At 39.6% G+C, this 72,089-nt stretch overlaps 5 protein-coding genes and 1 long non-coding RNA gene across 6 annotated transcripts; 3 read left to right on the top strand and 3 right to left on the bottom strand.

Moving 5' to 3' along the window:
* The first annotated feature begins 14,313 nt into the window (after positions 1–14,313).
* Positions 14,314–15,681, top strand: LOC110702998. Its single transcript, XM_021880755.1, has 3 exons — positions 14,314–14,749; positions 14,803–15,250; positions 15,423–15,681. The coding sequence occupies exons 1-3, from the start codon at positions 14,314–14,316 to the stop codon at positions 15,679–15,681; spliced, it is 1,143 nt and encodes a 380-aa protein (XP_021736447.1).
* A 255-nt stretch (positions 15,682–15,936) lies between these two features.
* Positions 15,937–16,458, top strand: LOC110702997 (uncharacterized mitochondrial protein AtMg00860-like). The gene has a single exon (XM_021880754.1). The coding sequence runs from the start codon at positions 15,937–15,939 to the stop codon at positions 16,456–16,458; it is 522 nt and encodes a 173-aa protein (XP_021736446.1).
* A 21,511-nt stretch (positions 16,459–37,969) lies between these two features.
* On the top strand, positions 37,970–42,478 carry LOC110702925. Its single transcript, XR_002507618.1, has 5 exons — positions 37,970–38,449; positions 38,617–38,745; positions 40,190–40,339; positions 41,009–41,216; positions 41,733–42,478. It is a non-coding gene; the product is annotated as an uncharacterized LOC110702925 (long non-coding RNA).
* Positions 42,479–47,154: 4,676 nt separating this feature from the next.
* Positions 47,155–47,673, bottom strand: LOC110702994. The gene has a single exon (XM_021880753.1). It carries the CDS (start codon positions 47,671–47,673, stop codon positions 47,155–47,157), a length of 519 nt encoding a protein of 172 aa, XP_021736445.1.
* Positions 47,674–54,667: 6,994 nt separating this feature from the next.
* LOC110702924 lies at positions 54,668–59,498 on the bottom strand. Its single transcript, XM_021880689.1, has 2 exons — positions 58,752–59,498; positions 54,668–55,600 (listed from the first exon to the last, which is right to left on the bottom strand). The coding sequence occupies exons 1-2, from the start codon at positions 59,277–59,279 to the stop codon at positions 54,959–54,961; spliced, it is 1,170 nt and encodes a 389-aa protein (XP_021736381.1). The 5' UTR covers positions 59,280–59,498; the 3' UTR covers positions 54,668–54,958.
* Positions 59,499–60,989: 1,491 nt separating this feature from the next.
* LOC110702993 lies at positions 60,990–63,029 on the bottom strand. Its single transcript, XM_021880752.1, has 6 exons — positions 62,188–63,029; positions 62,058–62,130; positions 61,806–61,987; positions 61,638–61,735; positions 61,353–61,513; positions 60,990–61,235 (listed from the first exon to the last, which is right to left on the bottom strand). The coding sequence occupies exons 1-6, from the start codon at positions 63,027–63,029 to the stop codon at positions 60,990–60,992; spliced, it is 1,602 nt and encodes a 533-aa protein (XP_021736444.1).
* Between the last annotated feature and the right edge of the window lie 9,060 nt (positions 63,030–72,089).

The following is a 72,089-nucleotide window of genomic DNA, read 5'->3' as shown; positions in this document are numbered from 1 at the left end:
AGGCGAAGATCGTTCGGGTCGAGTCGTGGGTACGAGCTGTTGGAGGCCGTCACGCTTGTGAGGCTTTAAGCTTCGAAGTAAGAGCTCGGTTTACGAGCGAAGAACACTTCAAGGGTATTACTTCTTTATCCCTTTTCTTAATTATTATTTAATTATGTTTGTGCATGCTTTATTGCTTTAATTTTTGGGGCGGGTCTTGGGCGGGTTTCTCTTCCGCGTAGCGTTGGACGCTACAAAACCCAACAACATGCAGCTTGCCCTCTGCGTTCTCCAAGGAGATAACCGAGGCGGCACAACCGACCAAGGTTAAGAATATCATGGTGGGTACTTACGATGGTACCACCAACCCAGAAGACCACCTGTTGGCATACACCCACCTCATGTACTTGCAGGGGCTGGATGACGCCACATGGTGCAGGTGCTTCCCAACTACATTAAAGGGCATTGCCCAGCAGTGGTTCGACAATCTGTCGACTGGGTGCATCAACAACTTTACGACGCTTGCGTTCTTGTTCACCTCAAACTTCTCCATGAACATACCTGCCAAAAAGACAAGCCTTGAATTGGGCGCGGTACAATAGGGAGACAGGGAGGGGCTCCGCTCATATGTCAGGCGGTTCAATCTGGTGAGAATCCAGATCCAAAAACTGTCTGACGACATTGCTTACACAGACTTCTTTAAGGGTCTGAAAGACGAGTCCGTCTTCAAGTTTGACCTCGTCCGGAAGAGGATCTCCACTCTTCAAGAAGCGCTGATGGAGGCGGAAGCCTTTATACAGGAAACCGAGCTCTGCTCCACCAGCAAGCAGTCAGACTCAAAGAAGTCCGAAAAATAAAATGGGAGTCGGCAAGAACAACCGGCTCACAAAGTTGAAAAAAGCAAGAAGAGTAAAGAAATCTGGGCAGTTGAGGATTCTGATCAGCCGTCTTAGAAGAAAAAGAAAGAGTTTAAACTCTACCTCCCAAATTACGAGTTTAACAAAGGCTACTACTCCATCCTCATTGAGATAAAATATCGGGTGATCATTGAGAACCCCACAGCAATGAAAGATCCTGCCAAAAATCGGAATAACGACATGTACTGCCACTTCCATGAGGATATTGGCCATGACACCAATGACTGCTATAGCCTCAAGTGGAGATTGGATAGATTGGCTGATAAGGGGGTGTTGAAATCTTACATCCTCAAGTCTAAGGTGACCCTGAAGACAGACCCCAGACAGCCGTAAAAAAAGCGAGCAAAGCCTACTAGTAGTTCGGACACTTACAAAGAGCCGATCTACACCATAGCAGGCGGCTTTGCTGGAGGGGGGTCGACAATCAGGGGCACCAAGGGGGGCTAGGCGTCTACCGACACATTCCCTGAGGTCATCATCACTGAAAAGGACCAGGGCAAAGTTCGTCGGCCGCATGATGACCCCATTGTCATTGAATGCAAGGTGGCCAACCAAAAGGTTGGGTGGATCCTCATTGATACTGGTAACTCATCTGACATCATCAGCTACAAGTGTCTATCCAAGTTGAAGTATAGGCCCGGCAGCATGCACAAGGTCACTCACCCCTTGGTTGGTTTTGGGGGTGGAGTTGTGCACCCAGTCGGACGGATTAATCTACCCATCCGGCTGGGAAAGAAGGGAGAGGGGCGCCACATGGTCGTCCGGTTCTTGGTCGTGGAAGAGTTGACCGCCAATAATATGATTTTGGGTCGTCTAACTTTGAACGAATCTAAGGTCGTTATCATCCCAGAGAAGGAGCCTGCCCTAACAGCAGCCGGCAAGAAAAGAAAGGCTGACTAGCTAGTGGCTGTAAAAAAAAGAGAAGCAATAGCAATAACTGACTGGGGAATGGTCAGATGACCTCCGTCCCAACCGGCTGGAAAACATATGGGCATCATTCTAGATGAAACACGTCTAGAGCGTACTGTAAAGGTTGGGACAATATCTTTTGCAAAACTGGGTGCAGACTTGCATCATCTGTTGTAAGAATTCAAGGATAATTTTGCCTTTGAAGTGGAAGAGATGCCTGGCATCAGCCCGGACCTTACTGTCCACAAGCTCGCCGTGGATCCAAAAAAGAATTCGGTTAGGCAAAAGAAAAGAAACCATGTCGAGGAGAGAAGTCAGGCAGCAACCGCCAAAGTGAAAGAGTTGTTAGCCGCCGGGTTCATTCAACAATGTCACTTCCCAAACTGGGTTGCAAATGTTGTCCTTATTAAAAAGCCGAATGGTACCTGGCGCATGTGTGTTGATTACACTGATCTAACAAGGCATGTCCGAAGGATAGTTACCCGTTTCCAAAGATCGACAGTCTGGTCGATTCAACAGCCAAACATGCTTTGATGAGTTTTATGGATGCCTATTCTAACTTCCATCAGATAACCCTATGGAAAAAAGATCAAGAGAAGATGACATTCGTCACTGACCAGTGGTTATTCTGCTACACTGTGATGTCGTTTGGCTTGAAGAATGCGCCTGCTACTTTCCAACGTATGATTAACTCGGTCTTCATTAATCAGATTGGAAGGAATGTAGAAACGTACACTAATGACATGATAGTCAAATCCAAGCTACAGACAAATCACCTTGCTGATATCCGAGAAACCTTTACCACACTTAGGCGGCACAAGGTCATGCTCAATCCCAAGAAGTGTGTCTTTGGTTTTGAGTCTGGGAAGTTTCTCGAATTTTTTATTGATCAAAGGAGGTTATTGACATGAAGTTACCTTACATTGTAAAGGATGTACATTAATTAAACGGTTGTCTGGCGGCATTGAGGAGGTTCCTCAGCCAGTCAGGCGTCAAGTGCCTCTATTTTTTCCAAACAATCAGAAAGAAGACCATGATTCGATGGGGGGATGATGCTGAGGCAGCCTTCTAAAAAGTGAAAGAGAATTTTCACTCCTTGCCAAGACTTGTCAGCCCTCTGCCCAAGGAGACGCTTTATATGTACTTAACCGTCTCAGATCATTCTCTCAGTGTTGTTCTCCTTTCTGAGAGAGACGACAATCAACTGCTGGTCTATTTCATTAGCTATATGATTCGAAATGCAGATCTTTGGTACTCTATGATTGAAAAATTTGGTCCCGCCTTGTTTATGGCAGTCAAGAAGTTGAAACCTTACTTTTTGGCACATCTGGTGGTAGTCTATACAGACCAACCCCTCAAGCGACCAATGACAACTTTAGAGTCATCCAGCCGATTGCTCAAATGGGCTATTAAAATGTAAGTCTTGAAATCTCTTTCGAACCAAGAAAGGCAGTGAAGGGTTAGGCGTTCGACGACTAAATTGTTGAGATGACAAAGCCTGTTGAACCGGAGAATCTTGATCATGTTTGGAAGGTGTATGTAGACGGGAGCTCTACTATAAACGGTTGTGGTGCAGGGATAATATGTCAGTCTCTTGAGGGGGACAAATATGAGTATGCACTACGGTTCAAGTTTCAAGCCTTGAATAATGAGGCAGAATATGAAGCCCTTTTAGCTGACATCCGCATGTGCAGGCGCCAGGGGCAAGAAATATTGACGCTTGCTCTGATTCTCATTTGGTTGTTAGCTAATACCATGGTGACTATGAGGCCACCCACCCGGTTATGATCAAGTACTTGCAGGCGGTCGGGACAAAAGCTGGGACACTTGACGAATTTCATCTAAGTTAAGTGCCCCGGTGGGAGAACAATCAGGCGGATTCTCTTTCTAAACTGGCATCATCTGCCTCCTATGATACGCCTCGGTCAGTCTTCTGGGAGGTAATGGAAAAAGGAAGTATTGAGGAAGATCCCATTGAAGTTCTTGACCGGAGTTCAACATGGATGGACGGCATCTGGGCATATCTGCTAGACGGCACCCTGTCGGATACATATCCAGAAATGGCCACAGTGAAAAAATGCGCGGCCAACTTAGAGATCCGAAATGGAGAACTCTTCAAGAAGGGCTTTCTCAAGCCTCTATTGAAGTGTGTCACCCCTGAAAAGGGGCATAAAATTCTGGAGGAATTACATTCGGGCTACTACGCCTCTCACATAAGTGGCAGGGCACTAGTGGTTAGGGGCAGGCGACAAGGCTACTTTTGGGCCACTCTTGAGCTAGACGCCATGGAAATGGTGAGGAAGTGTGATAAATGTCAAAGGTTTGACAAGCTAATCCACCATCCGGCCACTAATCTGACTGCCATTCATAGCCCAGTACCATTCGCCAAATGAGGCATAGATATCTTGGGCCCGTATACTCCTGCACCAGGCGGACAGCGGTATATTCTAGTTGTCGTTGACTACTTCACCAAATTGGTAGAAGTAGAGGCGGTCAAGAACATTAAGACAGAGGATGTCATCTCCTTCATCTGAAAAAACATCGTCACCCGGTTTGGGGTACCTATGTCTATGGTCTTTGACAATGGCCCTCAATTTGAGACGCCTACCCTCAAGAATTGGCTGGGAGATCAAGGGATCTCACATTGTTTTGCATCAGTCGGCCGACCCGAAGCAAACAGCCAAGTTGAAGCTTTCAACAAGCTAATCTCATACGGCCTAAAAAAGAAAATTTAAAAAGTTGGCGGCCTATGGGTAAAAGAGTTAGCTCATGTCTTATGGGCCATCAGAACAACAGACAAAGGGGCAACCGGTAAGACCCCGTTCCTCATGGCGTACGGTGCTGAAGTTGTCTTGCCCATCAAACACTATGAGTCGACTCTTCGAGTCATGCTATATGATGAAGAGACAAACTGGGAGGCCATATGGCTAGCATTGGACTCACTCCCAGAACGCAGGGGCAATGCCACTTTGCGACATGAGATATATTGTCTGAGAATGACAAGAGCCTACAACAAGAGAGTGCACAAACGACCCTTGAGAGTAGGGGACTTTGTGTTACAGAAAATGGAGGCAACCAGTAGGGCCAATGAATAAGGCAAATGGACGCCCAATTGGGAAGGTCCCTACCGGATCTATGAGGAAGTAAGAGGCGGCACCTACCGCCTGGAAACGCCAAACGGTAGGAACCAAGCCAGAACTTGGAATGTAGACAATCTAAAGATGTAAAACATCTAAGACATGTAAATTTTTTGTAAATAAAAAGCCTATCAATGAAAAATCGCTTTTTGTTTTCAATTTTGATTATATGCTTTATTAGATATGTCTCCTAATGGGAACACTGCCTGTGCAATGTGCAGACGGTTACATCTAAATAAACCGTCTGCTCCAACATGAGTACGACATCCGGCGACGTCCATTCGGGTGATTATGTCGTAGAGAGCATCTCCCATTTGGGTGGCACATTGCTTTATAAACTCAAACACAAACGGTTGTGTACTCTTGGGGCAATCAGGATAATGATTGATTGACCAAGGAACCTCACATACTCTTTAAAATATTAAAAGTTCCTCCATCAATCAATCTATTTTAAAACCAACTACACAGCCGCCCAAAGGACAAAGGCCAGCCGGTTTATTAGTTGTCGTATGCAATTAATAAATTGGGCAAGGTTAAAGCATATATATAACAAAATCAAAAATTGCAAGAATTGATTTTTTTAACAAAACTGACTCAGTCGTTCATTTCATAAATAAAAAACCCGACCAAAAAGCAAGAAGAGTGATTGTTAAACCAGATCTACGTCCGGGAAATTGAAAAATTGTAAAACAAAAATACAACAGAGTTACTCGGAAAGCAGGCCGGAAATGCAGACATCCAAAGGCCAAAAAGAAATAAGGAAAGCTAATTTTGATAAGGCGGAACCACCGACGCATCCTTCTTAGGAAGAGGTAGAGCAGAGTTAACCTATGCATCCTCTTCATGTTGCTCTTACTCCTCTCCCTCCCCTGCAGCCTGAGCTAGCTCCTCACCATCTGAGGCCTCCTTGTTTTCCCATTCCTCAAACGGTTCAGGCTCCGAATTCCCATCAGCCTTTGCAGAAAGAACAAGATCTGAGTACTAGTAGGCCAAGGCCCAGACGCCATAATCAGCACCCTGGTGCACAAGGTCCCATGCCATCCTCATCCGGTCTGTAGGGTTTCGTAGTGACCCGACACTACGCGGAAGGAAACCCACCAAGACCCGCCCCTTAATTAAAGCAATTAAACAAGCATAATAAACTTAATCAACAAGGTTAAGGACAAGAATTATACATTTGACGCGTGCTTCGCTCCCAAGGAGCTCTTACTTCAAAATCCCGAAAAGACGAGATCTCCGACGGATCGTACCCTCGACCCGACCCGAGCGTCCTAAGTCTTGAAGGTTAGTCAAGACCCGGACAAAATAACTATGAGTTTTACGAATCAAAGGTTTACTCTTTTCTTAGAGTTGCCTTTTTAATTCCACTCAAGGTTGTATCCTCAAAATCCCAACCAAGTTGGTATTTATAGAGAATGGGGACTTGAAACCCCTTTTCATGATCAATGTGGGATCATGTGCAATTGCAATAATTTATTTAATTCTAAAATAAATAATTATGCAAAACAATCACAAGCCAACAAGTGGTAAAAGGAGAGAATGGGTTAGGTGAGGACCATATCCCATGGGGGGGACCATTGCCTTGCTCCCCAAGGGAAGCTTGGTGGCTTTGGTCCCCACTTCTCCTCAAACCACCATTTTCAAGGCAGCTAGGCTGGCTGCCACCTAGCGCTGCCAGCACGCACAACTAGCTAGCATGCTTGGCTGGCGCACCATACATCACCCAGCCCAGCACTTGCGTGCTGCTAGCGAGCCACGCCTTGTGCTGGGCGCTGTTGCCTTGCTATCGCAGGCACTCGCACACACATATGCGTGGTGCTGCTGCCTTGCTATCACAGGCACACGCACACACATAGTGCTGCTGCCTTGCACTCCCTCGCACACACTCTCGCAAAGGGCCTCTCGCACACCCAGCCAGCTAGGCCAACATGCGTACACCCCAGCCAGCGCACTATGCACGCAAGGCCTAGCATGCGTGCTGCTAGCGAGCCACGCATGCAGGTCTTGGTGCTGCCATGCAAAGGCACACACGCAAGCACACAGCTAGGGGCCTCATTGCGAGGCTGCTGGGCGATGGTGCACTCATGCACACGCACACACACGCATGTGCCTAGCACTGTGATGGTGCTGTGCGTGATGCTAGGGTGTTGCAAGAGCGCCTATGCACACGCACGCACACGAGGGTGCGGTGCTTGGTGCGATAGGGCTGCGATGGCGCCCATGAGCACCCAGGCTAGCACGCTGCTAGCTGCGATGGGCTGCCTGGTGCTTGTGTGGCTTGCGATAACCGCCATGCGCACCCAGGCACCCATGCTAGCATGCTGCTAGCTTGCGATGGGCTGCCAAGGCGCGCCTAGGCTGCGATGGTGCCTAGCACACCATGGTGCGCCTAGCACACACATGGTGCGCCTAGGTTTGTTATGAGCTAGCCTAGCCTAGCTACGGCTACGCTCATACTTGTTGCTTGTGATTTTGCGACGCTCGGTATCGACGCCCTAGGCTCGATTTCTGACGTCTGTATTCATAAAACTCTGTCGACTCATTAAATCCTTTCGGATTAATTCGTCGTCTCGGATCGGTGATTCGATTGGGTTCGACCCAAAGGGTTCAGTTAAGATCAAGCTGTAATATCAATTGTACCTCGATATTACCGATTGGAAGCGGCCTCCACCTAGGCATTCCGATCACTTGACCTTACTGAAGAATTAACTCTGTAATAATTCTGAACCCTCTATCGGGATAATACACTTGTTGGAAGGACACCATTCCTTTCACGGTCCTCGTAGTCTTGTTCATTCTCCTCAATGAGGAAACTTTGCTCAGCCTCCAAAGTTACCTTAAAGTTGGCTTGGGAAGTAGTTATCTCATCATTCAGACGGTTGACGTCTACTCGGAGAGTGGTGTTCTCCTTGTCGGCACCTTCCAGAATTTTGAGGTCCGCCTCAAAATTGATGGCTTTCAGGTTAGCCTCAGTCAGAGCAGCCGTCAGACGCCTGATGGATTTCGCCTGCGTCATTAGCTTAACTTAAGTCTCAAGATCATTTATGGTATTCTGATACTGAGCAACGCCAGCAAACTTATTTGCCCGTTTATTGGCCCTCTTAACTTCTTTCCACTTGCGAGCATACGGCTTCTTCAACCCATCAACTCTCAGCATCGCCTGTATAAATGCAAACGGTATGTTAGAAACACAACTGCCATTATACTAAAAGAATCTAAATTAAGTCATTATACCTCAGACTAGTGTAGGCGGTTCCTACCTGACCCTTGATCGCCAGCTGGCCTTCTTTTTCTCTACATTCTTTGCTTATATTTGAGCTGCACAGCGGGCAGGCGTCGTATCTTGAGGTAGCATGCTTCTGCTGGTTTCTGCAAAAAGAACCATCTGTCAGATCATCAAACAAACAAGAATTCACAAGTTAAAAACAATAAAGACGGCATAAAGATTGTCGGATGCATGCTCTACGTACGTCTATCGAACATGGTGCTCAGACCGCAGGCGAACAAGAACGTCTCGTCTCTCAACTATTCACGTTTGGGTACCCAGTTCTTGGGTACACTTATTAACTCACCATTTGAGAGGGGTGTGGTCGTAAGCTCAAAGAACCCTGGCTCTATTATTTTCTCATAATCCCTATCCGGAACCTTTGGGAAAGCACACTTCTGACTTAGTAGATCCGACTTCTTATTGTTACAGCGATACTCAAAGTTATCTTGCTGTTTGGGGGTAGAAACCAGGTAAAACCTGTTCTTCCAGTCAGACCACTTAGACGGTTTGTCTAAGGTCATCAGATAATTAGGGTAAGTGGTCAATGTGTACCACGCCCGCCACTCGCCTTGGCTACGGCTAAGGTAGTGAATATGGGCAAAAGCCTCCCAGCTGGGATGGAGGCCTTGCATCTCACAGGCGGCAATGTAGCCTAAAATGTTAACCCAAGAATTTGGGGTCAACTGCCACACACCCAGGTCATATCCTCAAAGGATGGCCTTTATTGCATCATGGAGGGGGAAGCGGAGACTAGCTAGGAAGGCCACCTAGTAGCAACCTAAGTAATTGTTGGCATTCAGCTGGTCATCCTTCCAGGAAATGGTTCCCAGTTCAGGCGGCACCCGAATGTCTTAACCCTCACCAAGAGGACGTTTTAATTTGAAGTCCTTTAGGCCTTTTTCCATGTTCGCCTTGTCTTTGGCAGACACATGGATCCGGAACGGATCCCCCTCATTATTCCACTTTTTTCTCTCTTCTGCCTCACTATCCTCAAGCGGCGATAGTAAGCCACTACTGCTTTCCCTAGAGCTAGACCCAGAGGTGGTCTCTCCCTCGTCTCTCTTAGAGACAGATTCATCATCTCCCTTAGAACTAGATATAGAGACGGTTTCTTCACCGTCTCCCTCTTCTGATTCAAGGATCCCATCACTAGAAGTGATAGGTGCACCTAGAGAAGATCCTCCCTCCTCTTCAGCCAGTGCCACCACCTCAGCCGTCTCTTCCTCGGGCGGCACAACTTATGTGCCTTCTTCCCTATATTCTGGATCAGGTACTGTTCACATCGTCCGAGACATAGTGTCCTTCACAGACACGGAGACGGTCGGATTTGGAGATGAACAAGGGTGATCCAAACACCCAGAGACGGCACCCCTAGTTCTAGACTCAGCCGTACCGGGAGACCGATTGACTATTGAACAAGGTTGTGTCGTGTGTGCTGATGGTGAATCCATTTATTGAATGATATGTACACAAACGGTAAAAGAGAAAGGGGAATAGAGACGGTACCTTAAGTGCTTTTCTAGAAATAATCAAGCGTAGGCCGGCTGTGATAGGTGGGCAAGAAAGGAGGCAATTGTCTGGAAAGTACACGGGCGGTTGTCTGAGAAGTACACAGTCGGTTGTCAGATATTCTCTCTCTAGAAAATTTAACTTTTTTGAAAATGTCAAAAATGAGGGAGGGGTAAAACCTTATTTATAGAGGGGTATATTCAGAGGCATCCCTGTAATTTCCCCTTGTAATACCCCGTATTTTTTAAAGGTATTTTCTAAATTAAAGAGTATTTTAGTCTCGTATTTTGACGTATTTTCTAAATTAATTATTTTCCTAAAGAGTATTTTAGTTTTGGAGCCAAAATAATATTTGAATTTTGGCGCCTAAATCATTTGTCTTATTTTTTTACAAAACTAATTAAATAAAACCATTTTATAGCAATGTTATAAATAGTATTTTTGATTTCTCAAAAATTAAATAATTAAACCAAAATTATATTAATTCGATTAAAATAATTAATTAAATTAATTTCCTAAACTAATTAATTGATATTTTCGAATTTTATGTAATGAAAACCTAATTTGTTTTAATATTTTTCTAAATTAATTATTTTCATGAAATATATATATTTAATTATAAAATATTTTACCTAATCTATGAAATTAGCATAAGTAATCCGAAAATATTAAGTTAATTATTTGCTTAATATTTTCGGCCACCCCTAAATTATTTAATAAATTAAATTAATTTCCTAAACTAATAAAACTAAAATTCTTCATAATATTTTCGGATATTAATAAAGAAAAATCTGATTTTATCTTTCCAATTATTAATTTTCACAAAATAAATTTAATTAAATTATTAATTTTAGGCATAAAAATATTTTACAAAAATCTATGAATTAACATAGAGGGACCGAAATTATTGAGCTATATTGAGCTCAATATTTTCGTTCACTCATAGTTTTTTTTAAAATGATTTTAATTTATTTTATTAAAATAAAAATCCTATAATATCCCTTATTTCTACTCCTAAATCAAAAATTTATTTAATCTTATTCTATACTTGCACTCCAAGCTCAAAACTTACTAAACAAAAATTTCATGACCAAACTAAAATCTTATATTCTTCCATACATTTAATTATTTCCTAAACCCTTAAAACCCTAATTCCCATTATTCTTTGAAATTGCCATAATTTATACCCACCCAAAATTTCTATAAACTCATCACCTAAACACCTATAAATACCCCTCTTCCAAACACCCCAAGACACACATTAAAACCTCAAGAAATCTCTCTCTCCCTCACGGTTTTCCTCTTCTTTTTCCTCCTCGAATTTCCGGCCACCACCATCACCAGCGACCACCTTCTACCGCCGGCGACCACTAGTCACCACCACCAGCAGCCGCCACCTCTCACTGCCGGCCACCCCTTGCTCCTCCTTTGCCTTTGGTTTCCATCTCCATCCTTCAATTTCTCCTTTCTCCTAACCTTGTTTTACATTACTAAGCATTTATAATTGAATATATATTATTTCTTGCATAAATTATAGTATGAAAACATAAAATTATTTATATTATAAAAAAACAGAAAATTATTTTATTAAAATATAATGATACATTACAATAAATTCATGCACATATAGGATAGATTGGTTAAGTTATTGTGCTTATTTGATAGCCTTATATTAATTAAGGTTATAATATTGTGTAGGGTGTTCGTGATTAAGTGAAGTAATTGTGTGAATCGCTCGTATTACGATCAAGGTATGTTATGTGGTTTGATATCTTCGAAAGTTGTCTATGAAATTATATTTTATTATGTTTCTTATGAAATTATGTTTTATGATTATTTAAATTAATGATTTTGGTTAACCAAAAGAGATTTTGAATTGTGATTAAAATTATTAAAAAGGACTGGATTAAAAATGATTTACAGGTTTCTTGATATTCAAGAATAAGGGATTTTTTTTAAAGGTGCTTTTAAGCGAATCAATCGATATGGTTATGAATCCCACTTAGGGAATGGATTAGAGAAGACTATGGACTTTGCATGACCTAGTCTTTCCTCAAGATTGGCCTTTGTTCATAAAGTAAACCACTTGGGGGGTGTGCACACTTAGTGAGGAATTGGTTTTGGAACGTAATCGATTGAGTTTTAAACTTGTCTTGAAAGAATTGCATTGGAAAAGCTCTTACATGAGTATGATGTTGGGAAGATTGTTTTGGAATTATTGGAATTAAACTTAAATGATTTAATTGATGTTTTACTTATCTCACACATAATCCACTTAGCATAATTTGCTAATGCGTGCTTTTGTTTTGGCTTTGCCCTGTTTACCATTCATGGTAAGCAGGTGAACTTTTCAGGTGGAAGTTGATTGATGCATATGGGAGTCCATGGGAATTTCACCTAGCTAAGGTAAAAGTTTGACTTGGTTTTTTTTTAATGTCATAAATAATGAACAGTTTTATTTGAAGTATTATTAATAAAGAATAAAGAATTTCTGCTGCAAAAAGTATTTTGAAGTATAAGCCTTGCGTTATCACGCGGCGGTAATATGCCCAAGTCTATCTCTACGGTATTTATACGTATTTTTCTACATCTTCCATAGAGGGAGATTTGGGGGTGTTACAAAGCAGTATCAGTTTGTCGGGTCTTAAAACAAGATTAAAAGTTGAAACAAATAAATTGGATGGGTAGACTTAAGTTGGGCATATAGGATAGAGTTTCGCATTTTAAAAAAAAAAAAAAAAAAAAAAAAAAAAAAAAAAAACCATTTTCATAAAAACTATTTTCTTCTTTGGAAAGATGATTGAGAAAAGGATGCTCGGGTTCTCGTAATGAGGCCTATAATGGGTACACCTCTCTATCTAGGCAAGGCTCTCCCTGACGTTGTGGGTAACTTACCTGGGAGACGGGGGCTCGACCATTATATATCATGAGTCGATTACATTATTAATTTCGAAATAAAATGAATTGAAATTTCCTAAGTTTCAAAACTATGTGTGCATGTAAGTTAGTATAATATGAAATTAAAGAGGGGTTCAATTAGAAGAAGTCCATGGATAGGACATCTTGGGTATATATGTGGTTCATGCATGTTAAACTTATATGCTTGTGAACATTGACTTGTTTATATGAATACTACTTATTGAATTATTGTTGTCTAAACAGATGTTGGATGATATTAGGAAGAAGTACTTTAACATTCACTATTTAAAAAGTGAGGCAGTCAGTGTCAGCGATTTTGTGACTGGAATAACGGTGCTAGCTCTACACTATTATGAGAAGTACAACCTTGAAGTTTTCAGCCAACCTCCTTGGCTAGTTCTTTTGGCATTAGCCCACTTACCCAAGATTAAAAAGTACTATCCTCTTCTTAAGAAGTATGGGGATGTGATTAAGGATGATGGGCTTTAGAACGAGAGACACCACCATGAGGGGAGATGGTTAGCCACCTTGACCCATTTTAAGAATGACTTACACTACTTGGAGCGTAACTATGAACCTAAGAGGAAGTTTATGAAGCCACCTAAACTTACACCTCACCACAAATTAACCGAGGTTGACCAACTTTGCTACCTAAATGCCCAACTCCCTTTCTCTTACCCAAAGTATGAAAAAGACTTTGACTCTTCTGATGATGAATCCATTCCACCACTTGGAAGGCGTAAGAACTATCCTTCTCCTTCCCATTTTTCAAAGTATAAGGTTCCTATCTCACGTGGCCACCCAAAACCTCGAACCAAAGCCCGAATTCCAAGAAGGCCTAGAGCTCATGACTTTTCATCATCTTCTAGTGTCAACTCTCTACTTTCTCCACAACCCAACAACCCTAAACCTCAAGGAAACTCAAACCCAAAATCAGGCCAAACCCCAAATTACAGTGATTATGTACCAACCTATTTGAAGGAACCCAATGGTAATAAGAAGGCTAACAGTGAAGACCCAGAGTTCGATCTAGTGGAAGAGAAGGGTTCAAATAAATGATCTATGTTATGATTTGTTTCAATAAATTTTATGCATAATAAAATGTACTTCGAATATTAATTAGTAATAATAAAGTATTTTCTTGATTTCTTCTATGTTTATGTGTACGAATAAATTTTAATCTTTTTGTTTTCTTTCTCTTAAATGTGAATCTCAGGAAAAATATGTCTTTTAAGTTAAAGAATAAGAAAACTAGTTCCAATGTGGGCAAGGTCCTTAAGAAACTAACCCATCTTGCTAAAAACATAACCCAAGTAGCAAATTAGGGGAAGGGTTCCGAAAATGGGGACACCTTTGATGAAGTCTTTAAGGGAGTAAATGCAGCCAAACTACCCTTTTTATTAGGAAAAGAGGACCCAGCTAGCCTTGAAAACTGGATCCGAGAGCTCGATAAGTTGTTTGATGCAATCAAATGTCCAGACAATATGAAAGTTAGTAATGGTGTCTACTACCTAAAAGAAGAAGCTGACTTATGGTGGACACAAAATAAAGAGGAATTAATGAAAGACCCTGATTTGGCTGGGAGGATTTTAAGATAGCTTTGAGGAAAAAGTTCTATCCTGGCCATTTGAGAAAACAGAAATGTATGGAGTTCACTAACTTAAGGATAGGGACTATGACTATGAGTGAGTATTATTCTAAGTTCATAGAACTGATGAGGTTTGCACCGGAAGTAGTACCAACGGAGGCTATCAAGGCCCAAAGATTCGAACAAGGGTTAACCTGGAATCTACAAGGAAAATTGGGTGGGGCAACCTTTGAGAGTCTAGATGAGGTGTATGGCCGAGCTGCCCATTTGTATGGGATCAAAGGAAGGGAACTAGGGAGCATATCTGGGGAGAAAAGGAAGTCCAACGATCAACCCCAAGGGAGTGATAAGAGGCCCAAGAACAATGTAAGTTTTGGGAACCATGGAGATAAGAGGGACTTTAAAGGGAATTTTAAGAGAAACCCAAACCAGGGTGATGAGAATAGAGAGAACAGGGATAAAACTAGGAGAAGTTACTTCTGTAAAAGATGTGGGAAGGATCACCCGGGGAAGGATTGTGCAGGTAATAAAGTGACATGTTGATACTGCCAAAAATTGGGACACCGGGAATACGAGTGTTCAGGAAGGAAGCAGACTTGAAGAATGGGAAGGTTCAGGATGGGAGAAATCCCCCAAAACCCTCACAAACTAGTGGACCTGCCCAGAACACTGGAATCAGTAATGGTGGAAATACCCCTAAGGGCCGGATTTTCGTAATGAATAGCCGTGAAGTTGAGACTTCCAATAATGTGGTAATTGGCACTTTTCTTATACGTTCTTTATCTGTGAAAGTTTTATTTGATTCGGGTGCGTCACACTCTTTTATTTCTAGGACAGTAATAGAAAGTCTCCAGTTAGAAAGTCCAGAGTTAGTTTCCTTGGATGTAGCTATTCCAACAGGGGAAGTTAGAGAGTGTTCTAGACTTTTTAGGAATGTACCCCTAACTATTTCAGAAGGTGAGTTTCCATCGGACCTAATTGAATTTGATCTCAAAGATCTTGATGTGATCGTGGGAATGGTCTGGTTGGGAAAGTACAAAGCCCAGATAGATTGTGCAGCGCAGAAAGTCACGCTTTATGGCCCAGCGAAGACCAGAATGCTTTATAGGAAGGAAGGGAAAAGTCAAGGGATAAGAATTATTTCTGCTTCACAACTTCAGAAGTGTCTTAAGAAAGGGTATCCGTTATTTATGTAGCCTCCAAGAGATAAGGGATGAAGGGGAAAAGAGTGATAGAAAATTACCTGTTGTGGAAGAATTTCCCGATGTATTTCCAGATGAAATACCAGACATGCCACCAGAGAGAGACGTGGAATTCACGATTGACTTGGTCCCTGGAATTGGACCTATTTCCAAGGCCCCATACAGGATGGCCCCAGTTGAGATGAAAGAGCTAAAGGCCCAGTTGGAGGATTTGCTTGAAAAAGGATACATTAGACCCAGTTCCTCACCCTAGTGAGCTCCAGTACTGTTTGTGAAGAAAAAGGATGGGAGTTTAAGGTTATGTATTGATTACTGTGAGTTGAATAATGTAACCGTGAAGAACAAATACCCACTGCCCCGGATTGATGATTTGTTTGACTAGTTAAAGGGAACAGGAACATTCTCAAAAATAGATTTGAGGTCGGGTTATCACCAGTTAAGGATTGCAGAGCGAGATATTCCTAAGACTGCTTTCAGGACCCGTTATGGCCATTATGAGTTTACAGTAATGCCGTTTGGGTTGACGAACGCACCAACAGTGTTCATGGGCCTGATGTACCGAATCTTCCGACCCTATCTGGATAAGTTTGTAGTAGTATTTATTGATGACATTCTGGTTTACTCAAACAGTAAGGAGGACCACGAAGACCATTTGAGGAAAGTGTTACAGTTGTTAAGGGAGCATCAGTTATATGCCAAACTTTCTAAGTGTGAATTCTGGTTAGAGAAAGTTGCCCTTTTGGGGCATGTGATTTCTATGGAAGGAGTCTCGGTTGACCCGGCTATGGTGCAAGCTGTACAGGAGTGGCCAATCCCAAGGAATGTGTCAGAGGTAAGGAGTTTCCTAGGATTGACCGGATATTATCGGAGGTTTATAAAGGATTTTTGGATAATAGCAAGACCGATGACCAACTTAATGAAAAAGGAATGTAAGTTCATTTGGTCTCCTGAGTGTGAGGAAGCATTTAAAACCCTGAAAGAAAAATTGACGACAGACCCCGTGTTAGCATTACCTGACGAGAGTAAGTAGTATGAGGTGTATAATGTGTAGGGTTTCGTAGTGACCCGACACTACGCGGAAGGAAACCCACCAAGACCCGCCCCTTAATTAAAGCAATTAACAAGCATGATAAACTTAATCAAACAAGATTAAGAACAAGAATTATACCTTTGACGCGTGCTTCGCTCCCAAAGAGCTCTTACTTCAAAATTCCGAGAAGACGAGATCTCCGACGGATCGTACCCTCGACCCGACCCGAGCGTCCTAAGTCTTGAAGGTTAGTCAAGACCTGGACAAAATAAATATGAGTTTTACGAATCAAAGGTTTACTCTTTCTTAGAGTTGCCTTTTTAATTCCACTCAAGGTTGTTTTCTCAAAATCCCAACCAAGTGGGTATTTATAAAGAATGCGGACTTGTAACCCCTTTTCATGATCAATGTGGGATCATGTGCAATTGCAATAATTTATTTAATTCCAAAATAAATAATTAGGCAAAAGCAATCACAAGCCAACAAGTGGCAAAAGGAGAGAATGGGTTAGGTGAGGACCACATCCCATGAGGGGGACCATTGCCTTGCTCCCCAAGGGAAGCTTGGTGGCTTTGGTCCCCACCTCTCCTTAAACCGCCACTCACAAGGGGGTGCTGGGCTGCTGCCAGCTAGCACGCCAGCTAGCATGTGCCAGCCAGCCCAGACCATATCCCAGCTAGGCAGTGCTGGTTGATGCTTGGCGCTGGTGCGTGCTAGTGCTAGGCGCTGGTGCGTGCTGGCGCTGGCCCCAGCATCCCACGCACACACGCACACACCTCGCGCACCATGCACACCCTCACATATCCAGCATGCGTGCTGCTAGCGAGCCATGCATGCTGGCCCCCTTTGTCTCGCACCATACGCACACACCTCGCAGCATCCCTCGCACATGCACTAGCTACGCACCATGTGCACTAGTCATGCACAGCACGCATCGCACCACGCACCACGCACCAGCCTTGCGCCATTGCTAGCCCAACCATCGAGCTTATGCACGCAAGGCCTAGCATGCGTGCTGGGCGACGCTGCCAGGCATCCTCGCACTAGCACGCATCAGCCAGTGCCAAACACTACCATGCTTGGTGCGAGGCATGCACATACGCACATGCACATGCGCCAGTGCCAAGCACTGCGATGGCTGTTCTTGGTGCGTGTGTGTCCCTGCAGTGTTGCGATGGTGTGCGGTGGTGCCTAAGCATCATGCTAGGGCTGCGATAGCGCGCCTAGGCATGATACTTAGGCTGCGATACTGCCCATGCGCACCCAGGCACCCAGGCTAGCACACTGCTAGCTGCGATGGGCTGCCTGGTGCTTGTGGGGCTTGCGATAGTGCCTAGCACACCATGGTGCGCCTAGCACACACATGGTGCGCCTAGGCTTGCGATAAGCTAGCCTAGCCTAGCTACGGCTACGCTCATACTTGTTGCTTGTGATTTTGCGACGTTCGGTCTCGACGCCCAAGGCTCGATTTTCGACGTTTGTATTCGTAAAACTCTGTCGACTCATTAAATCCTTTCGGATTAATTCGTCGTCTCGGATCGGTGATTCGATTGGGTTCGACCCGAAGGGTTCAGTTAAGATTAAGCTATAATATCAATTGTACCTTGATATTACTGATCGGAAGCGGCCTCCACCTAGGCATTCTGATCACTTGACCTTACTGAAGAATTAGCTCTGTAATAATTTTGAACCCTCTATAGGAAGAATACACTTGTTGGAAGGACACCATTCCTTTCCATCTCCCACTTGTCCTTCCGGACAAGTGTGCATACAGTGTATAGCTCATTTCCTATGTCACTTAATGTTTCTTCGTGAACTATAAGGTAAGATTCTTTGTCATCCTTATTACGTTCAAAAGTTTTTCTCGATCTCCGAGTTCGACTGTCAATAAGCAGATGATTTCTAAAATCCATCAGAGCACGGCCATGCATTTTCACAGTCTCGCTCTTCGAGCGGCCTTGTAAACAACAAAACATTTTCCCTATTGTCAATAGGGGGACAATCCCAGTCTTGTATTGTAAGTTCCTCTTACTAAGAGGACATAGTCTCCTGAGTGTTCCCGTTATAATCCCTAGTTACGGCAGACATTTGGAAACATCAAAGTGCCTAGTACTCAAACAAGAAAACTTCACAGTACTCATGGTCGGAGGAAACAAGTTCCGATAGTCATAATGAGAAATGTACTTATGAAAAAATTTAAATTTTTTTAAAGTACTCTCATAGGTCTTATCCAATATAGTTCCAAACTGTACCTGTGCAAATGATTTATGACCGTCATGTCCTCGCAACACAAGAAACGGTGCTGTAAATAATACTACACACTAATCTATGGCGGTCATCAATCGTCCATCTGTTAGATGACCTCGATTAGGGACAATTTTTGATTTAATATTCAATGTTCACTTAACAGGTGTTTCTTTATCCAAGACATGGTCTTGATACCCTGTTTTGAATGTTTCCGTAAATCGAATGGACTCATTATTTAATTCTAAACCACAATTAAATAGTAATGGAGTGAATGATAATTTTGCACAAAAATTAATTACTCCATTAATGAATGGTTTTAAGACAGTGTCTTACATTAAATATCCTATTTAATTAAAACACATGTACTGGGAATTTCAAAGCCAGTCTCCAAAATGCTTGATTCCCATTGCCTCAATGTGCTTGTTGTGTTTCACTTGAGGCAGCGGTTTAGTCAAAGGATCGACTACATTATCATCCGTGCCAATCTTACAAATTCTTATTTCACCTTCGGATTTCCATTCCCTTATCATGTGAAATCGCCTTTGCACGTGTTTGACCTTCTGGTGTTCTCTCGGCTCCCTAGCCTGAGCGATAGCTCCATTGTTATCACAATAGAGGTCTATCAGCCCCTTGATTGAGGGTAAAACACCAAGTTCTCTAATGAACTTGCGAATCCAAACAGCTTCCTTGGCAGCTTCTGAAGCAGCCAAGTACTCGGCTTCAGTTGTAGAGTCTGCAGTGGTGCTCTGCTTGGCACTTTTCCAGCTAAACGCTCCTCCATTCAGACAGAATATGTACCCCGACTGTGACTTGAAGTCGTCTCTGTCAGTCTGGAAGCTAGCGTCGGTGTAACCTTCAACAACCAGTTCTTTGTGGCCTCCATACACCAGGAATTTATCCTTGTTCCTTTTCAGGTACTTAAGGATGTTCTTGGCCGCAGTCCAATGCGCCTCTCCTAGGTTCGATTGGTATCGACTCGTTGTACTCAGGGCATACGATACATCTGTCCTTGTACATATCATGGCATACATGATTGATCCGATTAGCTAAGCATATGGGGTCTAATTCATTCTTTCTCGCTCAACAGGTGTCTTTTGGCATGGGACATGGGTAAATGCCCTCTTTTGGCATTTTCCATGTTGAATCGAGCCAGTACCTTATCAATGTAAGTACTCTGGCTTAATCCAATCATCCTCTTAGATCTATCCCTGTAGATCTTGATGCCCAATATGTACTGTGCCTTTCCTAAGTCCTTCATTGAAAAGCACTTTCCCAACCAGCCCTTTACGAACTCCAACAATTTTGTGCTGTTTCCAATGAGCAGTATGTCATCGACATACAGGACTAGGAATGCAATATCACTCCCACTGACCTTCTTGTATACACAAGACTCATCTGGATTCTTGATAAAACCAAACTTGCTAATGGCTTCATCAAATCGCAGATTCCAACTTCTGCTGGCTTGCTTTAGTCCATAAATGGACTTCTTCAGCTTGCAAACCTTTCCAGCATTGCCTGGATCGCCAAAACCTTCTGGCTGTGTCATATACACAGTTTCTTCCAAAATTCCATTAAGGAAGGTGGTTTTGACATCCATTTTCCATATTTCGTAATCGTAATATGCAGCAATCGCTAGGATGATCCGGATGGATTTTAGCATTGCAACTGGTGAAAAAGTTTCGTCATAGTCAATCCCGTGGACTTGTCTATAACCTTTTGCCACTAGTCTAGCTTTGTATATTGATGCATTTCCATCCTTGTCTGTCTTCACTTTGAAGATCCATTTGCAACCAATGGGTGTATAACCCTCGGGCAAATTCACCAAGTCCCAGACTTGATTTTCAGACATGGAGTCCATCTCGGATTTCATGGCCTCTTGCCATTTTGCAGAGTCGGGGCTCGTCATAGCTTGCTTGTATGTCGCCGGCTCATCACCATTCATGATTAGGATGTCCTGATCGTCGGTTAAGACGATACCGAGGTATCTGTCTGGTTGAGATCTTTGCCGTTGCGACCTAAGTAGGGTAATCGGTTGAGCATTTACATTGTCTGTTTGATTCTGACCAATCTTCTTAGATGCTTCCAAAGTATCTAGATTATCAGTTTTGTCAGGTTGACATTGTTGCTCGTCCTCTCGAACTTCGTCGAGTTCGATTTTCCTCACACTTGTCATTTTGGAAAGGTGATCCTTCTCCAAAAAGACACCATCACGAGCAACAAAAACTTTGTTCTCGGATTTATTGTAGAAGTAATACCCTTTGGTTTCTTTTGGATATCCCACAAAGAAACACTTATCCGATTTGGGGTGAAGTTTGTCCGAAATTAATCGCTTGACATATGCTTCGCATCCCCAAATCTTGAGAAAAGACAACCTAGGAGGTTTCTTAGTCCATAATTCATATGGAGTCTTTTCAACAGCTTTTGACGGAGCTCTATTCAGTGTTAGTGCTGCAGTTTGTAGCGCATGTCCCCAGAAAGAGATAGGGAGTTCACTAAGACCCATCATTGATCGAACCATGTCTAACAAGGTTTGATTCCTCCGTTCGGACACTCCGTTCCATTGAGGAGTTCCGGGAGGTGTCAACTCTGAAAGAATGCCATTTTCTTTCAAGTGATCGTCGAATTCATGGCTCAAATATTCGCCACCTTGATCCGATCGAAGTGCTTTAATTTTCTTGCCAAGTTGATTTTCAACTTGTTTCTGAAATTCTTTGAACTTCTCAAAGGATTCAGATTTATTCGACATTAAGTAGACATAGCCATATCTACTATAATCGTCGGTGAAAGTGATGAAATATCGGTAACCTTGTCTTGCGGGTGTGCTCATTGGTCCACATACATCCGTGTGTATTAGACCTAATAAGTCACTTGCCCTTTCTCCCAACTTGGAGAATGGCTGTTTTATCATCTTGCCTAATAAGCATCCTTCGCAATTTTCAAACGACTCTAAGTCGAATGAGTCAAGAACACCTTCTTGAGGAAGTTTCTTGATGTGTTTGATGTTAATATGGCCAAGACGACAATGCCACAAGTAGGTTTGATTCGACTCGATGGTCTTAGCTAGTGGTATCAACTTTTGTCTAATCTTATGTATAACATGCAATTTAATTGAACATAAATTTGTAAGACTAATTTGAAACAACTATTGTCAAAGTCTTACACTCAAAATTCCTAAGTGTCCAACACCATGGATCATAATATGTTCAAAAGGCATGATGGAAAACTAGAATTAGTTTAATTACATGTCATAGACAAAATAGTGCATGCAAGCACGACCGAAAAACCATCTTCGTCGTCTTCTTGTCCATGCACCAACACTTGATAAGCTTCTCACTTGGTCCCTAAAAATGCAACATTAAGTGAGTCATACTTGGTATCTAATACCTATGATAAGCTTAATCCACAAGTGTTAAGGAAGATACCTGAGGTAGTCGGAGTGATCCCCTCTTCCCCCTCTTCCTTGACGAGCATGAATTCCCTCTTGTAGTGGCCTTGCATGCCACAATGGAAGCATCTCATCTTTGCCTTGACCTTCTTGAACTCCTTATTCTTAGCTCTCAAGGGCCTTTTGTTCATTCCATAGGAAGTGGCTTGGCTAAGAATTTGCACCACCTCCTTGAGGGAGTGTGTCTCCTTTCTCGCAGCGATATGCACTCTAAGTGCATCATAGCCCGAGTGGAGTGAAGCAAGTAAGATATGCCCCGCCATCTCATCTTCCAATGGGATTCCGAGAAGCTGCATGTGTTTGAAGAGTCTAGTCATTCCAAGCACATGAGGTCGTAGGGGTATACCAGGTCTCAATTTGGCATTATAGACCTTTGTCCAAAGCCGTCGCCTTTCCTTAGCAAGACATCCCACGTTTGGTGGCTTTATCCTCATGTTTGAGAGTGACCTAGTCAAGTCAAACACAAGTCCATCAAAGTTTCCATTGTCACTCTTGGTGACTTACATTGACGACGTCCTCAAGTGCCTTGAGGAACATGTCCGGAAGGTAGGAGGAAAGAGTTTCCTTCCAATCTTCCGGGATGGAATTTTCCATGAGTCGTGAGACCCTTTTGCAATTGGAAGACCATTCTTCATGAGCCTTGTTGGTCATGATCCCTTTGGCAAACAAGCTTGGAATGGGAGTATCAAGAGTATACTCCAAGGAACAATTCGGGAGAGTTCTCCTGAGTTCCTCTTCCTATTCCTTAAAGTTGACCAAGTTTAAGGGAAAGGCCAACTTTTCGGGGAGTTCCGGGCACATTTGGTTGTTGTTTGAGTTACTTGCAGACATTGTTCTACAATTGAAAGAATTTGAAGTGAAAAATCATTCATACATCAATAAGTTGAAATTTAAAACGTTCATTCATATATATTCAATCTTATTGAACATTTTATCCACGCATTTAAAATTGTCCCTTATGGGCAAGAATAAAATGATTTCGAGATCCCATAGATCAAGAAATGGTTAAGCATGCTTTGGCTTGTCTTAATCATTAAATATCTTAAGGTAAGCAATCCAATTGCTAATAGCTCCAAGCTACTCTCGGTTTGATAAAATGTCGCATCTAATGCACTCTTGAAATTTTATCTCTTTTGCCACGACATCTAAGGACTCCTTACTGATATCGTTGAGCTTTGGCGTAATCCATCACGTACGCGCATTAGTTCGGTAAGTGTTGTTCTTGGAACGGCAAATTTTAGCTCAATATTATTAAGGGACCTAGGGTTTTTATGTTGGTTGATTTAAGTGAACTTAACTAATCGTCGCAACATAATAGAAAACCTAGACATGCATCTAGGAATCATATATAATAACAATATATATAAGGCATAAAATTAGATGCATTTGGCAACTAGCATGACCCCTTGAAATCTTCAATTTCCATGGGTCTTCATCTTGGCTCGTCTTCGTTGAAACGCCGTCTTGAGACATCTTGGCCAAAATGAAATAAAAGAAGCTAGCTAGAACGACTAAGATTAATCTAATAGTACAAAAATACTTAACGGTTCGCAGACCGTATTTAGATTTACAAAAATACATAACGGAACACAGTCCGTATTTTCTATCATAGTCGGGCCCCACTAGTTGCCATTTTCAAAGAACCTGTTTTGAAAACAATCTTCCATTCACTATTTGTGAATGGCCCATGCAATTTTACGAAATACATAATTAAACACGTAAAACTAGTAACTAACTTAGGTGGTTAATCCAATTAACGCGCCTAATTAAAACTAGTCAAAGTGGTTTAATCCATTATTTCTAAACGCAAAATGCTAACGCACTTAATTAAGCTCCCACTAAATTCCGCACCCGTACTTAATTAATCCAATTAATTAAGTCGGCATAGCCCATAATTTGTCAAAATTTTGCAAAATCGAAAATCGAGGTTTTTAGCCTCGTTAAAATAATTATTTAAAATTATTAAAACAGCATAAATTGTCGCAAAATCATAGCTCAAGCTTAAGCAACAAGGCATCATCCTATGATGCATGGCGCACCATGGCTGCTGGGCAGTGTGTGCTGGCTGGCTGGGGCTTGCTGCCTCGCTGCCCAGCAGCAGCACAAGCCCGTCAGCAGCTCATGTTTCACACGCACAGCAGCATTGAATGGCTGGCCTGGCGCTTGGTGCTAGCATGCTGCGCCCAGCACAACACACTACGCTGGCCAGCACCACGCATGCCTACATGCATGCTTGCGCCTGCAGCAAGTGGGGGCTGGTTGGTGCTTGCTTCCACGCTGCCCAGTAGCGCCTCCAAGCATCCAGCAGCCAAGGCCACTGCCCAAGCCCAGCCATAGCATCCCTCCCCACACAGCCACACACCAAATGATGCATAGCCATATGCGCACCACAGGCAGCCTACATGTGGGCTGCTAGGCAGCCCGGCTAGCCTTGGTGACGCTTGCGGTTTTGCATCGATTTGCGTGCATTTTACTTGGAATTTTAATTCCGATTTGTGTGTGACAATAATCAATTCTAAATTACATTTTAGAATTAATTTGAGGGAAAATAAAATAAAATAAAATTAAGTCTAACTTAAATAAAATTTATTTTATTGGTGCACAAGCCTAAATTTATCCAAAATTTCAATTTTGAACAAAAATTAGGTCAAACTTTATGCTTAAAATAAAATGAGCTATGTGAAAAACAAGTTTATGTGAAAAATTGGTATATCAACTTAAGCACTAATAAACACTCCATTATTATGCTAAAGGATATTTTATGACCAGTAGATTAGTGATGCAAATGTGCATTTAATCTAACCTTGTAATGCTTGCATTAATCAAGGCTTAAAAAGAATTAAAATTTTCGTTGAAAAACGAAAAACCCTAGAAAAATTGGGTTTCTAGTTCGAATTTGGCTTCTGGACAACCCTAAAAGGATTGAAACAGTTCCAGAATATCGATTCCACCCAAAAATCACTATTTTTGAGCCAAAATCTGGGTTCGACAGCCAAATCGATAATAAAATCGAGTTTTTAAAAATTAATTAAAACGAGCATCTAATCTAATTAGAAGAACATGAACCAGAAAATTAAATTCTTTTAAAACACCTTAATTAAAGAATAATTGCAAAAATTAAAAGGAGCGTGGCTCCGATACCGCTGTAGGGTTTCGTAGTGACCCGACACTACGCGGAAGGAAACCTACCAAGACCCGCCCCTTAATTAAAGCAATTAACAAGAATGATAAACTTAATCAAACAAGATTAAGAACAAGAATTATACCTTTGACGCGTGCTTCGCTCCCAAAGAGCTCTTACTTCAAAATCCCGAAAAGACGAGATCTCCGACGGATCGTACCCTCGACCCGACCCGAGCGTCCTAAGTCTTGAGGGTTAGTCAAGACCCGGACAAAATAACTATGAGTTTTACGAATCAAAGGTTTACTCTTTCTTAGAGTTTCCTTTTTAATTCCACTCAAGGTTGTTTTCTCAAAATCCCAACCAAGTGGGTATTTACAGAGAATGGGGACTTGAAACCCCTTTTCATGATCAATGTGGGATCATGTGCAATTGCAATAATTTATTTAATTCCAAAATAAATAATTAGGCAAAAGCAATCACAAGCCAACAAGTGGCAAAAGGAGAGAATGGGTTAGGTGAGGACCATATCCCATGGGGGGGACCATTGCCTTGCTCCCCAAGGGAAGCTTGGTGGCTTTGGTCCCCACCTCTCCTTAAACCGCCACTCACAAGGGGGTGCTGGGCTGTTGCTAGCTAGCACGCTAGCTAGCATGTGCCAGCCAGCCAGCACCAGCCCAGCCTCGCATCCCAGCTAGGCATACTGGTTGATGCTTGGCGCTGGTGCGTGCCAGTGCTAGGCGCTGGTGCGTGCTGGCGCTGGCCCCAGCATCCCACGCACACGCCTCGCGCACCACACACACCCTCGCATATCCAGCATGCGTGCTGCTAGCGAGCCACGCATGCTGGCCCCCTTTGTCTCGCACCATACGCACACACCTCGCAGCATCCCTCGCACATGCACTAGCTACGCACCAAGCACACTAGTCATGCACAGCACGCATCACGCACCAGCCTCGCGCCATTGCTAGCCCAGCCAGCGAGCTTATGCATGCAAGGCATCCTCGCACTAGCACACATCATCCAGTGCCTAACACTGCCATGCTTGGTGCGAGGCATGCACACACGCACATGCACATGCGCCAGTGCCTAGCACTGCGATGGCTGTGCCTGGTGCGTGTATAGCCCTGAAGTGTTGCGATGGTGTGCGATGGTGCCTAGGCATCATGCTAAGGCTGCGATAGCGCGCCTAGGCATGATGCTTAGGCTGCGATACTGCCCATGCGCACCCAGGCACCCAGGCTAGCACGCTGCTAGCTGCGATGGGCTGCCTGGTGCTTGTGGGGCTTGCGATAGTGCCTAGCACACCGTGGTGCGCCTAGCACACACATGATGCGCCTAGGCTTGCGATGAGCTAGCCTAGCCTAGCTACGGCTACGCTCATACTTGTTGCTTGTGATTTTGCGACGTTCGGTCTCGACGCCCTAGGCTCGATTTCCGACGTCTGTATTCGTAAAACTCCGTCGACTCATTAAATTCTTTCGGATTAATTCGTCGTCTCGGATCGGTGATTCAATTGGGTTCGACCCGAAGGGTTCAGTTAAGATTAAGCTGTAATATCAATTGTACCTCGATATTACTGATCGGAAGCGGCCTCCACCTAGGCATTCCGATAACTTGACCTTACTGAAGAATTAGCTCTGTAATAATTCTGAAACCTCTATCGGAAGAATACACTTGTTTGAAGGACACCATTCCTTTCATAATGATGCGTCAAAGTTTAGGTTGGGGTGTGTTTTGATGCAAGCTAGGAGAGTAATCGCTTATTCCTCAAGACAACTGAAGACATATGAGCAGAATTACCCAACGCATGACTTGGAACTTGCTTCCATAGTGTTTGCCTTGAAGATTTGGAGGCATTACTTGTATGGAGTGACTTGTAGAATTTTCACTGATCACAAGAGCCTAGGGTATATCTTCACCCAAAAGGAATTAAACATGAGGCAGAGAAGGTGGTTAGAATTTATCAAGGATTATGAGCTGGAAATCCAGTACCACGAGGGTAAGGCTAATGTTGTGGCAGATGCCTTAAGTAGGAAGTCAAGACACTCGATATATGCGATGATATTACCGGACCAACTGTGTATAGAGTTCCAAAAGATGAATTTGGAAGTAGTAGAGCAAGGAGAAGTCACTTGAATGTTGAACGCTTTGATTATATGACCATCGATTTTCGAAGAAATTAGGAACAGTCAGTCTGAGGATGGAAAAGTGAAGAGTATAAAAGAGAAAATGGGGGAAGGGCAGGTATCGGATTTCACCATTGATGAAGACGGTGGACTTCGTTTAAGGGAAGATGGTGTGTTCCACAGCACCGTGGAGACATCAAACAAAGGTTGATGGAAGAAGCTCATAGTTCTCCTTATTCAATGCATCCTGGAGGGGACAAATTGTATAAGGACATGAAGAAAATGTTTTGGTGGCCCAATATGAAAAGAGAAGTTGCAGAATTTGTGGTCAGATGTCTAACATTTCAGAAAGTGATGATTGAACATCGCAGACCACAAGGAAAAGTCCAATCATTAGAAGTGCCTAGTTGAAAGTGGGATTCCATCTCTATGGATTTTGTTGGGGCATTACCCAAAACTCGGGCGGGAAATGACACCATTTGGGTAATTGTGGATCGATTGACGAAAACAGCTGTCTTTATACCCATGAAAAACACTTGGTCCATGGAGCAGTTAGGAAAAGCCTATGTTAAGTATGTAGTAAAGTACCATGGGGTGCCAAGAGATATTGTGTTAGACAGGGATTCAAGATTCTTATCCAACTTTTGGCAAAGTGTGCAAAAAGCAATGGGGACGAAACTATTAATGAGCACGGCATTTCACCCTGCCACGGATGGACAAACCGAGAGGACCATCCAAACGTTGGAGGATATGTTGAGGGCATGTGTAATGGAATATCAGGGGTCGTGGGAAGACCACCTAGATTTGATTGAGTTCTCCTACAACAATAGCCACCATGGAAGTATTGGGATGGCACCATTTGAAGCCCTATACGGGAGGAAATGTAGGAGCCTGGTCTGTTGGAGTGATATCAGTGAAACAATATTACTTGGACCAGATATGGTTGAAGACATGGTTAAACAAGTCAAATTGATACAAGAAAAGATGAAAGCAGCCCAAGACAGACAAAGAAGTTATGCTGATCCAAAGAGAAGAGAAGAAGAGTATCAAGTAGGAGATAAAGTGTTGTTGAAGGTATCACCCATGAAAGGGGTTATGAGATTTGGGAAAAGAGGGAAATTAAGTCGAAAGTATATTGGACCATACGAAATTACTCAGCGGATCGGAAAAGTGGCATATAGGTTGAACTTACCTAGTGAGCTAGAAAAGGTCCATAATGTGTTTCATGTGAGCCAAATCCGAAAGTATGTACCTGATGCGACTCATGTATTACAACCTGAGAACATAGAATTGGAGGAAAACCTGACTTATGAGGAAAGACCTGTCAAAATTTTGGATACTAATGTCAGGAGCACAAGAAATAAGGATGTGAGAATCATAAAAGTGTTATGGACAAATCATAGAATTGAGGAGGCAACATGGGAAGCTGAAGCCGATATGCGGAAGTGCTGCCCAAACCTTTTTCTTGAGCTTAGTGGTCGAGGTACGGGAACATAGCTCTTTTAAGGGGGGTAGAGTGCGATAGAGTTTCGCGCGCGTTTATCTCAACCCTCTAGGTTAGCAGTAGGTTGTGTCTAGTTAGAATGTGCATGAAATTAACAAACTAAAACCTACCTTCAAAGAAAGAAATTTTTTAATTTTTCCTCATTATTCTGCCTAGTTTCGGGGCGAAACTTCTTTTAAGGGGGGTAGACTGTAATACCCCGTATTTTTGAAAGGTATTTACTAAATTAAAGAGTATTTTAGTCTCGTATTTTGACGTATTTTCTAAATTTATTATTTTCCTAAAGAGTATTTTAGTTTTGGAGCCAAAATGATATTTGAATTTTGGCGCCTAAATCATTTGTCTTATTATTTAACAAAACTAATTAAATAAAACCATTTTATAGCAATGTTATAAATAGTATTTTTGATTTCTCGAAAATTAAATAATTAAACCAAAATTATATTAATTGGGTTAAAATAAATTAATTAAATTAATTTCCTAAACTAATTAAATGATATTTTAGGATTTTATGTAATGAAAACTTGATTTGTTTTAATATTTTTCTAACTTAATTATTTTCATGAAATATATATATTTAATTATAAAATATTTTACCTAATCTAATGAAATTAGCATAAGTAATCCAAAAATATTAAGTTAATTATTTGCTTAATATTTTCGGCCACCCCTAAATTATTTAATAAATTAGACTAATTTCCTAAACTAATAAAACTAAAATTCTTTATAATATTTTCGGATATTAATAAAGAAAAATCTGATTTTATCTTTCTAATTATTAATTTTCACAAAATAAATTTAATTAAATTATTAATTTTAGGCATAAAAATATTTTACAAAAATCTATGAATTAACATAGAGGGACCGAAATTATTGAGCTATATTGAGCTCAATATTTTCGGCCACTCATAGTTTTTTTAAATGATTTTAATTTATTTTATTAAAAATAAAAATCCTATAATATTCCTTATTTCTACTCCTAAATCAAAAATTTATTTGATCTTATTCTATACTTGCACTCCAAGCTCAAAACTTACTAAACAAAAATTTCATGACCAAACTAAAATCTAATATTCTTCCATACATTTAATTATTTCCTAAACCCTTAAAACCCTAATTCCCATTATTCTTTGAAATTGCCATAATTTATACCCACCCAAAATTTCTATAAACTCATCACCTAAACACCTATAAATACCCCTCTTCCAAACACCCCAAGACACATATTAAAACCTCAAGAAATCTCTCTCTCCCTCACGGTTTTCCTCTTCTTTTTCCTCCCCCAATTTCCGGCCACAACCATCACCAGCGACCACCCTCACCGGCGACCACCTGCTGCCGCCGGCGACCACCAGTCACCACCACCAGCAGCCTCCACCTCTCACTGTCGGCCACCCCTTGCTCCTCCTTTGCCTTTGGTTTCCATCTCCATCCTTCAATTTCTCCTTTCTCCTAACCTTGTTTTACATTACTAAGCATTTATAAATGAATATATATTATTTCTTGCATAAATTATAGTACGAAAACAGAAAATTATTTATATTATAAAAAAAACAGAAAATTATTTTATTAAAATATAATGATACATTACAATAAATTCATGCACATATAGGATATATTGGTTAAGTTGTTGTGCTTATTTGATAGCCTTATATTAATTAAGGTTATAATATTGTGTAGGGTGTTCGTGATTAAGTGAAGTAATTGTGTGAATCGCTCGTATTACGATCAAGGTACGTTATGTGGTTTGATATCTTCGAAAGTTGTCTATGAAATTATATTTTATTATGTTTCTTATGAGATTATGTTTTATGATGATTTAAATTAATGATTTTGGTTAGCCAAAAGAGATTTTGAATTGTGATTAAAATTATTAAAAATGATTGGATTAAAAATGATTTACAGGTTTCTTGATATTCAAGAATACGGGATTTTTTTTTAAAAGGTGCTTTTAAGCGAATCAATCGATATGGTTATGAATCCCACTTAGGGAATGGATTAGAGAAGACTATGGAATTTGCATGACCTAGTCTTTCATTAAGATTGGCCTTTGTTCATAAAGTAAACCACTTGGGGGGTGTGCACACTTAGTGAGGAATTGGTTTTAGAACGTAATCGATTGAGTTTGAACTTGTCTTGAAAGAATTGCATTGGAAAAGCTCTTACATGAGTATGATGTTGGGAAGATTGTTTTGGAATTATTGGAATTAAACTTAAATGATTTAATTGATGTTTTACTTATCTCACACATAATCCACTTAGCATAATTTGCTAATGCATGCTTTTGTTTTGCCTTTGCCCTGTTTACCATTCATGGTAAGCAGGTGAACTTTTCAGGTGGAAGTTAATTGATGCATATGGGAGTCCACGGGAATTTCACCTAGCTTAGAGAAAAGTTTGACTTTGTTTTTTTTTTATGTCATAAATAATGAACAGTTTTATTTGAAGTATTATTAATAAAGAATAAAGAATTTCCGCTGCAAAAGTATTTTGAAGTATAAGTCTTGCGTTATCACGCGGTGGTAATACGCCTAAGTCTATCTCTACGGTATTTATACGTATTTTTCTACATCTTCCGTAGAGGGAGATTTGGGGGTGTTACACCCCTAGAAGGTGAAGAGTTAAAACTGTTCACCAATTCCTAAGTGACAAGTGTCACAGGAACCACGTGGCACTCCACGTCACCCCTGTGAGGGGAAAATGTTTTGGGTAAAAATACCTCGGCCACGTGGCCTAATTAGAGGGTGACACGTGTCACCTTATGAGAGGTTCAAAATGAACCAATCCTCAGCTGACACGTGCCACTCCCAATCAGTAGGGAAAAAAGACGTCCTTCAGGGCCCAATTCCCGAGAAAAGCCGCAAAACGGCACAGCCCCCCAAATCTAGGTCAGAATGACCTAGGTAGGGGCACATTTACCAACGACCCTATAAATAGGGAGATTTCCCCCATTTTAGGGACACGTTCATTTATTACACAATCATTTCTCCCGAAAACAGAGAAATTACTTGATCTCGGAATCCGAGAAGATCTCATTTTACTTTCCGCACTTTTACATCACTCCGAACACTTTCTAACTTGATCGTCGGAGTCGGAACTCCAAACACTCGGAGCTTCCGTTGTTTTGCAGGTACAGCCGGCGGGAAATCAATCTTGGTGACGTAACTCTCCCGAGGGACAAAAAACCCTAAAACACTACTCAATGATACGATTTTAACAAGTATACACAAGACTATATTTGTTTTTATGTATAATTCACAAACATTGGCCAAAATAGATCTAATAAATAGTGTTGAACTTCCAATGGGGAAATTTAAAAAAAAAAACAGAGGAAGTAATTTTTATACACGTAATCTCTAAATCTCCAGTGGAGTCGCTATTAATAGAAAACCACCACCCCACCACCAGTCAGCCAACCCCTTCCCTTTCCCCTTCCCTTGGCAGCAGCCACCACCCGCGGAGACCTACCTCCGCCATCAGTCGTCCCCTTCCTAAACCCTGGCATCAACCCCCTTTCTTCTTCTTCTTCTTCTTCTTCTTCTTCTTCTTCTTCTTCTTCTTCTTCTTCTTCTTCTTCTTCTTCTTCTTCTTCTTCTTCTTCTTCTTCTTCTTCTTCTTCTTCTTCTTCTTCTTCTTCTTAAATATCTCACTTTTTCTCTCTCCTCAACCTTCAATGCCTTCAACAATGGCGGCTACTTCTAGGCCACAAACCCTTCATTCTCTCCTTTCCCAACCATTTCTTCCAAAACCCCTAAACCCCAATTCTCCATTTACGCACCACCTCAGCCACGAAAACCACCATCTCTGTAATCAAGAGCCTCAAAATTTTTAGAATAGTCAAGGGTAAGAACAGACCTCAAGGATAGAGAAGAAAAGTGCATAAGAACACCCTGGTGGTTTTCTGCTTCTTTTGCGGCGGCGATTGCAGTGGAGAAGACATGGAATTAGGTTATATGGCAACGATTATGGAGATTGGGGGCTGCTTCCATGGTTTAAGGAGGGGGGATCCGCCGGCGGCGGAGTTAAGTCTCCGGGGGTGGGGCTGCTGCAAGGGGAGGGGGAAAGGGTGGTTGACTGGTGGTGGGGTGGTGGTTTTCTCTCTTATTTTTTTAATTTATAAATTAATTTAATTATTAAATAGTTAAGTAAGAGTTAAAGAGTAATTAAAAGGGATTAGCAGTTAATTAATGAAATTAGTGCTACTAGGTTGTTTTAAAAAAAAAAAAAAATTAACTTCGGGTTTTTTTTTTACGATAAAGCTTTTAAAATTTTTTTTTGGCAAAATGATGCATTTAAAAGTCTTTTTTTAACAAATTTTCCTTATAACTATCACATATTTAATTATTTTATTTCACATATATTTCATATTTTTAATACTGAGTCTATTTATAATATTTTATATAATTTTTTGGTCAAATTTATTGTCATTATAATTATTTTATTTGATACCCTTATTTTCTTTGTCAATATAATACAATAATAATATATACTAAAAGACACATCAACAATGACACGTGTCATTTCCTAATATATCCCTTAATTTTTTATTTTTAAAAAAAAATCAATTTAGGAAACAAATAATCTTATACATAAATAAACTATAGCATACTTTTACATAAATAAAATATTTGATATATCATTCCATAATATATATGGACTATTACATAAATTTAAATAATAAAAAAAATTAGACTTTTAATATAATTTGGGACATATAGAGTGTTATGTACTACAATTATTACAACAAGTTTATTTTCTTAAATTTTTTTTTTTATTATTAAACTATAGTATATCCAAGAAACTAACTAGATTATCAAATATTAAAAATTACTTGGAATAATAGATTTGATGTATCCTTCCACAAAAATATTAACAACTATAAATTGAAGGGGAAAAAATACAGATTCTTAACATAATTTGTGACATGCGGAGTGTAATGTACTACGTTTATTACAACACCAATTTACTTTCTAGATCCTTTTTGATTAAATTATGAATTAGGAGCTACAATCAAAATGATGCGAACATCAACCAAATACTAATACTATTGTTATATATTTCCTTTAATTCAATAGTTTATGATTGGAATTATAACAAATCAACAATATATAATTGTGGATATTAAAATAAATTTGCCAATAATGACACAAACTGATTCTTAGTGAGCTTTTTTCTGCTTTTTTTTTTTTTAGTTTTTTAGTGGTAATTTAACACCCCGACCCCAAACAAATTAGGAATGGGCCTATTGTCACGAAATGCGCATCAAGGGCCAACAATTGTCCCCACAGACCAACACAAGTCCTTCCGGCGCATTTTGTCATCACTCATACGCACCCCGAGAAAACTTCCCAAGAGGTCACCCATCCCAAGACTACTCTCAGTCAAGCACGCTTAACTATAGAGTATCTTAGCATATGAGCTCCCTAAAAGGAAGATGCATCTTATCGATATGAATATTATATCAAATCCTTTTAAAGCAATCATGAGTGGTATTGACAACTGACATAGGATTAATTATCCACGATCAGCACACGGTCGTAGGGTTGCTCTGATACCATTTTTAATACCCCGACCCCAAACAAATTAGGGAGGTGCCTATTGTCACGAAATGCGCATCAAAGGCCAACAACTGTCCCCACAGACCAACACAACTCCTTTCGGCGCATTTTGTCCTCACTCATGTGCACCCCGAGAAAACTCCCCATGAGGTCACCCATCCCAAGACTACTCCCAGCCAAGCACGCTTAAATGTGGAGTATCTTAGCATGTGAGCTCCCTAAAAAGAAGATGCAACTTGTTAATATGAGTAGTATATCAAATCCTTTTAAAGCAATCATGAGGGGTATTACAGGTAATTTTACGAAATTAAATAAAGATACTGAATGATTGTTTAATAAAAAAATTGACAAATATAGTTTAAAATTTAAACGTAATTTTAATTAACACTAAATTCCTATCTGGCTAATAGGCTCTTTCATAATAAATTTTTCATTAAAATATTTTAGACAAATTATTAATGTAATTTTAATTTAAGAATAATTACTAAAAATTATCGTGCATGGTACGAAACCTACCTAGTATTATTATATATATGAGCCATAGTGATGTGATATGATTGAAATTTATGCCAAAAGATGCTATGAGAACCAACAATTTAAGACTCATAAACCAAGAAAGATAATACAAAAATAAACGATTACTATACATATTTACTATCAAATCAATGTCTATTAATTAATTTAAGGCATGTATATTATTACTCATTCGTTAGACAAAGATGGTGTAACCACTAGAATGGTTTTTGCCATCGCTAATGAATTATACCTTCCGTCGTCTTAAGGTTATACAAGTATAGCCCATCATCAGCTGCTTTCCTATTACAATGACGCCTCCCCACATATATTATCTACAAAACTTTTGTCATCTACAAATGCGATGTATTTAGTTATATGACCCAAGCTAGGAGTTGTGACATTACATAGATAGACAATTTGTTTAATAATCTTGGTTTTTAATGAAAAGCTAAATTCACCATTCTTTGGAATATGCTGAAGCCTAAAATCTCTACCATCTCCAATGTATTGTACATTAAAATCTTACACATTGCATTTTCTGTTTTCACTAAAATTTTGATGGGAAAAAGGGTAAGATAATGGCTGATTTTTGTGACTCCTAAAGTTAATATTATGGCTATCAATAGTTTCAACATTATTGTTGTTGGTAGCTTTTGGTCGTGGATTTCTTTGATAAATAACTAGGTTATCTCCGTGCGATGCACAATTAAAATTAATCTTTCTTGTAGCTTATGTTCTATTACATTACATTGTATATTTTTTTAATTTTTTTTTTTTTTTTTTTTTTTTTTTTACAATAGCCATTACATTGTATATAAAGATTAGAATTTGTTATAAAAATAATTTACAACTAATAATATATATGAACCACATTATTTACAATTAATAATTGAATAGTCGAATGAAAATGATTTAAGGATGCATATGAATGAAATCTAAGGAAAACATTATACAGTATGTATACAATTAGCACCAAAGTTTTCAAAATTATTATTTTAGCTTTCAACAATTAACAGGTTATATAGTAGTCTATAGAAGCATCTATTTGATTTCATTTGTAGTCATAATTCCTAAAACAATTTTCAAAGCAATAAAAATAGAGTAGCTTAGGGTGGGAATTTTTTTATAAGAAAGCGACATGTGTACAGCTTTGGAGAAAATTATGTCAGCATGTTTTGTTTTATTATTAGTTAATAGATGTAAAGAATGAAGTTGAGAATATAAGGGATGAGTAAATTTATTTTATAGTGGTCTAAGACTTAAACATGAGAAACGATGACGGAAACATATTGTATTAATTACGCTTTTCACAAGTGGCATGCATCCATTAAAACCCGACCTCATTCTCTTCATTTTAAAAACCGTGTAAATTTGAAATTAATTTTAATTTTTGGGAGTCATGTATAAGTGAAAAAAAGTTTTAATCCGTAAATAAGATTTAATTAAGTCTAATTAAATTATTACTAAAATTAATACCATTTGATTAGTATAATTAACTAGAATAAGCCAAAAAAAGAGTGAACCAATATAGAGTATTTAAGTTTTGTAAAAATAATTTTAAAACGGCACAAAGAAGGTGATTTAAAATTAGTTTTGTTTCAATTTATTACAAATAAATAGCATTAAAACTTTGTAAGAAATCAAGATAGGCATTAGGTGTTAAAATCAGTATCTAAATGGTATGAAAATATCTTTATTTTAATATATACTACAAGTAAATGGTATGAAATCAGCTTTGATTTAAAATAGTTTACGAATTCAAGTTCTAAATAGTATGATCATATAATTTTCAGTAATATGTAGATTGAAATATTTTAATTACAATATTGCATTGAAATCAAGTCATGGGAGACTAACACTTGACATTCTAGTTTTTAGCTAATTTCCACATAATGGCAACTAACAGAGACCACTACGTATAAAACCTATTAAACTTTGCCTGATGTAATTTCAACAATCCCTATTTTTGTTTATTTTATAATAATCTAAACTTTGACATGGGTTTCCTCCACCATACCAAATATCAGTGACCTGATGAAAGGACAAGTATTTCTGATTTTTTGTTATTAATGCCACATGTCACAACTTAATTAGTCAAAAAGTAAAAAATAGCAACTGGTTGCCTAGCGGTTGGGGCTAAGGTGTACGGTGAGGGAAGGGGAAGGGGTAGGGGCTAGTTGTCTTTTTTAAAAAATTTATATTATTTTAGACCAACTGCTTGTTGGCACGTGTCTAAGTGATCTGTTATAATAAATCATTAACTTGTTGCTGATCGGTTGAGATTAATGGAGGAAAGCTCATGTCAATGTTCGGATATTACAAAATAAACAAAAGTAGGGCTTATTAAAAGCAAATCAAGAAAAGTTTGGATGATTAAAATGAATCTTTAAAATTATTAATATTCAATTTTTATCATTTATATAGTTATTGATAATTAAAAAAATTATTGGTCAAAGTTTTTCATCAGCATGTGTGCCATGTCCCTATGACGCACTTAGTATTCTGTAGGGTCTAATAGTTTATATATGAGTATAGATATAGTGGTTTGTTAGAGAATTAAAAATGAGAATAGAGAAATAATAATAATAAAATAAAAAGTCTTACTGGACTTATTAAACTTGATTTAAATTATTGGACCTAATAGAAAATTATCTGAACTACTATGTGTTATTCACCTTATTTTCATTTATATGAAATTATGTTATATTATCTGAACTTATTAACCCTTTTTTTAGTTGTATAAAATTAGGTAACCCTTACTAGAACTTACTTTTTTAAACAAAACTTATATAGTTATTAGATCTAAAATAAGTGAAAATAAGATAAACAAAACATGCCCTTATGTTTGTAAGGTGAGATAACACGGCCTTACCATAAAAAGTGGAGAAAGTAATTCTCTGTTTTATAAGTCTTAGGCATTAGGTTGTGGTGTCCCCTATGAATAATCACTAGTAGAAAAAATGAAAAAGGCACCGCACAATCCGCACCGATTTTTGGAAACCGGTGCGAAAAAAAATAGGCGGGATTGGGAAATAGAGTTTTTGCACCAGTTCTAACCAAACCGGTGCGAAAAGTTAGTTTTTTGCACAAGTTCTAACCAAACCGGTGCGAAAAGTTTGTTTTTCGCACCGGTTCAAACCGAACGGTGCCAAAACTCTTTCTAAATAAAAAAACCCAGTCTCTTTCTTTCACTTTCATTTCCTCATCTACCTCTCTCCTCTCATCTAGCCTCTCTGTCCTCAAAAACTCACCATCACCGAAAACTTAACCACCCACGAAATCATTCATCCAAGCCAGCACCGTCGCTGAACCCACCAGTCCACCACCATCGCCTCTCTCTCCTCAGAAACCCACCATCGCCGAAACCTAAACCACCCACAAAATCCCCCACCCCCACGAAACCCAACCCAGCACCTACGAAACACAAACCCACCCACAAAACTCAACGGCTCTACAGAAGCAGTCTCAAAGGTAGATCTTCTTTTTCTTTAATCATTGACCTAATTTAATTAATTAATTGTCACTATATACTCAATTTAGGATTTTAGGGTTCTTCGAAAGTTCGAAGTTGGATAATTGTGGCCTTATGGGTCGATAATTGAGTCAATTTTGGTTGCTAAAATGCTAATCTGTTGTAGGTTTGGTTTGTGGAGGCGTGGAGCGTACTCGAAATTCTCCATTGAAGCGGCTTCTGAGTTCTGACTTTCTGAGCTTTCTCTCCTCGTTTCCTCCATTGAAGGCTTAGAAGGCTTGAAGTAGTCTCTAAGGTTAGATTTTGAGTGTTATTGTGTATTTGTGTTAATAACTTAATCGAAAATCGTCTACCACCGTCTTCATGGTGATGAGCAATAATATCTTCTCCTTTACCCTATTTTTTTCATAATATTGTTGGTTGATTTGGTTTTATAATCTGAATATTATTATTGTTGATGATTTCATAATTTTGTTATTAAAGATTTTAATTTGTTGATTTTTGAGGGTTTTAGGGTTAGGGCTAAATTCTTTGGCTTGCTAATAAATGCTGCTATACACCTTTATCCTGTTAACTATGCTCGGAAATCTTTGTTTTCGATTAATTCCCGGTTAATAAACCCCAGATTTCTTAGTCAGTTTTTTTTTCCTCCCCTTCTTAGTGATTCATTATTTGACAGTTGGGTAGTATTATCAAGTTTGAGATATTTATTGTAATAGTAAATTGGGTGCTTTATTAAGCTTGATTCTTAAAGATGTACTCCTTGTTTCGTATATTGATATTCATGATTTTGTTCATAAAGGTGATAATGGTTAGATGGTAAACTTTACTGATCATTTTTTACATTAATTATTTTGTTGATGCATTTTGCAACTAGTTATCTAAACTTTAGTTGACCCTTCTCTATAATTACAGATTTTTTTGTTTCCCCCATTTTTTATGGATACTTAGGCCTTGTTTGGTTCACCTTATTTTTACTGATCTAACCTGGTCTGGTCTGGTCTGGTCTGATCTGATCTGATTTTCTAATTTGACCAAACTTTAACCTTAAGTGTACGATAATCTATAAGGAAAAAATACATCGAGTGGGATCTTGTTAGATTCGTAATAATGTGTAGTTTACTAATATGTAATTTTCACAATGTTTTTCATTACGAAATTAAGAATATTTAATGATAAAAAACCGCACATAAAACGATGTTGTGATCTGAACTTATTTTTTCTGATCTGAACTTATTTTTTCTGAAATAAGTAAAAATAAGTTGAACTAAACAAGGCCTTAGTCTTTGTTTAGTTCCCAAATTTTGTTAACCACACTTTGTATGCTTCACTTTGCTTGTCTTTGTTATGTGTGGGTTTGGTTGTTGACCTTGTTGTTAGGTATTGATACCTATTGTATCTTCCCACCTTTAACTTATTCATCAATATTTTTACCCATCTCTCAGCTGGTTATTGTGGTATGTTCTTGGGTGCCTGTGACTCCCTGTGAGGCTGTGAGCCTGTGAGCAGTGAGCTTGAGTGAATGAGTGGAGTGGAGCTGTGGAGGGGACGAAGTGGATGGTGCCACGAGTGAAGGAGTTTATAAATTAAACTTTGATGTGTAAGCTGGACAGCAATGGGATTGGAATGGGCTTTATTGAATGAAATTGTTTAGTGTCAAGACACACACACCTCCTCTTTTGGAAATTGTTCAGTGTCAAGACTGCAGATTTAATATTGTATAACTTTGAATTTTGTAGGATTCAGCTGATGAAGAAGAACAGAAAGAAGTTGCTCTTAAAGAATTGTCATCAAATTTGTTGTCTGTTGCAAGGCGGCATGAAGCCTATCAGACTTTTTGGAACATTTGTTGTGACCTCAATGATTCCAATCTTCTTAAAGAGCTTATGGTATGGTCTTTATTCTGGTAAAGTGGAAAATTTTGTGTTAAATTGTTGAATCTTTGCATCTTTTGCAGTACTTCCTTTTGCTTCTTAATATTTCCATTGCTAAAAAATTTCCTAATCTAAAAGGTATCTATGGCAAAATTTCACCATGATTATGCTTTGTTAGAAGTAGCCGAGTGGGATGCTCTTTTTCTATCGTTAATTTATTTATATCTAATTCAAAGGAAATTCTTGCTACTTTATTTATTCATTTTTAATTTTTTTTACTTTTATTGTTTAAAAAATGTAATTATGTCATTCAAAGTGTAACTTTAAATCTAGAGAATTATTGTGGCTCAATTACCCTTGCACGCTACTCTATGTATTGACTATCTCAGTATGTTTTTCTAACTACATAATTTTCATTCTATTCCTCAACATTTTGTTACTTGTTTACTAGCCTAGTGGACAATCAATCTTTCTGAAGTACATCTAGCATTTCAAACTTTCTATATGCTCCTTTTTCATTTTAATAAGATACACTGTTACTAATCGAGGAAATCCAAAGGCAGAAGAGAGAGGTCTAATAATAGAAACAGTGGGTGAGTGCAAAAGAATAGCAAAAGAGAATTTTTTAAGGGGACTTTTTTTTATATATATATATATTTATTTCTTCATCTTATATCTTTGAAGGATCACCCAGATCTTCTGTGGCTTCATGAAATTTTTCTTCATCAATATTCTGGTGCTTCGAAAACTCTTCATGGTTTGGCACTCTCTGGAGATAAAAGATTGTTTTCAGCTTCCGAAAAGGAGACAGAACTAGATTCTAGAAAAACGGACTTAACATTGTCTGAAAGAAAGCGTCTCTTGCATTTATCAAAGATAGCTTCAATTGCAGGTACCAGTTTATGAGATTGCTCATTTCTGTAATTTGAGCTTTTGAAATTGTGAATATACATAATGAATTATATGTTTACGGAGCATTTGAATTGTGAGTATTTTTGAGTATTTGATACTTGAATCTTGAAATTTCAGTATTTTGTTTAGTGGATGTATTGTGAATATTGTATTGGTTGTCATTTAATTTGATTTTGTGGGTATATATTTGTTTGGGTATATTTTGACTGATTTCTTGATTATGGACTTTATGGTATAGGTATATTTTGATCCCATTGAACTTAAAATTTTAACTAAGATTATGGTTTGGTAAATCTGTTCTAAGTTGTAAATTTGGCATATATAATGGTTCATGGAAATAGGTCTATTGTTTGTGTTGCATGAGTGTACATTGGTCTGTTTGTGTTGCATGCGTGTACATTGGTCACCTGCTAATTGCAATGTTTTCCTTGTGTGTGTGTGTGTGTGTCTGATGATCAGAAGCTGATTTCTGCTTGTTGGGCTATTTGGTTTACAGAGGACAGAACCCAGCAAACATAGCAGCCTGACCCAAAGCAGCCAAACCAGCAAGCAACACAACACTACACAGAGCAGCAAACACCCACCACAGCCTGACCAGAGCAGAACAGAAACACAGCAGCTCAAGAACTCAAACCAGTCACCCAGCCAGCCTGAACATAACAGAGACACAGCCACAGAAGCAAACAGATGCCCAGCCAGCCTAAACAAGACAGAGGCACAGCAGCGCAGCAGAACAGAAACAGCAGCACAACAAACAGTAGAGCAGCAGGTCAGCCTGAACACACAACAACACAGCAGCCAGCAGAGCAACCACCAGCACAAGACAGCCTAAACAGAAGCAAAACCAATCACCCAGCCAGCCTGAACAGAGCAGAAACATAGCCACAGAAGCTAAACAGACGCCCAGCCAGCCTGAACAGGACTGAGGCACAACAACGTAGCTAAACAGAAACAACAGCACATCAAACAACAGAGCAACCTGTCAACCTAAACACACAACAACACAGCAGCCAGCAGAGTAACTACCAGCACAAGACCAGGACAGCTCCTACTGGAACTCAGACTAGGAACAGGACAGCAACACAGAATAGTAGCCAAACAGAAGAAAAATAATAGTCACTAAAACAGTATGCTGTTCTTGAGCCCTTACATCCACTTACAATGCTGTCTTGTCCAGTTTTAATGAAAATATGTAACTTTGTATATATGTTAGTGTTTATATATCAATTTAAGTGAAAAAAATGCAAAAATAAAAAAAAAATAAAACTTTTATTTTTATTTTTTTTGGGACATTTTTGGCACCGGTTTTGGAAAAGAACCGGTGCTAATAGTTTTTTTTTTAATTTTTTTGGCCACTTTTCGCACCGGTTCAAAGAAGGAGCCAGTGCTAAAAGTTTTTTTTAAAAAAAAATATTTTTGGGGACTTTTCGCACCGGTTTACATCAAGAACCGGTGCGAAAAATAAGTTTTCGCAAGTCTTAGGATTTGGCATCCCTCAAATCAGAACCAGTTCAAAACTGGTGCGAAATGGGGGTTTTGAACCGGTGCTGATTAGCAATTTTTGCCTAGTGAATAAAGTACATATACCTTACTTCCTTAAATATAAATTATTGATAATTAAAAAAAATTCAATCAATAAAAGTAAATTAATTAATTAAAGATTAAAAAAACAACGAATAATAATAATAATTTAATTTAATTTTTTTTTATCAATCATTATATTTTATCATAACACTACAAAATTATTTCATAACTCACAGTGATAAACTACAAATCCAAAATTTATTCAAATATAACATATATATGATATAATTTATATTATTATTGTGCATATATTGCACATATATTGTACAAGTATCATTCTAATTCCCAAAAATATTACATAATTGATATTATTTTTTGCGTTATATTACTATCTATCTCAATTACAAATACTTCATCTATGCAATTTTAATATTATACATATATGTAATAATTTATTATTAAAATAGACATGAAACCATATATAAGGTTAAGTTGAATGTATAATATCCTTGTCTACATATTAATTTAATCGTACAAATTATTCGAAATAGGAAAAGGAAAAAATTACACAATGAATGTTTATTTGTAGTTTTGCACAAACACAGTAGAGTTTCTGCGTAAAAGACTTAAATAGTACAAGATACTGAAGATAGTTCTAAGTAAGCATAACACAGCTTCCCCTACAAACAATCTAGGGCTTATGACATAGCAGTGGTAATAGATTTGAGTTTGAGCATCGTGCTGGTCATTGAGAGTAGTACACCAAAATAATATGATTAACGCTCCCAAAAATACTCACCCAAAAAGCTTTCTTTGATTGTTTTAAATTCTGCCTCAAAGGCAAGGGTGACTGCTTTGTGTTTGTGATTCCAATTACTCCACTTTATAGTTATATAATGCATGAAGTGTATATCTTTAAACAACAAGTATTACACATTTACACCAATAGAGTTTCAAACTAATCCCCTTAGACCCTAGTTAGAAATCCAGCACTATAACCAAAAATCTCTTTGCATCTCTTTATTTCGTTCTATGTTTTAATTTTCCCAAAATTTAGGAACACTAGTTCCTACACAATTCATCCCCCCCACTTGTATGTTCTAACTTAGTTAACTCGTGGTATCAAAGCCGGTTACTCTAAGAAATCAGGCAACCCTATTGAGTTGAGATCCAGAAAATGAACACACACGAGAAACTTGAAGAATGTTACTCTACACCAAGACCTTCGATGTTGAACTTCAAATTCTGTTCCTACTAGAAGAACCGCATGGAAATCTTCATCAAAGTAGAAAACTATTAAGTGTGGCGAGTTATATCAAAAATGGTGATTAATGAGGTAACAACGACCAATGCCGAAAATAAGGTAATTCCTAAACCAATCTTTGGGTATATTAAAGACGATTATAAGAAAAAATGGAGGTTAATTCTAGAGCAACAAAACTACTCTACTGCGGTCTTGGACCCCATGAACATAATCGAGTCATGGGTTGCAAGAACGCAATGCAGATATGGGTTGCAAGTCACTTTGAAAGAACAAATGAAGTTCTTAAGCATTCCAAAATAAATCTTTTGATGTCTAAGTATGAAGGTTTTGAAATGAATCCAAAAGAATCTATTCAAAAAATGTTTACTCATTTTACTCACATAACTAATGAGTTAGTATCTCTTTGAAAAACTATACTAATAGATTAGTTCAAAATATACTAAGGAGTCTTCAACAAGATGAGAAATGGAGAGCCAGGGTTACTGCATTGCAAGAAACAAAGGATTTCACCAAATTTAATATTGAGCAAGTGGCTGGATCTCTCATGACTTATGAGCATCCTTAATTGGAGCAAGTAACACGGAGAGTTCGAAAACTCGTGGACTTGATCTTAGGGTTGAGGAATAAGAAGATTCAGAGTCCGATGAAGAAAAAGTTGTCGTGTTGGTTAGAAAGTTTAGGAGGTTCTATAAAATTCTTAAAACTAGAAACCAAAAAGGCGAAAACTCGAGAAAGAAAGTATCAAATTCCAAACGAGATCCCGAGAGCTTTAGTAAGTGTGAAAGTTATGAACACCTCATTCATGTGTTTCCTCAGTGGGAAACTGATCAAGGAAAATGTAATACCCCATATTTTTGAGACGTATTTTCTAATTAATTAATTAATATTTTTTAAAAGGGTATTTTAGTAAGTTATTTCACTATTTGAATTTTGGAGCCAAAATGATATTTAAATTTTGGCGCCAAAAACATTTTCAAAACTAAGTTATTATTTTGAATTTTGGATAAGATTTATCATCCATTTACTTTATTTTAATAAAAATCGAATTACATATATATTTCAGATATTTTAAGTAAACCAAATTTTATTTCCTTATTAAATTTAAAAGGGCCGAAAATCCCAATTAACTAGCTAGTAATTTTGGATTTTCTAAGTGTAGAAATCTTATTTTTCTTGGTTAATTAAGTTAGTTTTAAGATGATATTTTCTAATTAATTATTTTCTACAAAATATATTATTTACAAAATCATTTTTAATCCTTAAAATCTAGCAAAATAATTCCTAAAAACTAGTATTGGGGTTCGAAAAAATGAGCATAGGAAGGCTCAATATTTTCGGCCACCATATGGGATTTTAGGGTTAATTATTTTAGTAGTTTTGTATTCTAATTATCTTCCTTAAATTTCCTTATTTCCTTAATTCCTAATTCCCTTCTCATAAATATATGATCATACAATCTAATTACCTTAAATCCTTCTTAATTATTCCCTAAGCAAAGCTTACTTACCATTTTATATATTTCATGATTAAGCTAGCTACTTACCTTAATTCTTTATTTCTTAATTTAATCACCATAAACTAAACTTTCCTAAATTCCTAAACTCTTTTTTCCATGTAATTCCTTAAACCAAATTTATTATAATTTTTCCTACATTGCCTTAATTCTTACATGCTCAAGCCTATAAATACCCCTTGCATCATAACCAAAACTCACACCAAAACCCTCTTCTTTCTCTCTTAATCTCTCACAGTTTTCTCTCCTCTTCTCTCTCGGTTTTTTGTGCAAACCACCACCCCAAACCATCGGCTGCCACCACCACCTGTCGACCACCGACGCCAGCCACTACCTCCAACCACCAGCAGCCACTTGCCGACGAGCTGCTGCCATTGTCGTAGTGTCGTGCCTCTTCTTCTTTTTCCTCCTTCAATTCGGTTTTCAATCTATTCTTCTCTTCTCTTAATTAATTAAATTAATATTATTAGTTTTTACAAAAATTATTATTAATGTTCTGAATTAATTAAAATCATATTATTATTATTATTATTCAAGTTTGTGGAAAGAATATTTTTAAGGTTCATGTACATAGAGTTGAGAGTTTTATTTTACAGCTATTTCACCAAATGCCACTGAGTAATTGCGAATTTCACCAAATGCCATCCAACTTTTCAAAATTCACCAAATGCCACTGACAAATAGCATATTAACACCCCGTGCCATTAATGATGTCTTGTAGTTAGATGGCCGTTAATGCAAATCTTATTTCATGAAATGCCATTGAAAAGTCTATATATTTCACCAAATGGCATTACTTTTGTAAATTTTTACACAAAATACCTGTAAACATATCAAGTGTAACGGCTAGTTTGGTTGACATTTTTTTAAATTTTTTTGGGCAAATCTAGCCGTTGCACCCAATTTGTTATATATACAGTACACTAAAACTCACATAGCTGATGTTTTTTGCATAATCATGAACTTCATGTCAAACACATCCTCTTCAAAACATGAGTATGCATATGTGAAGGTTCCAAATAAATTTTGCAATTGTGGTAGAAAATATGCAATTAGAAGCTCATATTCAACATCTAATCCACAAAGGCTATATTATAAGTGTGATTCATGTGATAGCTTCAAATGGTGCAAGGTTTAGATGCATGAAGAAGGTCATAGCATGGAAAGTCAGAGCAGAGGAAGCTGTTATGCAAGGGATAGCTCAGGACAAAACAATGTGCATGAAGAATTGAAACCGTTGAAGAAGAAAATCAAGCAGCAGCAGAAAGTCCTCAATTGTATTATGAAATTAGGGGTACTGATGTGTGTAGCAGTGGTGATTGTAATGATGAAATGAACTACTGAAATTGCAATAAAATTGAATAAAGAAGGAAATAAAGTAAATTATGTCCCCAAAATATTGCTTGTTGTTCAAATTATGTCCTTAAAAGATTTCTACCTGTTTAGTTACAAGTTTTTAGTCAAAAGAAACTAGACAAAACAGCACACACTACACTTTGAATGTTCAAAAATTACATGGATATACTGGTTGTGCATTAAAAACAGGAGTGGTTGTGCATTCATGCTGCTCTCTTTCTTTTCTTCTTGGGTTGAGAGGAGGTGGCTGATGTGCTTGCTTCAGTTGCAGGGGTTTTTTTTTCTTGATGCACAAGTCAACATGTTGTGCCCCAACACACTGCATAATCTGCACTTAACTGTTGCATGCCTCTTCCCTTTCCTTGCTTCATTTGGCCCTCTTCTTCTTTGCTTCTTTGGTCTCCCTGCAGCTCTTTTCACCAATAGTGGCAGTATGTTAGGTAGGTTCCCTGATGTCCATTGAGATGGGTCAGGCATATGGAGCATATGCTCTGCATAAGTTAGCTTGTATGCCTTCCCTTTGAAACAGGGTGCAACAAAGTCTGCAGGTTGCAGCCTCTGGTGGTAAATCACCCTTAGTGCATGTTTGTATGGCAGACCTGAATGCTGCCACTTCCCACAACTACAAATTCCAGTGTTCAGCTTGATGGGAAAATGCACATGTTGGTCTCTCACCTCAAATTCATCCCGACCACATGGAATTGTATAGCAAAACCTAGACTCATCTGATCTTGTTTGCAGAATCTTGGTTGCATACTCAGTCAGCTCCATATCCCCCATGCTTAGTGCTTTGTCAAACCTTGAGCCAATCCTCTTCATGCTCCATTGCCTTGTAGCTGTAAAACAGAATGCAAAAACATAATGTAAACAACAAAGAGGGAAATTGTCTTAATGCAAGTTGTTATTATGTGGAAGTGACTACCTTCAAGTATTTTCACAATAGGTAGATCTTTGTATGGCTTGGTGCATGAGTTGAAAAACTCAATAAAATTTGTTGTGTTATGGTCACAACAGAGCAGGATCAAACTTATGCCTTGACCAGATCTCAGTGCAGCTCTCTAAGTATTCAACAACCTTAGGATTGTACTCTTGAATCTTTTGCATTGCTTTATTGAATACATACTCATTGTGTGCATCAGCTGCTATCCAGAAAAGCTTATGGAAGGCTGAACCACTAAATCCATTGGCCTTGCAGTTCATATACAAGTGCTGGCAACATACTCTTCTAGTTGCTGTGGGGAATGCTTCATAAATTGCTGTGTCAACCCCCTGCAGACAAAATAGTTTCATGGCTGAGATTTGAACATAAGAAACAAAACAGTAAGTGACATGTAATAAAATAGTTTCAAGGTGGCTGACCTTCATTCTGTCAGAGATGATTGGACCTTCATCTCTCCTGCAACCTTCTTTCTCAAATAGGCATCTCAAATTCCTCAGAAAATAGCCCCAGCTGTCAATACTCTCAGAACCAACCACTCTATATGCAATGAGAAAAATCTCATTGTTCCCATCAATCCCAACTGCAGTTAACAATATTCCCTTGAAATGTCCACTTAGGTGGGCTCCATCAATGCCAATGAATGGTCTACAACCTCTCAAGAATCCCCTAACTTGGGTAGCATATGAAAAAAAAACAAGCCTTGAATCTTGGAGGCTTAGTTGTTGCACCCTCTCCCCATGTCACAACAGCATAACTACTTGGGTTGGTCTCTTTCACCACTTTAGCATACCTTGCAACAATAAGTATGCTTCTCCAAAACCACCATGGATGACCTCCTTGAACATTGCCCTGACCTTGTACAACAGCCTTTTCTTGACATCAAGCCTAAACCTTTCCATACAGAGTCTCTGCAAAGACTTAACTGGAATATCAGGATTGGCTTGAATGTCTGACTAAAGATGCCTACATAGCCACTGAGAACTCACTATTGGGTTTCTTTCCAACCTCCAACAACTGCTATGCTCCCCTGTCAGAGTCTTGATTGCCCAGCTAACCTTGTCTCTCATTGTGGAGGCATGAATCCTCTAGTTGCATGTATCTATAGCACACCTTGCTATCAATCTTGTTGAGTCACTCTTTTCAACATAAACACCAAACCCTTCCTGTACACAGTAGTCCTTAAACACATCAAGAAATGACTGTCTGTCTCCAAATATCAACCATGGCTCTAATGTAATAGATCCAAACTCCTGATTGGTCCAAATTTTACCATTCTTATATGTTTTGTCCATGGTTGAACTGCCATCAAGGTAATCATGAAACTGCTTCTCAGGAATGTCATCATGAAGGGCATCTGTTTCTGTTTCATCCTCTATGAAATCACAGATATCTGCCTCATCATCCTCTTCTTCACTATCAGATTGTATATAGTCATCATCTTCACTGTCACTACCAGACTCATCAGACTTGTCTTCACTTACATGAACATTTGAAGCTTTGTTCCTCTGTGATCTCCTCAAAGTAACACTAACCCCCCTCAGCATTAGCCTTTCTAGAAGCACTCTATTTTGACCTAAATCCCTCAAGTCTTGATCTACCTGCCTTTTTTGCTGGTGCAGATGGTGGAGGTTGAGGTTGATTTTGAACTGGTGTTGTCTGTTGTTCAGAAGCAAATGGTGGTGGGACTGGTGTTGGTTCAGTAGAAGGTGGGGATGTATGTGGTTTGGGGGAAGGTGGGGATGTTTGTGGTTGAGGAGAAGGTTGGGATCTTCTTTTTTTGGGTGTGGTTTTATTTTTCCTAGGAGTCATTTTCTTCCTAGAACATGTGCTTTTGGGCTGGTTCATAGGAGAGGCTGGTTAAGAGTGTTTCGGTGGAGTTGAGGGTTGTGTACTTTGTTCAGGCTCAGGCTGTGATGCCCCAGGGAAAACCTCATCAGCTACTGGAGTGGCAAACACTCTTACATACTCAACATATGAGTCATCAGCATCAACAATAGGAACCTCAACTGCAACTTTAAAACGTTGTTGTTCCATAAGCTCCCTCTCAACATCCTCTTCTTTAGCCATCCTCTTGGCCTTTTCCTGATCTATTCTCTCCTTCTCAGCCATTGCCTTAACTTTTTTTTCCCAACTTGCTGCAACATCCTTAAACACCAAAGTAGGACTATCCTTCTCCTCTAAGAACAGTTCTATGGTTTCCCTACCTTCATACCGCTCCCACATTTTCACCATTTGACTATCCCCACTTAACTCAAACTTCCTATTAGTTCTAGGTGGCATTATAGACAAACTAAAGTATTTAGGGATGATCACATTTTGCTTTTCAGAATCCTTAAACATGTACTCATACAAGTCCAGTAGACTAGTTCTGTCAGTATCCTCAATCATCACATCAAACCCCTGATCTTTGTAATGAACATCAAGCCACACTATACTCATCCTATGAACAACAAATGACTTATTACTTTTATGAACATAAACACACATCAGTCATATCAACAAACACATATCAAGCCAAATATCTTGATCAACTCACAAAATTACATTTCAAGGACCCATATACTGTGAAAAACACAAACTTTAACATACCAAAACACATTCATACCCACAATTGCGGTTTTGAACATGATTTTTAACAATAATTCACAAAGGTCAATTCAAATATACACATTGCACTATTCATTTGAGAAAACCCTAACCCTAACTCAATTTTCGAAAAAAAAAACAAATTCAATACGCGAAATGAAGATCGATAGGGAGATTATTACCTTGCGTGCTATCTCCAAGCCCTCAAAAAAAAATTCTGCCTCACGACTTCCTTCAACCTGTTCAACTACTTGTGAGCGCTTTTTGGTTCGCCCAGAATCAACAAAACCAAAAGCTTAAACTTGTTGCGAGGGTCGTTGTTCAGTGGTCACAGAACGCTTCTTCCTTGTCCACAGATTTGAAGGTTTCAATGATGGTGAAAGTTCGAAGAACAGGGGAGAAGTTAAGGAAGAACCAGGTTGGTGAACAACATTAATACGTGAAAATTGAGAAGTCATAAAGTCAACGTGCTTATGGCGCCATTAAACACTTCAAAGGGTAAAATGGTATTTTTGCATTAACGGCCATCTAACTGCCAGACATCATTAATGGCACGGGGTGTTAATATGCTAGTTGTCAGTGGCATTAGGTGACTTTTGAAAAGTCGAATGACATTTGGTGAATTTCGCAATTACTCAGTGGCATTTGGTGAAATAGTCGTTTATTTTATTGTTGTGATTATTAGATGACCTTATATTGATTAAGGTTATATTTAATTGTATGATGTTTTTAACAAGAGTGCTTGAGGTTATTTTATGTTTGTTAAGCAAGGAAGCAAGGTACGTTTAGGTGGCTAAATACCTTTAAAAGTGATTGATTCAAATAGCATATTTCATGTGATTTTTATTGATGATTGAATTAAATTGAATATTATGACTTATGAAATAATCTTGAAAATTAATTTTTTTTTAGAATAGATTTTTAAACGGCTATTTCATGAAATGCCATTGAGCAATTGCAAAATTCACCAAATGCCATGAACCTTTTCAAAATTCATCAAATGCCACCGAGTTTTAAAAAAATTCACCAAGTGCCATTAATGACTTACAACCATTAGTTGAACGTTAGTTGACCCCATCACTTGCCACGTGTTAACTTCTGATTGGTCTGTTTATTAAAATAAAAAAAAATTTAAACAAAAACTAAAAATAAAATTAAACAAAAAACAACAAAAAAATTAAAAAAAAAAATAACTCAGAGGTGGCCAGCCACCACCTCCTCCCTGCCGTTGAGCCCCCTGCCTACCCCAAAACCCTAGCCGCCACCACCCCCTGCCGCCGTGGTTAGCACCGGAAGGCGCACCGACCGCCGGCGACCCCTCCCCTTCCCCTCCCCTATCCCGTCGCGACCCCCTAACCCGCGAAACCCCACCCCTTCTTCGTCTGCATCATCAAGCCATTACAAGTGTATATTCCAGCATCTTAAAGCTTCTTAACATCTCCAGCATTGATTCCATGTGCAATCACTAGTGAAAGATAATTTCTGAATGTTAAGTGTTATGCGCCAAAAATTGCGAATAATTTGGACGAATTAAGCATTCATCGCGATTATTTAAATTAGACGAACTCGCTAAAAAAAATCTGACGAACTAAGCATATCGGCACAATAGTTATCATTCCAGGTTAACTAATATAAGATTAAGCGATTAAAGAGTAGAACTCTGGAATTTACTAAAAAAATTGAACGAAAAATTTGAGGTTAGCGGAGGGGTTTCGGGGTGGTGGAAGAAGGGGGGTGGGGTTTCACGGGTTAGGGAGTCGCGACGGGATAGGGGAGGGGAACGAGAGGGGTCGCCGGCAGCCGGCGCCCCTTCCAGTTCTAGCCACGGCGGCAGGGGGTGGTGGGCAGGGGGCTCGACGGCGGGGAGGAGGTGGTGGCTGGCCACCTCTGAGTTCCTTTTTTTTAAATTTTTGTTATTTTTTTAAATTTTAAAAAACAGACCAATCAGAAGATGACACGTGGCAAGTGATGGGGTCAACTAACGGCTGTTAGTCATTAGTGGCACTCTGTGCATTTTTTTAAAACTCAGTGGCATTTGGTGAATTTTGAAAAGGTTCATGGCATTTGGTGAATTTTGCAATTGCTCAGTGGCATTTCATGAAATAACCGGTTTTTAAATCATGTTTTGAATAGTTTGAATTATTTAATTTATTATGTTTAAAGGAATTTTATTTTATAAGTATGTTGGATTGATTTAAAGAGTTTTGATGCGGAATTTACTATTTGAAATGGTTGATTTGAAATCATGGTTGATTATTGGATTATTTATCAAAATTTTACAAGCATGATTATATTAATCCCACTATGCGGATTTGGTTGATAAGGCTTTTGAATTTGTATGATCGAGTCTTTCCTCAACGATAGCCTTTCAATATAAAGATACTAGATTGGGGGTGTGCACACTTAGGTAAGGAATTCGGTTTTAAAAAAGGAATAGATTTTATAAATCACTGTTATTGAATTGTTGAGTTATTGGAGTGTTTTTGAGAATCTTGAGATTGGTTTTGAATTATGAGGCTTGGAGTTATTGATTTAAATATTGGAATCTTCCATGAATGGTTTGAAAAGAATGTTTGCTAATAAAATGAGTTTACTTATCTTGCACTTGAATGTACTTGACATATTTTGTTAATTCGTATTTTCTATTTGTTTTGGTTCGCCCTGTTTACCTTAATGGTAAGCCGTGTTGACTATTTCAAGTGGAGTCATGATTGAGCATGTATTTGAGATTCCCGGGATTTACTTCACCTGTTTTAGGAATGTTTGTTGTTTTGTTTTATTTTGAGTACTCATAACAATGGTTACTATATTTATAAGTATTTATTGATAAATAAAGAGTTTGAGTTTCCGTTGCAAGTTTTGGTATTGAGTTAAATAGTTTGAGAGTTTTACGTAATCACGCGGCGATAATATGCCTATGTATATCTCTATAATATATCTATAATATAATTGTACGTATTATACTAATATTTTCGTAGAAGGAGAACTCTTTTACTTAAAACTCCGCGCACACCCCTATGGGAAACTTTAAAAAATTGGAGGAGTATGTGATTAAATGTTTTTGGCTTATGGAATTGGGCTTGGTCATGGTTATGCTAGTGATTTGGTTAATAGTATATTTATCAATAAATTTACTAATAAAAAACTTAGTACTTAGGCACGCTCATGGTTAACTAAACCAGATTAACATTACGCGATTATTTTGGGATTTATAACTGTCAAGTCAATCTCTATAACCAATTTTATTTGCAATGTAAATTAATCAGTTTTTATTTTTCTTCTTTCTTACTCAACGCTGCACAAAAAACCTTGTCCATAGAGAATAAAATCTTATGTTGTATTTTTCATTCTAAGAAATAGGAGAATCTTAGGGGTAAATTAGCATAAGTTATTCCAACATCCTGTATATGAAAGGGCTAATATTATCCTAAGAACAGAATAAACTCGCCCTATATTAGTTTGATTATTGTTCTGTTGTATTTAGTTTTAATTTTCTGCATTGTAATTTATCACTTATCCCAAATTGTTGCCTTAGGAAAAAGCTAATCTTAAGCACATTAAACGGATGCATCACCATTTATTTCGTGTAGACAAATCCACACCTACAAAATAGCCATACAATAATTGACAATTGTAAATGAGACGTTTGCACTAAAGTAGAAGAGCTAAAGTCGTTGCTTTGTTGTTGATATGATGATTGATAGAACAATGTCTACTACAAGAGGGGGGTGAATTGTAGTCTTTAAAATTTTTGCGGAATTAAATTGACTATTAAGAGAGAAGACACTCGAGATAGGCAATGAATTATTTCACTATGTAAAAATGAATTAAAAAAGTAAATATTCTCAAGTGCTTACAGAAATAATCCAAGTATTGGAGCTTGTAAGTTTTTATTGAAAGCTTGCATATCACGTCAAGACTTCCAAACTCTTTTGTTCCTGTTCCAGAACATTTAGCTTGTACCTGAATCTTCTGTTCAACCAAGATTTAAACACACATCATTAGTCAGAGTTTGTTTTGTTAAGTCAATCATCAAAATACTAAGGTAGTCAATTCAACAATGATTATGATCAATCTTCATTTCATGAGCTTACTATGCTCCTCCTTTAATAGCCACATATTAAGAGGGATGGTTATATTATTTTATCACCTATTACCTTACTAAAATTGCGTCAACTAGTCAAGTTCAAATTTGGAAGAACAACAAGTTTTTGTAAAAATTAATTGCAAGCACTATGCAAAACAAAATAAAATAAGACAAAATTTCTATAGCATGAGCATGAGAAACATTAAGAGACCTTCTCATGAGGAATATACCGTATAATCATATACAAATTTTATTTAAAATTACAAAACACCGGCCATCACCAATCACCATCCTATGCTTCGTACATTTCATGTGAAACAACAAATATACAATGAAAAAAATAAAGAAATAATGAAAAACCAACAAATGTGTTTCCTAAATCTCTAAGTATCTAGCAAACTAAATATTTAACATCTCCGATCCAATGCATATTCACAAAATTTACACTAAGTTTAGTTGAACTTCATAATTTGTGGAGCAAATCTTAACAACCTTGTTAGAGTACCAGGCATGAATTTTCTTGCAAATAAGAAGCAAACATCGGTCTTTTCCCCATTATACTCACAAGTGCCATTACTTCTCATGGTATTAAGGAGTTCAGGAGTAACATGAAGCCTTTGAAACACACCAGGATGAGGCCCGGTTTTCGACCAATCAACCCAAGTTATGCTCCTATTTGAATTCATCCATGGAAACTTAATGCTTATAAATGTGGGTAAATAATGCTCATCACCATAGCATGCGCGAGTGCAAAATTTTTGAAATAATGGGAAGTACTCTTGGTCCGACACAACTTCGATTGCTAGGGTACGATCCATCTCGAACCATTGTGATCCTTTTCGCCATTGTGACAACGTTACTTGTGGCATCATGTAATGGCTGTAACGCCCACGACCTACTGGACCGGGTAAATCGTATGCCTCTATGTAACTCTTGTTCGAATTTACGAGGTATGAATAAACTGTGGAGAAATTGAAGAGTGGTATACATGATTCTGATAAGAGGATGAAACGTTGGTTTGATACGTCTAGAAGAGCGTTTGCTAGTAGGCGACGCTCTGCTTCCACCATGTTAAATTGTCCCCATTCAACATCCTTCATTTAACAAAATACAGAATTAGATCCAAGTAAAAACTAATAAATAAATGTAACATCTTATTGTACATACTATATAAAAAGTACAAATATCATATTTACTAGTAATAATGCTTACACTACGGTTTACAATCAAAACTATCACAGATTGACAACATCAATACTTTCAATTTTAACTTTTATGCTCAAATTTTAAAGATAGTTTATATGCCCATAACACAAGACTAAAACATGTCCTAAAGAAAATGTTGTCTACAAACTAAAACCATATTTTCATGATCTTTAACTATCAAAGCTCTATCTATTGTCGGGAAGCAAATGAGATTCATGATCAGTTTATCTAAAAAAATACTCCATTACTAATTAAATACTTAGTATAACAATGACGAAAGTTTAGATGATCCTACACTTAATAACAATGCTATGTTTATTACTTTATTGACAGTTAAAAAAAAATAAAAATCTATACATCTATTTTTTATAAAGATAAAATACATGTTTGTGCTTTCCACTATATATTAATTAATGTACCCATCAAAAAAACAATAAAAAATATAATAATGTCGTTAGTCATACATCGTATATTTCAAATCTTGAATCCACCCAAAAATCCCGTAATGCCGGACTGAATAAATAAGGGACCAATGATTAAAGGTTTGAGAAATCATCAATGTACCCTATGAATAAAATGGGCACAACACTAACACTAGCACATGTTCATACAAAAGAAGTCATGCAACGCGTTTTAAATCCCACAATTCAATCGTAGAACGATGAACACACCCCGCACACGTATACTGATAACCAAAGTAATTTAAGGCAACTTTATTGACCTTCTTTGATGAACATATCTAAGGAAAGTGATAGCTAACAGCTTTACTTTTTGAAAGAAAGCTAACAGCTTTACTTGTGGTAGGTCCAATTAATTATTCCAATTAATTAAGGGTATGTTTCCAAATCATAAATCAAAATTCTTATTAAATTACGCAATAATCAATTCCATGTGAATTTAATTAATAAATTATGAATTAGAGGCACCAATTTCATAACGGCGATTTTTAAGGTGACAAATGGATTTTTGGTGTTAGTGATTTGCAGAGTATTTTAAGCCAACATTCTTGCGACAAATCACCATTTTTCTTTGTTAAAAAACATATTTTTAAAATAAAGTGCCAAGTTTAATGACTTTACTTATCATTGAATTAATGGACTGATTTGCCGTATCAGTTTAATACTTTGCTTGATTCTTTGAACAACTTTTGTTCGTTTCTTTGCTAATTAAAATTCTGGTTGGTGAGTACAGTGTAGGACATACAATACGGAGTATTAATTAATTACTTCTGCCATAAAAACTGCCTAATTTAGTTTTAATTATTCTCATTAATGGATTCGTGTTTTGGAATAGCATTGGTTACACAAATTTTCCAACAACATTTAAGTTTTTTGGCAAGTTAAAAATTACGGAGTACCATGGTTTCATGATATTATTGTTGCATTGTTGTATTTAAGATTTTACTTTGTGGTTCATTAATAATTTTGTTACTACAAAAATTAAGCTAAGTTACATTGATGCTATAAAGTGACAAATAACATTGCATTGATTTTGTCATTCTTGTGTGAATAATGTGATAAATGATAAGTTGATCAAACGAAATTGACCAAAGTAAGATATTTAAGTTGAGTTATGTGGAATTCACTTTCACTATTTCTAGTATCCATGTATCTTCTGTGATTTTTCCTATTTTAATTAGATTAAAAATTAAATATTAACATTTGTTATCTTAAATTTATAACAAATCTTACTTTACAATTTTTAAAATATTTGCACTGTTTCGTTTATATTATGTTCTTTTGAACTTATTTTCAGTTCAAGTCAGTTTAATTTATTACTTTACTTTATTTTAGCTCCAAAGAACAAGGCCTTACTATTTTATATAGTTATCTCTTAAATTTATTTATTTATTTTTTCCTTAAATCCTTTATTTTACTCCATTTTTATACTATTTTACAATTTTTTCTTTCTCCCATTCATTTATTTTCTCCAAAATAAGTTTCTCCCATTCATTTATTTTGTACAAAATAAGTGACTCAAACATTCGAAAAGCAAAACAAATACTACTATGTGTCTATGTATCTATTGTAAAATCGTTATGAGTATTAAGTAACCTAATACAGAGTAGAATTTACTTAAAATCTTACTAACACACAACAAGTTGAAATCAAAGTTCCATAAACGAGATTGTGAGAAACGTATGGCTAGAAAAAATAAAAATTAATCCTTCGGTTCTAGTATAATGTACTAACATGTAATTTAACATAAACTATCTCATCTTATTCAAAAAATCAAACTTTTTTTTTTTTTAATTTGAAGAATTCTAAAAATCAAACTTAACATATGCAATTTTTTACGACAGAAATGGTCCGTAATATTCAGCGGAAATGTGCTTCTAGGCCGGGTTTTAGCAAGGCCTTAAGACGCTTGATTTTTCATTAAAATTAAATGAAGTAAGTTTGGCAATGCACTTATTAAATTAAGTCATTACTAGCACTCGTAATTAATTTACATTGAATGCGGTTGTAATAATCTAAATGTCAATGTGGCTCTCTTAAAAAAAAAAAATCAACAATGCAATGACACTCCACTTGACCGAGTATAAATATCCCAACACAACGGTAAATTTTTCTTCCCAAAAATGTAAATTTGATGAGATTTTCACTGCAACAAAATTCCTCTAGTCCCTAATTTGGCCTAACTAAGGAAAAAATTGATGAAAATGAAGCATATAATCAAGACTTAGTCTTCATAATTCTCTAATCCTGATGTAATCCTACTTCTATGGCTTTCCAATAATAGTCTTTTTTATTAATTTTATCTACTAATGCAATATAATACCACATTAGTCATAGATTATAAATTTAATTTAAGAAAAAACTACATACATTCTTCTATTTATAAATTTGGACGTAACAGAACAGAACAAGTAGGCAACAAAATTGGAATTGAAAACAAATACCTCCGTTAGATTTAATTGTCTAGTTAGTTTATGTTACGATCTAACAGGTAACGCGACAACTAAATCTTAATAAAGGCACAAACTAGTAAGTTAACTAAAAATAAAGCGAAAATTAATCACGGAAACATGAAACTAACCTTACTGGGTATCCTTCTACCATGGAAGACTGAATTTGTTGGAAGAGATTCATTATAAGAAAGATGAGAATGAATGTAAATGTTATAAAGATCTTCATGACCTTTAAAGAACAATTCCCAAAGAGGTGCTAATGGTAATGGACCTCTAACCAAAAACATAAAAGCAATCTTTTTTTTCACAAAATTTGAAGGATAAACTCCTCCACCTAATTTAGGCACCATTGATGCTCTCCATAACAATTCATCATCCTCCATATCATGCATAACTGTGTCATTGATCGTCGTAGCATTCGATCCCGACACTGGAACATCGAAATCATTATCCGAGACGGTGGCCGTGAAGTTAAGAAGCTCAAGATTATTAAGAGGAATTGTATAACTTGAAGATGTATCATGGCTAAAGAATGTACTACCAATGGTTAATCCGAAAGCGAAAATGACTAAGTAAGAGATTAAATGAATGAGGTTAATTTGTATGTTTAGGAGTTTGTATGATGAAGTGGGCATTGTTGGTATGTTGTTCTTCATTGTGTAAGAACAGAAAAATAAAAATGTTGCTGAATTTGAAATTTTATAAAAGGAAAATAAAAAAGAAGAGATGATGTGTATATGTGAAAAAAGAGTGGCTTAAATAAGGTAGCGTTGCTCAGGTGGAAAGTTCACAAAAGTAAAGGAATGAGCAAGTCTAAGAATAGCAGCTTAGACGCCTTGCGTTTCTTTGAAAGAGCGTACATATGAATTGAATAATAGTCAGCAAAAGGACACCTCCACACAGTTATTTTTTTATGTATAGTTTTAATTTATGCCAGCATTCTTGACCGACTGATTTAATTATCGTACTAGCGACATTTCTGGAGAAATTTAACGGGCGGGCCGTCGGTCAACCCGATCTTAGTTACGGCCCACCAAATCTGTGTTGAGCTAGGTGATCAAAAATTGGGTTGGACCGAGCTTTTGTATAAATTCTAGCCTGTGTCTCTACCCGCATAATAATGTTCGGTTTGTTGTACCAAAGCAAGCACTTTGGGCTCTTTTTGGATCGGGTTAGGATTATGAACTAAAAATATGTTTTAGATTTGTCTAAATTAACACTTTTTTTGGCTGAACCAATGGTGATCACTTCTAATGGGCTGGTTTTTTCAAGTTTAGCATTTTTTATTATTTCATCCCTCCAACACTCTTACTTGCTCTGTTTTTTTAAAGTGCTCCATACCCTTGGGCACATAATTTTAGGTAAGAATAAAATAGAATTAACGGATTTTTCATAAAATACCACTGAGTTTTTCGAAAATTCACCACATACCACACAAATTTTTTTAATTCACCATATACCATTCAGTTTGTGCACGTTAGCACAGAATGCCATTAATGGTAACTTCTGTTAGTGTCCCGTTTGGGGTAAATTACTAATTCACCATATACCATGATTTTATGTTTTTTTGCATGAAATACCATTTTTTAAAAATATAGCCGTTGAACAGTTATAACGACTAGTTTGTGTAAATATATGTAGTTCTTGAGGGAGTCACGCACCAAGGAACACCTCTAAGAGCATTTGCAAAGATGTCCACAAACTCGAGATCATTATCATCATCGTCTTCTCTCGGGTCTTCGTATGTAAGGGTGCCAAACAAAGCATGTTGTTGTGGTAGGAAGTTTGCAATAAGAAGCTCCGATTCGGCAAAAAAATCCACAAAGGTTGTACTACAAGTGTGATGTATGTGATACATTCAAATGGTGCAAGGGCAATGTTGATCAAAATGTCTCATGGGGTTATGAAAATCAAAGCAGGGGAGGGATAGACACGCATGGAAGTGAGACCGTGTTGAAGCAAGAGTTGAAGGAGCTGAAGAAAAGAGTAACAAAACAACAAAAGATAGTGAATGGAGCAATAAAAATAGGAGCAATTTTGTTTATTTTTATTGTATTTGTAGCCTTGAAATGAAAAATGTAAGACAAAAATTTCGTTGCTTAAATAAGTTGCACTTCAATTGCTTACATTGTTTGCAAAAAAATATGCCTACATAATTGTTGAGTGCTTGCATTACATTGTTCAATAAACAACTTGACACTAAACACTTAAGATTAAATATTGTTCACCAAAAAATTACACTTGACAACCAGCTTCAACAATGCTAAGTAGCAGAGCCTTTCTCTTCTTCCCCCTTGTGTTGCCTTGCTGTGAAGAGGAAGCTGCATTTTCTGCCTTCTTCGCTGCTGCCTTTCTTGCCTTACAGGTCACTGCATTGTGTCCCAGTTCTTTGCATAGACTGCATTTGTTGTTCTTGTGCCTCTTTCCTTTTTTTGCTTCATGAGAGGCTCTTCTCCTTTGCTTAGCTGGTCTGCCTGCACTTCTTTTGCCTTGGAGTGATGCAATTTCTGGCACATCAAGTGATGGCCAGTGAGTTGGATGTGGTCTCCATAAGTCAGTTTGTATGCAGCCCCCTTGTAGAAAGGTGACACAAAGTCCCTTGGTTCAAGTCTCTGGTCGTAAATGACCCTGAGACCATGCTTGCATGGGATCCCTGATCCTTGTCATTTCCCACACCCACAAGTCATATTCCTAAGTGTGACAGGGAACTTGACATGGCCATCCCTCACCTCAAACTCTCCACCACCAGCTGTAGTGACATGACAGAACCTAGACTCATCAGTCCTGGTCTCCAACACCCCCTGTGCATGCTCTGTCAGCTGATTTGGTTCCATGTCCACTGCTTTATCGAACCTGGAACCCATCCTTTTCATGCACCAATTCCTAACAGCTGAATTATTCCCAAAAAAGAAAGTCACAGGAAGCAACAATAAGTACACAGACATCAGCTCATTGTGGTATAAACAAACCAATTTGTATACATTGAAATGAACAAAATAGGCACAACAGTTTACCTTCCAGCAATGTCAACATAGGCATGTCCCTGTTGGACTTTGTTATTGCCTTGAATGACTCTACGAAGTTTGTTGTGTTATGATCACAACATACTGTCCTGTCAAACATGTGCACACTCCACTGCTCTTCCACATTTGTCAGGTAATCAAATGCTGCTGCATCATTACTCTTTTATCTTGGACATTGCTTTTCCAAACACATATTCATTGTAGGCATTTGCAGCAACCCAAATCAGCTTATGAAATGTTGTCCCACTCCATCCTGCACCCTTGCAATTTGAGTACAAATGCTGGCAGCATATTCTCCTGGTAGCTCTTGGGAACACCTCAAACAAAGCTGATTCAATCCCCTTAAAAAAAACAAGACTAAGTTAGTAAAAAGCATCATCATCACAAATTAAAGACAAAGAAGAAACTTACCCTCATCCTGTCACTTATAAAAGTCCAGTCATCCTTCTGAGATCCATACTGAGCAAACAGGCACCTCAAGTTTCTGAAGAAATAAGTCTAGGAATCTATGCTCTCTGTGTCAACAATCCCATAGGCTAACACAAAAATCTCATTATTCCCATCAATTGAAACTGCAGTGAGCATAATCCCTTTGTAATACCCACTTAAATGTGCACCATCTATTCTTATGATAGGTCTACAACCACCTAAGAATCCTTTCACTTGAGTTGCAAAAGATATGAAACAGGCCTTGAATTTCAAAATATGACCCCCACTATCAGTCCATGTAATAAGAGCATATGACCCAGGATTTGTGGACTTTATCATTTCAGCATACTTTAGAAGAGCTGCATAGGACTCAGCAAACCCACCATGTAATTGCTCCCTGCCTAAACTCTTCACTTTGTATAACAACCTCAACTTCACATGGATCCTGTACCTTTCCATGCACAGTCTCTGTAATGAATCAACTGGGACATCTGGGTTTGCCTCTAAGTCTTGTAACAAATGCCTGCATAGCCATGCTGAAAAGACCATAAGATTCTCTTCCAGCCTCCCACAAGTTGCATGCTCTCCTTCTAGCTTCTTTATGGCCCAACTGACTTTGTCTCTCAGAACTGAAGCATGAATCCTCCAATTGCAATCCCTCATCAGACACCTTGCTATGTACCTTTGACTATCAGCATGGTCAACTGAGACAGAGAAGCCCTCTTGTATGCAGTAATCTCTGAAAACCTCTAGAAACTGTGCTTTGGTTTCAAAAATCAACCACTCTTCAAGTTCAATGGATCCAAATGGTAAGTGAGACAAGATTTTACCATTTTTGTACATTTTGTCTAACACATGGGACCCATCTAAGTAATCCTCAAATCTCTTCTCAGGTATATTATCAGGAACATCTTCTTTTCTCACAATGAACTCATCCTCAATGTCCAACTCCATATCATAATCAGCCTTGTTTAGGGTAAAAGTTACCCTAGATTACCCTAGACACGTGGCCCAATGAGGGCCTAACACGTGTCACCTCCCTATAGCACCATGGGCATCCAACCGATGGATGCCATGTGGCATTGTACCCCTAATGGGGGAGCAGATCCTCATCTGCTATAAATAGAGAAATTATCCTCATTTATTGGCATTCATAAATACACACACCAAACCCAAGCAATATTAATTGCGGAATCTCCCGGAACATGAGAGAAAAACTTGTTTACTTTCCGCACGTAATCTCATCCGGAATCATACTAACTTGATCTTCGGAGGCGGAACTCCACCCAACCGGAGTTTCGTGGTTTTGTAGGTACATAAGTCAGGCGTGCATTCCCGGTGTTGTAACTCTCCCGCAGGACACCTCAGAAAACCCCGAAACATTTGGCGCCGTCTGTGGGGAGAGTACCACTGAGATGACATCTGAAAATGTACCAACAGCAGAGGGCAGCCGGCCCACGGCTGGCCTTGAGGTCCATACGGACCACGAAAGTGGAAGTGGTGACGACTACAATGTCGAAACCTATATGGCCCCAGACAGGTCATTCCGTTCTAGGCGCACCCGTTCCAAAGAAAGGAAGGAACGGGGCCAAGACAAAGCTTGCCCCAACAACCCAGGCGGCAAGCACCCTGGACAACCCCAGGCGGAGAAGGGGGCTGCCCCCATCACCAGAGACGAACTCATGAATCTCATGACTAGTTTCAAAGGGGAAATCAAGGACATTATCAAGAAGTCAGCTAGCTCCAGCAAAGGCCAGTCGGCCAAGAAGGCTTCCGTGAAGAATCCAATTAAAGACCGGGTGCCTACTCCTCACCCGAAGCCCAAGGGGGCGGATGGGCCCCTGATCGATCTTTCAAAAATTCGTTTCCCTGAATCAGGGCAGCGAAAGGACATCCGACACATACAATCGGATGGGTCAAAGAAGACCTTCTCTGATGCCCGGTTGTTAATCCAGGAGAAGAGAAGTCAGAGCATGTCTTAGTTGGCTTCTACGTCGACCTACCTAGACAGTTTCCACAATACTTCAATGAAGCATTCGAAAACCAACCCAGGGAGCAAGTCACACGGCACGTCCGTACGTACTGCTCCTCATGTGATCCATCAGGCTCCATATGTGCCCCAACAACCATATGGACCCGGTTCACCCTATATGCAGCTGTCCCCCTTTGGAGGACTGGCGGCAAATATAGTCCAACCCATGGACTGGCAGCTCCGGCTGCTAAACCTAGGGGAACAACCTTCAGCTTTCTCCCGGGAAATAACCGAGGCGGCGCAACCGGCCAAGATAAAGAACGTGTTGGTAGGTACCTACGACGGTACCACCAACCCGGAAGATCATCTGATGGCATACACCAACCTCATGTACCTACACGGGTTAGATGATGCTGCTTGGTGTCGATGCTTCCCAGCAACGCTGAAGGGCATAGCCCAACTGTGGTTTGGCAACCTGCCGGCTGGGTGCATCAATAATTTCAAGACGCTTGCATATCTGTTTGCGTCCAACTTCTCCATGAATATCCCTGCCAAGAAGACTAACCTCAACCTTGGGGCTATCCAGCAGGGAGATAAGGAGGGACTTCGGTCCTATGTCAGGGGGTTTAATCTGATGAGAATTCAGATACAAGGACTGTTCGATGAAGTTGCGTACACAGACCTTTTCAAGGGTCTGAAGGATGGGTCAACATTCAAGTTTGACCTGGTCCGCAAGAGGGTTGCTACCTTCCAGGAGGCACTAATGGAAGCCGAAGCCTACATACAGGCGACGGAGCTCTGTGCTATCAAACACTCATCAGAGCCCAGGCGGTCTGACAAAAAGGAGAGCCGGCCTCCACAACCGGCCAAAAGAGAAGAGAAGAAAAGAAAAGAAGTCTAGGCAGCTGACCGCCTAGGTCAGTCGTCCCAGAAGAAGCAGAAGAAATTGGAACCGTACGTCCCCAAGTACGAGTTCAACAGTTGACTATTGAGAAACCCACTCTTTTGAAGAGCGCTGTCAAAAATCGGAACAAGAGCAAGTATTGTCAATTCCATGAGGACATTGGCCATGACACCAATGGTTGTTATAGCCTCAGGCGGCTATTGGACCGTCTGGCTGATGAGGGGGCTTTGAAGTCCTATCTGACGAAGTCCAAGGGTAATCCCAAAAACAGTGGACAACCGTCAAAGAAACCGGTTGTAAGCTCTGACACTGATGAGGAGCAAATCTACACCATTGTAGGTGGCCTCGCTAGTGGGGGACCCTCCATCCGGGGTGCCAAGGACAACATCAGAAAGTTGTCCAGCTTAGAGGATGAGGGCCAGGCGTCGAAAGACACCTTTCCTGAGGTCTTCATCTCTGAAAAGGACAGGGGTACGGTCAGGCGGCCCCACGATGACCCAATCGTCATCGAATGTAAAGTCGCCAATCAACGAGTTGGCCGGATCTTGATCGATACCGGGAGCTCGTCTGACCTGATAAGCTATCGCTGCTTGACAAAGCTCAAGTACAAACCCAGCAGTATGCACAATGCTCCCCACCCTCTAGTCGGCTTTGGAGGCGGGGTGGTGCATCCGGTACCCATCCGGCTGGGAGGCAAAGGGGAAGGACGGCACATGGTTGTAAAAATTTTGGTGGTTGAGGAATTAACTGCCTACAACCTTATATTGGGTCGTCCGACCCTCAACGAGTCCAAGGTTGTCATCATCCCTACCCTTATGCTAATTAAATTCGAGAGGGATGATGGGTCAGTAGGCTCCCTAAGCGGGGACCAAAAGGCGGCAAGAGAGTGTTATCTCTCAGACATCAAGCCGACTGCCCATGCAGCCGACCCCAGCGAGGAACCTACTGCCCTCGTGGACAAAGAAGTCGGGCCTGCCCCTAAGGCAGGCGGTACAAAGAGAAAGGCGGACCAAGTGGCCCCCGCCAGAAAAATGAAATAGCAATCACTAGCCGGTGAAAGGCCGGATGACTCCCAACCTCAGCCGGCTGGTGAGAGCATTGATGTCGTCCTGGACGAAAGCCGTCCTGACAGAACAGTCAAGGTTGGGACGGTTTCTGATGAAAGTTGGGGGAAAACTTGCTCCAACTTCTGAGAGAGTTCAAAGGCCTCTTTGCCTTTGAAGTGGAGGAGATGCCAGGCGTTAGCCCGGATCTAGCCGTCCACAAGCTAGCCGTGGATCCCAACATGAAGCCGGTTAGGCTAAAGAAGAGGGAACATGGCGAGGAGAGGTCTCAGGCGGCTGCCGTCGAGGTAAAAAAACTCCTGGATGCTGGGTTCATTCGGCAATGATACTACCCGGATTGGGTAGCCAATGTTGTTCTCGTCAAAAAACCGAATAGTACCTGGCGGATGTGTGTAGATTACACAGATCTGAACAGGGCATGTCCAAAGGATAGCTACCCGCTTCTTAAGATTGACAGTTTGGTTGACTCTACAGCCGGCCATGCCCTGATGAGATTCATTGACGCCTACTCAGGCTTCCATCAAATTCCCCTATGGAAGAAGGATCAGGAGAAGACGGCCTTCGTCACTGATCAGGGGTTGTACTGCTACACGGTGATGCCGTTTGGGTTGAAGAATGCGCCTACTACCTTCCAACGAATGATCAACACGGTTTTCACCAATCAAATCGGAAGGAATGTAGAGGCGTATATTGATGACATGATAGTCAAATCCAAGCTCTAGGCGGATCGCCTAGCTGACCTCCGAGAAACCTTCACCACACTCTAGCGGCACAAGGTCATGCTTAACCCTAAGAAGTGTGTTTTTGGTGTTGAGTCTAGGAAGTTTCTCGGATTTCTGATTGATCAAAGAGGCATAGAGGCCAATCCGGAAAAAATGCAGGCGGTGATTGACATGCAATCACCGCGAACCGTCAAGAAGGCCCAGAAATTAACCGGTTTCCTGGCGGCATTAGGAAGATTCCTCAGCCGGTCAGGTGACAAGTGCCTTTACTTCTTCCAAGTAATCAGGAAGTGGTCTAGATTTGAATGGGGAGAAGAGGCCGAGGCGACATTCTAGAGGTTAAAGCAACACTTGCACTCTTTGTCAAGGTTAGTGAGCCCCCTGTCCAAGGAGGTTCTCTACATGTACCTAGCCGTCTCAGATCACTCCCTTAGTGTCGTTCTCCTTGCTGAGAGAGACGGCAAGTAGTTCCCGGTGTACTTCATCAGCCACATTCTCAGAAATGCTGAGCTCCGGTACCCAATGATTGAAAAATTTGGGTTGGCTCTCTACAAGGCAGTCAAGCAGCTGAAGCCATACTTCCTAGCCCATCCGGTGACTGTCTACACTGATCAGCCACTCAAATGTCCAATGACTACCATAGAGTCATCCGGCAGAATGATCAAGTGGGCTGTTGACATACAAAGCCTGGAGATAAATTTTGAACCTAGGCGGGCAGTGAAAGGTCAGGCGTTTGCCGACTTCATTGTCGAAATGACTTGTCGAGCTCAGCCGGAAAAAACCGATCAGGTTTGGAAGTTATTTGTAGACGGAAGCTCTACGATAAACGGCTGTGGTGCAGGCGTAATTTGTAAATCTCCGGAAGGTGATACATACGAATATGCAATACGGTTCAAATTTCAAGCTTCAAACAATGAAGCTGAGTATGAGGCCCTGCTAGCCGGTATGCGCATTTGTAAGGCGATAGGAGCAAGAAAAGTTGACGCCTGCTCGAACTCTCAATTGATTGTTAGCCAATTCAATGGTGACTATGAAGCCACCCATCCGGCAATGATCAAATACCTGCAGGCGGTCAAAGATGAGGCGGGGACATTTGACGAGTTCCATCCATGTCAGGTGCCCCGGTCAGAGAACAATCAGGCGGATGCTTTGTCCAAACTGACCTCATTCCGCCACTTGTGATACGCCTAGGTCAGTCTTCTGGGAAGTCATGGAAAAAAGAAGCATTGAACCTGATCCCATTGAAATCCTTGACCGAAGCTCCACCTGGATGGACCCCATCCGGGATTATTTGGTAGACGGCACCCTGCCGGATGCCTCATCAGAAGCGGCAGCACTTAAAAAGCGAGCTCTAAGCTTTGAAACGTTTAAGGGGGAACTCTTCAGAAATGGTTACCTCCAGCCGTTGCTGAAGTGCGTTACCCCAAAAAGGGGAAAAGAGGTGCTAGAGGATCTGCATGCGGGCTTTTATGCTTCACATATAGGCGGCATGACTCTAGCAAAGAGAGCCAGGTGGCAAGGCTATTTTTGGCCTACTCTTGAGGCAGACGCCATGGACTTAGTGAAGAAGTGTGACAAGTGTCAGAAGTTTGGCCGGCTCATACACCGTCCGACACAGATCTGACTGCTATCTACAGCCCGGTTCCCTTTGCAAAATGGGGCATGGACATCTTAGGTCCTTATACGCCTGCCTCAGGCGGCAAAAGATATATTCTGGTGGTTGTAGATTACTTCACTAAATGGGTTGAGGCCGAGGCGGTCAAAGCCATCAAGACCAAGGACGTCATCTCCTTCATTTGGAGGAACATCATCACCCGGTTTGGGGTGCCTATGTCTATGGTTTTTGACAACGGTCCTCAGTTTGAAACGTCTGCCCTCAAGGATTGGTTGGGAGATCAGGAGATCTCACATTGTTTTGTATCTGTTGGCCGACCCTAAGCAAACGGACAAGTTGAAGCCTTTAACAAACTCATCTCAGACGGCATAAAAAAGAAGATTAAGAGAGTCGGTGGTCTTTGGGCGGATGAGTTACCTTACGTCCTTTGGGCCATCAGAACAACTGAAAAGGGGGCAACTGGTGAAACTTCGTTTCTCATGACATACGGCACAGAAGCGGTTGAACTCTATGAGCCAACACTCCGAGTCATGCTCTATGATGAAGAGGCTAACTGGGAGGCCATGCGCCTAGCATTGGATTCACTCCCAGAACGCAGGGGCAACGCCGCCTTGCGTCATGAGATATACCGTCTGAGAATGACGAGGGCTTACAACAATAGAGTACATAAGCGGCCCCTCAAAGTTGGGGACTTTGTGCTACGAAAAATGGAAGTCACCGACAGGGCAAATAAGCAAGGAAAGCTGACCCCCAATTAGGAAGGCCCCTACCGGATTTTTGACGAAGTCAGAGGCGGCACCTACCGCCTGGAAACCCCAGACGGTAGAAAGCTACCCAGCACTTGGGACGTAGATAACTTGAAAAACTACTATTTCTAGGAAGATGTAATCATTTTTCGTAAATAGAGTAAATGAATGAGAAATACCTTATTTCAATTTATTTGTGTACCAAAGTACCAATGTGAACAACACATCCGGGTATTTTCTAAGACCAGGCATCCGTTTGCCCCAAACATAAACCAAAAAATGCTAAGTACCTAACTTTGCCGATTAAAGGCACAGAGACAACATATTTAAACCGCCTGCTCTACCCATGAACAGGCATCCGGCAACGCCCTTCCGGGTGAATTTGTCGAAGAGAACATCTCCCTTCCGGGTGGTACATTGTTCTAAGCGTCAAAACTTCGGACGGTCTTAACCGGCTAGGTTAAGTTCATGACCGTTCGATTGACCTATTGCAAACAAGATAGAGCCGGTTATTACCCCAAGGCAATACAGACGGCAAAATTAAATCTTGTTGGGTAGTCGGCTGTTGCCAAAAAGCAACCCAGCCGGCTACCGCGCCCATTAGTCAACTTCAAAACTAATCAACTTCCAACAGATCTTCACTAGCTGTTACCCCAAGGTACCCCAGCCGGTGAGATTACATTTCAAGTTGCAACCATCATTGCTCCAAGGCAGTTCGGGCGATAAGGCAGAATTCTGCCGCCAGCCGGCCCCGAATCCCCATACAAACGGTCGCATAGACCCCGATTTCATTCTATCGCTTTAGCACAACTCAAGCGGCAATCAGCGTCTTAACATGCGCCTGACCTAAACCCGCCTGACCTAAACCTGTTAAATATTGATCTGGATAATTATGGGCGGCTACTTGCTTAGTGTTGGCACTAAACAACCACCCGCCCAGGGGCTGGCATAGCTAACACATCTGGCAATATCAGGCAATATTAACAACATGCAAAATAGCATAAATTCAATAAGTTACAAAATGGAGAGAAGAGAACAAGTATTGCAAAGAAAACCGAATCAGTCGGCATATATATACGTGAATAACATCAAATTTGTTCAATTGTTAGCTGGACCCCTGTCCGGTAAAAGATACAAGAAACACACGGCACGCAGGCCGGAAAAATTGGAAGACAAAAGCTTAAGGTTGAGGTAGGAGGGACAATCTCTTCTTGATTCTCTCCCCCGTTTGAGTCGATCTTCGCCTGCATGGCCTCGATCTGCTTCTGGACCCACTCTTCATAAGGCTCTGGAGCCGGCTGGTTCGACTCCTGGGCCTTAATGGCAAGATCAGCGTATTTATAGGCAAGCTCCCAGACGGTATACTCCGTCTCCGGATGCACCAGGGACCAGGCCTTTTGCATTCTGTTAGCGCAGTCTTGCTCATTCTCTTTAATGAACCGGCTCTGTTCAGCCTCCAGCGTAGATTTGAAGTTGTCGCTGGCCTTGGCCGCCTCCTTCTTCAAACGAACGTTGTTAGCCAGGAGAATTGTATTCTCCTTCCTGGCCAAGTCCAGAAGTTTGGAAGAGTCGGTCACCTTCTTCAACTCTGCCTCAGTATTCTCTTTTGTCGCCTGGATGTTGAAAATCTTGGTGTGGGATTCATTGAGAGATTTTTGGAGGGTTTTAATGGAGTCCGCCTGTTGCATGATTATGCTTTTAGTTTTTAATTCATGCATAATCATGGAATATTGGGCAACATTATGTGCCTCAGACGCATCCCGTTTAGCCCGTCTTACCTCCTCGCATTTGCGGTTGTAGGCCTTCTTGAGCCCCTCCACGCGCAGCATTGACTGCAAAAGCCCAAGCGATGTTTGAAGGGGTCAGGCGGCGTAATAACTTAAACAATTGGAGGAGCATGTACCTCAGCCAGTCCGGCATAACCTGGTCAGCGTTGAAGGTGTAGATCCCTGGGATCGCCTCCTTCTCCTCTCTAGAGACGACCTTCAGCATGGCCCGGGCGTACTGCTGTACATCCGGCCAGCGAGGGGAGTGATCTGCATCAAAAAAAGATGGTGAGAAGGCAACATACTTCCCCCCTATCGACTGCCGGCTGCCAGAAGAGTCTTCTGTCTGGAGCTGGGAGTGCGACTTGACCCGCATGGGCTTGCCAAGCAAAGTAGGGTTGAAAGGATCATTTGTACCTTGGGATTTTTTATGAAGGTCATAACTACCCTCAGCCGATACTGAAGCGCTGGATGCCCTAGGCGGCGCCGTCCCCTTGGATGCCTCTTTGTCATCCGGCTGCTTGGGGACCAGGTCGAATCCCAGACCTGTTGTCTTGACAGATTTACCCCCAACCGTTAGCCGGCTGGGAAATGTCAGGGAGGAGGTCTTCCTCGCCTTATTTTGAATGGCCGGCTCCTCCCCCGACCTAGGCCTTATTAGTTTTGTAACAAAGCGGGGCACCTTGCTCCCATCCTGAAACAACGAACAAAAAGGTCAGGCGGCAAAGAAGTCAAACGGAATTTGAAGCAAAAAGAAAAAGGAAAAGCAAGATACCTTATTTCTAGCCGCCTGTGCAGCAAGCTTTTTCTCCGCATTAGCCTTGCGGATTTCAGCAGCTGACTTAGCGGGCGTCTTGTCAGCAGGCAACATAGCTAGGCCACGCACTGCGCAAAAGAACCCATCCGGTTAAAAGAATGGTAAAGAAATGAATCATTACAAACAAAATAGGGGAAATCTCTAATGTGACCTACGTTTAGCAAACTGAGTGCTAAGCTTACAAACGGACAAAAACGCCTCGTCACGAAGAAATTCGTGCTTTGGCACCCAATTTCTGGGTACGCTTATTATCTCCCCATTGGAGAGAGTTGTTGTAGTCTATTCAAATAACTTGGACTCAATTATTCGCTCGTAGTCCTCATCCGGGATACGAGGCTTTTTGCATTTATGACCCAGGAGGTCCGGCTTCCGGTTGTATGTCCTATACTCTCGGTTTTCCTCCTGGGT

Source organism: Chenopodium quinoa, unplaced genomic scaffold, assembly GCF_001683475.1.
Source record: "Chenopodium quinoa cultivar QQ74 unplaced genomic scaffold, ASM168347v1, whole genome shotgun sequence".
NCBI classification, from domain to species: domain Eukaryota; kingdom Viridiplantae; phylum Streptophyta; class Magnoliopsida; order Caryophyllales; family Amaranthaceae; genus Chenopodium; species Chenopodium quinoa.
This window is presented reverse-complemented; position numbering and strand designations above follow the sequence as displayed.

Bases quoted from the DNA above. Each gene is read 5' to 3' on its own strand.
- LOC110702997 (XM_021880754.1), top strand. From the start codon at position 15,937: ATGCCGTTTGGGTTGACGAACGCACCAACAGTGTTCATGGGCCTGATG.
- LOC110702994 (XM_021880753.1), bottom strand. From the start codon at position 47,673: ATGGGGGATATGGAGCTGACTGAGTATGCAACCAAGATTCTGCAAACA.
- LOC110702924 (XM_021880689.1), bottom strand. From the start codon at position 59,279: ATGAAGAACAACATACCAACAATGCCCACTTCATCATACAAACTCCTA. The intron at 55,601-58,751 runs GTTAGTTTCATG...TGTTAAATGAAG, and splicing joins GTAGAAGGATACCCAGTAAG to GATGTTGAATGGGGACAATT.
- LOC110702993 (XM_021880752.1), bottom strand. From the start codon at position 63,029: ATGGAGTTGGACATTGAGGATGAGTTCATTGTGAGAAAAGAAGATGTT. The intron at 62,131-62,187 runs GTTAGCCTATGG...TTATTTCTTCAG, and splicing joins GGGAATAATGAGATTTTTGT to AAACTTGAGGTGCCTGTTTG. The intron at 61,236-61,352 runs GTGAGGGATGGC...ATTTACGACCAG, and splicing joins CTGGTGGTGGAGAGTTTGAG to AGACTTGAACCAAGGGACTT.
- LOC110702998 (XM_021880755.1), top strand. From the start codon at position 14,314: ATGACTATGAGTGAGTATTATTCTAAGTTCATAGAACTGATGAGGTTT. The intron at 14,750-14,802 runs GTAATAAAGTGA...CGGGAATACGAG, and splicing joins CCCGGGGAAGGATTGTGCAG to TGTTCAGGAAGGAAGCAGAC. The intron at 15,251-15,422 runs GTTGGGAAAGTA...TTATTTATGTAG, and splicing joins GTGATCGTGGGAATGGTCTG to CCTCCAAGAGATAAGGGATG.